General features: G+C 34.9%; 2 protein-coding genes and 1 pseudogene across 3 annotated transcripts; all 3 read left to right on the top strand.

Moving 5' to 3' along the window:
- The first annotated feature begins 6421 nt into the window (after window positions 1-6421).
- LOC145579475 (external alternative NAD(P)H-ubiquinone oxidoreductase B2, mitochondrial-like) lies at window positions 6422-12718 on the top strand. Its single transcript, XM_081636721.1, has 10 exons — window positions 6422-6716; window positions 8529-8814; window positions 8895-9101; window positions 9250-9500; window positions 9961-10183; window positions 10343-10447; window positions 10622-10894; window positions 11084-11205; window positions 11886-12005; window positions 12119-12718. Exons 1-10 carry the CDS (start codon window positions 6637-6639, stop codon window positions 12204-12206), a joined length of 1755 nt encoding a protein of 584 aa, XP_081492847.1. The 5' UTR covers window positions 6422-6636; the 3' UTR covers window positions 12207-12718.
- A 7028-nt stretch (window positions 12719-19746) lies between these two features.
- Window positions 19747-20406, top strand: LOC145578264 (putative mitochondrial protein AtMg00310 pseudogene; annotated as a pseudogene).
- A 37472-nt stretch (window positions 20407-57878) lies between these two features.
- LOC145577440 (protein TRANSPORT INHIBITOR RESPONSE 1-like) lies at window positions 57879-64445 on the top strand. Of its 2 annotated transcripts, XR_014098793.1 has the most exons (5): window positions 57879-59237; window positions 61278-61770; window positions 62533-63303; window positions 63832-63945; window positions 64047-64445. XR_014098793.1 is itself a non-coding variant. In XM_081634874.1 (4 exons), the coding sequence occupies exons 1-3, from the start codon at window positions 58741-58743 to the stop codon at window positions 63289-63291; spliced, it is 1749 nt and encodes a 582-aa protein (XP_081491000.1). In that variant the 5' UTR covers window positions 57879-58740; the 3' UTR covers window positions 63292-63303; window positions 63832-64445. The 2 variants fall into 2 exon arrangements, 1 of the variants encoding a protein (XP_081491000.1); XM_081634874.1 differs by having other exon boundaries at window positions 63832-64445.
- The last annotated feature ends 7644 nt before the right edge of the window (window positions 64446-72089 follow it).

Here is a 72089-nt window from a genome sequence, read left to right on the forward strand (position 1 = left end):
GATTGTACTTGAGTCGACCAAAGGGATAATATATACTTCCTTTTCTACTTTGTCACTCCCGCAGTAATGTTGCTTCAATACTTGATAATGGAGAAATGACGTGTGGTTGGAAAATTAGAATGGTGACAATTGTTTCAAAGTGGACAATACACAAGAAAGACATGAAAAAATGGAACAGTTCATATGTACAAGTATATTATTTGTCTAAATTGTCTCTTGGAAAGCGACTTTGTTGTGGAAACTTGCATTATTTGAGGATTTGAATACCTAACTATCCTTTTCTTGAATGTCTCTTCTAAATATAATCAACCATGCATGCATCAAATTTAATCATCTTTGATTTTGGGCTGTGCATATTACTGGTAATAAGCTAGGGTTTGTAATAATTAATCATGTGATGAAGGAGCATGTCGAAGCTAACTACGTTAAGCTTAATTTTGTTGTGCATAATTAACTTAAAAGTTGACAAGAAAAGTCATTTATTCAGTCAATTTGTATGGATGGAGTATAATAACATGTATAATAAAAATATTACGTGGCAGCTCACTTCTTTTCAGTACTACGAAATATATGTGCACACTGTTATAAAGTACTTCCTCCGTCTATTAAAAATACCCCACATACTTGTAATATTTTTGGGGTGCCCCTTTATATTTGACGCACACGTTTTTAGGTATATATGCCTCATATTAGAGATGGATGAAGTATGGCTTTAACAACACAACATCATTACATCAAGTCATCAACACATAAAATATGAATGTTCTTCACCCGACTCACTATGTGTGCACTTCCCTACCAAATACACGCATCGGAATCCTCAAAGTTAACATAAAAAGGAAGTGACGACCCATTTCTCGTTCATCATCATCAAGAATTCAAGCACGAGAGTCGGCCTAAATGATCAAAATCACGACCATCACCATATAGCTAGGGATATGACGGTTCCTTGATACAATTATTGGATTCTCCAAAACTCCCCCTTAAACCTTCCCAAAAATATTAGGCACTATAATAGTCTAGATGAAGTGAACAGAACAACTACCGAACAAAATGAAAGGTAGGGTTTGTTAACTTGTTTCCCACTTTTGGGGTTCAATTCATGGGAAATTGAAATGCTTCTATTTGGCTAAGATGAACGTACATTTGGTATTTTCGAGAACCCAATTTTGGATTTGGCCCAACTATTCTTTTGGGCTATCAGCCATTCCTTTTTGTAAACATTCTTTAATAACTTTTTTTTTTTTTTTAATTGTATGGGGGATTTTTCTGTGTGCTGGCCACATCGTGTGGCCAGGGTTATTTAAGTTACTTCTGAGTCCTGACCAAGTAATCCCTGATCAAACCCCTCAAATAATCTCTGACCGAGTAACTAGAGTAACCCTTGACCGAGTAACTAGAGTAATCCCTGACCGAGTAAACCCTCAAATAACCCCTGACCGAGTAACTCGAGTAACTTCCGACCGAATAATTCCAGTTACCCATGAAAGAGTAAACCTTCAAGTAACTCCTGACCGAGTAACCCCTCAAGTAACCCTTGATTGAGTAACCCCTGACCAATGGTGAATCTACATACTCACAAGGGGTAGCATGTGCTACCCCCAGAATTTTGGCTTAAAGTTTTTAAAGCTGAAGAGTAATACTAATTGCCAATCTTTGTTGTAGTGGTAAGAGGAGAATGGTGATAAGATGTTGCGGGGCAATGTCATCAGTCAGGGGTTGAACCCTACTTTGCTATTTTATTTTCCTATTTTTCCATTATCTTCCTTTCTAAGCTTTTTCACCTACCCTTACTCTTTGTTCCAAATCCAATTCCCAACTTTATTTCTTACACTATGTACTATAAGCAAAGTATTAATAAGATTAAAAATAATTTAAAATTCTCTATTAGTCTTATTAATAAAGATTTTATTTCATTTTCACAATTTTTTTTAAAAAAATACGAGTACAAAATTACTAGTATTAATTTTTAAAAAATAATTAAGTTGATACTTCATCCCACTATGAATTTTTTTTATCGTAATTATTTTTTATAAGTATAATATATTTTAGTGATTTTTTTTTTTTAATAAGTTCTCAGTCATGTATGCATGTCCAAAATCACATTATCAATTAATAAGGAGCACAACAATGTACTAATAGTACACATTGCATTGCATCAATAAAATCACTCGTTTAATTATTTTGCTAATTGTTTTTAAGGGAATTTTTGAATATGAATCCCTAAAATAAAGTCCGTTTTTAATTTCAATTTTAAATTTTCTCAAACAACTACGCGCGCGCTACCCCTTGATTGGAAATCCTGGATCCGCCACTGCCCCTAACCAAACCCCTCAAGAAACCACTAACCCTGATAGAGTAACCCCTGACCGTACCTCTCAAATAACCCCTGACCGAAAAAACTCAAATAACTCTTGACCAGAGAATTCGAGTGAAACTTGACCGAGTAACTCGAGGTCTCGAGTAACCCTGCCACATGATGTAGCTAGCCACATATAAAAATTTGTCTTATTTTATACATTTGGAAAATGAAAGATAAAAACTTGTTTTTTTTAAAAAAAAAAAAAATAATAATAATAAATAAATAATAAAAATCCTTAAAACTACTTTGTTTGCTCCACCTTTAGTTAGTTCATCTTGACTCCAAGAGAAGACTACTTAAATTTAATACTCCGTATCTAATTCTCATATATTCGGCTAGTGAAGTATACTTTATCTAAGATGTGTATAATACAATACTATTGTGTGCATGTATTATACTTACATTTTTCTTAGGAAAATTTGATTCTAATAATCCAACCTTTGCGTGGTCTTATTTTATTAATCCGACTTTTTGATTATTCCTCAATAATCCAAGCTTTGGGGGGTGTCTTAGTCTATTAGGCCAAACTGACCTGCTACTTGTTCTTCAGGTAACCTTTTTTTTATGTTTAATTTTTTTTAACAAAAAAAGGATATTAAGCAAAATAAATAAATAAAAAAAACAATAAAACCAACCACCCGGCCATGACCCGCCTTCCCCCAGCCACTCCACTCCTCCCCCTCCCCCTGTCAGCAGGCCCCTTTCCGACCACCGGCCACGCCGGAACTAGCACGCCAGTCGGCGAAACCATTCCACCCCACGATCCCACCCAGAATTCCTTTTCCCATCCCGACGAACCCCTCCATGGCTCATGAATTTCAGGACGGAGGTCTTAGGGTGGTCAAATTTTTTAGAGATGGGGTTAGGAAGGTTGGATTTTAAAAGGGACCGGCTATGGGTGGTCGGATTTTAGAAGGGAGCGGTTGGGGGTGGTCGGCTTTAGGAGGGGAGGGGTTACGGTGGTCGGAATTTAAAGGGATAGGGATAGGGTGGTCAGATTTCTGAGGGGAAAGGGTGGTGGTGACTAGTGGTCGGATTTTAGAGAAGACGGGGTGGTGTTGGTCGGTTTTTGGAGGGAAGGGAATGGTGGTGGTCGGATTTTGGAGGGGAAGGGGTGGTGGCGTGGTGCTGCATTCATGGAGGTTGGAACTTGGAAGGGAGGAAGAAGAAAGGAAAAAATTAAGTTTTTTTTTTTTTTTTTTACAAAAATTAAAAATATTTTTTAGACAAATAGAAATGCAACACGTGGCAGGTGACCTACAATTTTAGGTGAAGTAACCGGTTTGGCCTAATAGACTAAGACACCCCCCAAAGCTTGGATTATTGAAGAATAATCGAAAGGTCGGATTAATAAAATAAGACCACGCAAAGGTTGGATTATTAGAATCAAATTTTCCTTTTTCTTAAATTTATCCACTTTTTGAAAATATATGATTGGTATTTTATTAGGTACTCTTGAGGTTAATCATAATTGTTAAAAGTACCCTCATGTTTTAAAATATTTTAGCTTGGATCCTCTGTTGACATGAGTGATATGTGACTTCGATTTATTCCCTTTTCTTTTGTAACCACAATATATATTCGCCACCCTAGCCACGCCTTGCTGCCTACTATCAAGCCATTCTATCACCATCCGGCCCTTGTCACCTACCACCATAGAACGTCGCACAAGTCACAGTTACACCGGCATTGTACACACTGTATAAAAGTACCATACACCCCATTGTGTGACGTATTAAACTGGCATAAGTAACATTAGTACTTTAGCACATGAGAACGAATCATCATACTCCGTAGTTCAGAATATTCTATGACAATAATATAATAGAAAATTGTTCTGTGTACCCCTAAGGTTTTAAAAAATGCACCATGTATCCTTGAAAACTTTCAAATGCACTATGTACCCCTGACGTTTGTAAATAAATGCACCAAATAACCCTAATCCTCTAACAAATGTGCATATTATTGACTTATCTAACTAAAATCATGCCCACACACTGACTCACTTTTAGTACTTTATATTTATGTGGTAAAACCGCCTAAAAGCATAAATTAAATCAAAATTTAAACTCCGTCGATCATTCTAAATCTAAATTTTTGGGTGTTAGAATTTGCTTTATTAATTAAGTTTACTTATACTTAAATGATTTAGCATTAAAGTAATATTAAACTGTAAAAATTTGATGCTTAGAGAGTCTTAATTTAACAAAATTAACATTTATTATGAGTCTAAGGGTATTTGATGCAATTTTATACAAACCTCAAGAGCACACGGTGCATTTAAAAATTATCAAGGGTATACGGTGCATTTTTTAAAACCTCAGAGTACAATATAATTAAGCATAACAATCAAAATTGACTAATTCTAATAAAATAATGTTACTAGTCCTAATTTATTTTTAAGAATCTAAAATAGTAGTGAACGAGTAGATCTAGGTTGATGCTGAAGAACATGGCTTTAATACAAATTTGACACCCTTTATTTCCTGTCAAGTGTCAACGTATTCTTTTATTCTTTACGCCAACTTTTCCTTACCACAAAATTGGAGAACATCAACATTCTAGAAACTCCAAACTAAACTGGTCAACAGTCAAACACAGAAACTGCTTACGTTATGTTTCAGCCGTTAGTTGGTCCATCATTAATTAATCCTAGCCGTCAAATCAGACTGTTTGCTGGAAATAGATTTGATTTCATTATTTTAGCAATCACCGCCACCTTTGTAATTTGTTTCTCTAACTTAATAAACACATGGCATTTTTATGGCATGCAATGTGAATGGAGAAATATATGGGAGAGAATATGGGAGATTTGGGGCCCAACTCTTAATTACTCTAATTTTTTAGAATTATTTTAATTAATACTCCGTATAAAATTATGAGTATTGTGTCATACGGAGTATTATACATTGTATTACGTAGTACATAATATTTAGTATGGAGTAATACATTTTGAACGTATATTTCCTCTACTAGTGCACGGGAACCTCGATTTTGAGCACATATCTACAGTATAATTTACAACAAGTTGGTTCTAAATCTTGTAATCATTTCTGTTATAGTTCTGCTAGACTAGAGAAGTAGTGATTGGATCTCCTCCACATGCTAATTAGTTTAGTCAATGATGCATCCTTTTTTTCACACGAGGAAACACCTGACGTATTTAAACAAATATTGTAAATACTTCGCACGATATAGTTCCCACAATTATTAGGTACAATATCTATATAATCAAAAATTTATTGACCAGTATAAAATATCTAATTAAACTAGTGTTTAGCTCGGATGATGTCCTGGGTCTTTAAATATTCTTATATTATACTCTATAGTTTTCATGTATTATTATATTCTTTATACTTTTATTATAGAAGATTTAGTCGAAGAGAATAATTTGTAAAAAAATAAAAAAAAACACTCATGGCCTATAACTCTATATGATGGTATGACTTCTTATTTATTTTTTAAAGGACTCAACTTCAATTCTTGACGTGGCATCTTCTCGGTGAGGGGTGACACATGGCGTGTATCCTTAATTAGGAACGCCTTTTAATATATAGTACTTCCTCTGTTTTTTTTTTTTTTTTTTATAGTTGCAACACTTTTCTTTTCACGCTTGCCAATGCATGTTTTTAATCGTTAATATCTTTAATTCCCAACATGTGAAAATTATAAACATTTGATATTAAAATTGTATGAATCGAGACGAATCTAACAAGATCACAAATGACTATATTTTTATTTAATTATAAACCGTCAAAGCGAAATACATGAATGAATAGTGTAAAAGTCAAAATGTTATAACTATTAAAAAACGGAGGAAGTATAGAATAATATAGCCGTTTGATTTTTTTCTTGATAGATGTGCGGAATAAATTGTAGAATTGAAGTATTTTAAGAAGAACGTTCACAAATATGGCGTACACCATATTTTTTTTTTTGGGAAGCTAGTACAACGTATTATTAGGTACTCCGTATTGTATAATATACGGTGTATCTTTATTCTTTAACCGGCCAACGCCACGCGTAACCAATTGTCTTGAGCGCCAAGCCAAGGCTGATTTTCAATGACCCTCAAAAAAATGGAAAAAGTAAAATAAAAAAGCGACTTCATCACGTTCATTTTACACCAAATTCCTTTTCCAATTTTATTGGTTCGCCTCTCTTCTCACGCTAAACGTCATTTTTTGCTCTCTCCTTCTCCAAACTTCTGGTAGGAGCCCCAAAATCTCTCTCTACTTTCTCTTACCTCCAATTTTCTCTCTCTAACTGTAACAATGGCGTTCTACGAAAAAGCTTCTAGAGCCTTCTACAATTATCCGTCGCTTTCCAAGCTTCTCGTCGTCGTAACCGTCAGGTATTGCGTCCTCTGTTCTTAAATTTTTGTTGCTTTTTTCTTGTGATTTGATTTCGTTACTGTTGTATTTTGACCGAAAATTCTGGTAAATTTGATGTATGTTGATTGAATATTGCTATTGTTGATGATTTCATCATAAATTTTTGGTGAATTTGCTTAGAAATATCGTTGAATTCATTTTGTGATGTGAGCTCTGTGATTTTGCGAGGTGTATGAATCAATTTTTTTTGTTGTATCTGATTAGCTTTTGAGAATTTTGTGGTGATCATACAGTTGATGTTGATTGTTTGTCGTATTCCTGTTTATTTTGATGATTTTGCTGTTAGTATGATTTACTTGATTTGGATTCGTGTCAATATATGACGTTTTAATTCTTTGTTTTGCGTGGGAAAAAATGTTAACCTCATATTGATTAACTTAATACTACTGATTTGGCAAGACTGCCGACTTAGAAGCAAAACTTTTGAAATTTACTAATTTATGCTCAAATGTTGGAGGAATTAGGAGATTTCGAGTTGAACCGTTAGATCGATGACCATAGGAAGTCTTTGGACCTTGTCGCGACTAAATGTAGTAGTAGTAGATCCTTTCTTAGCATTATATAGTTTGTCACTCTAAAGCTGATTTGTTAAATTATGCTTGGAAATGATTATAAATGGATATTAAAGTTCAAAATTTGGAAGGTTAGGATATTTCTGAGCTTAATCGTTGGAATTATGATGATCATTGTTGCTAGTATTTGATATGTTTTCCATATGTATGATTGGTGGTGCTTGATCCTTTGATCTTGTATCAAGCATTATGTGTAATGTCGTAGTAAGGTGTTAAAAACTAATTATAATCCACTAAATAATTTTAGGTGAACTTTTTAAGATATTCTTGATATTCTTCCTAGATGCACTCACTAAAGCATGGTGATATTACTTTGTAACGGAATGTCACTCTTAAAAACGTACAAAGTAGGAGTTGAAAGTAACTTACACTGCCAATTATTGGAAGAAATCAAACAGACAGAGAATTAGACTAGAAAAGAAGCTCTAACAGGCCATTGGGTATTAGGTTCAGGACTTCAGGCTAAAACAGCTGCGTTTGACACTGCTCAATGATTATATAGAACACTCTTGGATGATATACTTTCATCTCCTGGAAGTCAAAGGAAGTAATAATTCAGCCTCGTGTTGGCTTATTTGCTTGACTCTTAATTCTTGATATCTACTTGTATCATCTAAGTTATAGATTTGGTGATATTGATTGATAGTGAAATGTGTTTTGACTTTTGAGTTACTTGTATATTGCTAGTGTGCTTGGTGAACTTAGATAGAGAATTTGAGTTGTTTCATTGGACTATCTTGCTGAACTGTTTTCTAATCTTAGAAGCATGTGAATTAAGTTGAATCATGAGTCGTTCTTTCATAAATGCTCTGTGGTCCTTACTCTCACCTGTCATTTATTTTTTGATTTAGATAAGGTATGGCTAATAGCCTAATATACATTCGTACTTTGTAAAAAGAAGATTTTTTGCAAATAAAAATAATTAGCATGGATGTTTCATTAGGTTTCTGTGAAATTATTCATGGTATGTGTGCTAAAAAAAAATTTGCATACTGCACCAAGCTTATGCATAACCTGCAAGATTTGGTGTGCTTTAGATGAATAAGTCAAATATTTTTCTGTGTCTTTTACTTTCTTTTACTTATTATGATTATTGAACTTGATTTTTCAGTAATTAGATCTTTGTGTTTAATATTGTTTTTGTAATTTATTTTATCCTTGCTCACACATTTTCTTATTTGATGCTGTTCTCACTGTTAGTGGAGGTGCTGGTGGGGGTCTTTTGGCTTATTCAGATTCAAAGCCACACAATGTTGAAAATGCTATCATTTCACCTGAAGGTGAGAAAAAGAAAAAGAAGGTGGTGGTCCTCGGAACTGGTTGGGCTGGAACTAGTTTCTTGAAGAATCTGAAGAATCCTGATTACGATGTTCATGTCATAAGCCCTCGCAATTACTTTGCATTCACCCCTTTGCTACCGAGTGTCACTGTTGGTACAGTTGAAGCCCGTAGTATCTGTGAACCAATCCGTAAAATGGTTAAGAAGGTAAAGAAAACAGAATTTGAGATCGCCTGTCTGCTTAATTTCCAGATATTTTGCCATGTCCTGATACTTTGATTTGCCAGAAAGATGTTAGCGTTAGCTACTGGGAAGCTGAATGTCTCAGTATAGATCCTGTAAGCAAGACAGTAAAATGTCGATCTACTCAAAATGCTGATTTGAATGGGAAGGCTGATTTTTCTGTGGACTATGACTACCTTGTAATTGCTATGGGAGCTCGTTCTAACACATTCAACACTCCAGGGGTAGAGGAGAATGCTCATTTCTTGAAGGTACATTATTAGATGATGCAATCTCTTATTGATAACTGTGCAGTATGAATAACTAGTATGCCCTGTTGTCTGAAGCAATTTGCCTTAGCAAGTCTAGTTTATCAGAAAACTGTGAAGGATCAGGAAAATAACTGTGTTTCGATTGCAGGAGGTGGAGGACGCTCAAAAGATCCGTCAGAGTATCATTGATTGCTTTGAGAAGGCCGCCCTCCCCACACTTAGTGATGAGGAGAGGAAGAGAATACTCCATTTTGTTGTTGTTGGCGGTGGTCCAACTGGGGTCGAGTTTGCTGCAGAACTTCATGATTTTGTCAATGACGATTTAGTGAGATTGTATCCCAAGGTTAAAGACCTTGTGAAGATAACACTGTTGGAGGCAACAGATCATATATTGAACATGTGAGCTCATTCTCTTCCCATTTGGACGCAATACTGGTTTTTCTGTTATGTTACAGCTGCTGAGCACATGCCATTGCTTGTTATTAGAGAAGTTTTATCTGTAGTGTCTTTGATAATGACAGTTCTTCTTACATTTAAACAAGGTTGAGCTGAGCTTTCACGTATCTAACTTATAATAACTAATTAGTTTAAGAGGATATCAAATTTGGTAGAATTGAACATTGGACAAGCATGTTAAAGCCATAGAAGACTACTGAATGCATTTGACTGTTGTGGTCGCAACTTAAGTTTGTTTCCCAAATGGATATTTTGTATAAAAAGTATTAGGTAAATTGTGGCTGATTACTGAAAGTGAACTTCCCTCTCTCTTGCCCCACATTATTTTCAGCTAATTGAAATTGTACTGATCTGATTCCTTGTATATGTGTGCTGTTATAATGTTTTTATTTCTTTTTTGCAGGTTTGATAAGAGAATTACAGCATTTGCTGAGGATAAGTTTCACAGGGATGGTATCAATCTTCAAACTGGGTCCATGGTCGTGAATGTCACTAACAAAGAAATATCAACCAAAGCACTGAAGAATGGTGGGACAATATCCTCCATGCCCTATGGAATGCTGGTCTGGTCTACTGGCATTGGAGCTCGTCCAGTGATAATGGACTTCATGAAGCAAATTAATCAAGTATGTTCCTTAGGACTCCAACTATGTTTTTTTTAGCAAACTAATCAAGTGTACAGAAGTTTTCACTGGTGTGACCTAGAGCATCTTTCAAATTTGCACTTTCTGGGTCCGTCTTTGATCTAAAGCACATGATATTAAATTTCTGTTTTGCATATGCAGGGCAAAAGGCGTGCCTTGGGAACTGATGAGTGGCTTAGAGTGGAAGGAACTGGCGAAATTTATGCATTGGGTGATTGTGCAACCATAGTCCAGCGCAAAGTCATGGTACAATTACTACAGCCATTATCTGCACTTTGATCTTATGCTTGAAGAAATTGTATTTGCCACCAGTTGTTATAGAATAGAATTGAGAAGATTATTGACACTGTAAAGTTTCTCGTTGATCTCCTTATGCACCATACTGTGCTATCTCAAAGTTGGTCGTTATATTTTTTACAGGAAGATATTGCAGATATATTCAAGAAGGCTGACAAGGATAATTCTGGAACTCTTACTGTGAAAGAGATGCAGGAACTGGTTGACGACATTCTAGAAAGATACCCCCAAATTGAACTTTACCTCAAGAACAGGAAACTGAAGAGTATTGTTGATTTGATGAAGGAAGCCAAAGGAGATGCAACCAAGGAATCTATTGAATTAAACATTGAAGAATTTAGATCAGCTCTCTCACAAGCTGATTCTCAAATGAAGAACCTTCCGGCAACAGCCCAGGTGCAACTTCGTCCATAAGATTTCACTAAATATACTGTAGATATTGTCTTGTTGCTGATTCTCGTCCATAAGATTTCACTACTGTAGATATTGTCTTGTTGCTGATTCTCGTCCATAAGATTTCACTACTGTAGATATTGTCTTGTTGCTGATTCTCGTTTTATATTTACTTTTGCGACTGCAACACAGGTTGCTGCTCAGCAAGGTACCTATCTAGCTGACTGTTTTAATCGTATGGAAGAGTGTGAAAAGAACCCTGAAGGCCCTATCAGAATCAGAGGAGAAGGTCAACATCGTTTCAAACCTTTCAGGTATGAAATTGCTGCACTATTTTCTTCTTTTCTCCACCTATACTATTTTCAGTTTTCACCCATGCTTAAACACCCTCACATTGGCCATCCCACGGACTGTTAATAGCTAATGCTTATGAGTAATCTATTGCTAGTATCCTTAAATCCTTCTACTTATTGGCGTGGCTGGAGAATATTGAAGTGCACAGATGCTAAAGCTTCTTTTGGCACACGAATCATACCCCACAGGCCCACAGAGTACAGACTTTTAACTAATAGCGGGGTATTGATGTCTTGATTCAACACTCGCTGCTACCTTGGGCATTTTTGATGTTATCTCTGTCACTACATTGATCCGAAATCTTACCTACAAGGCTACAACTAAAACAGTTATTTAGAGAAAGAAGACATAAAACCTTAATTGCAGTTGGATATATGAGCTGTATTAGGCTTTGACTCCGACTTTATGGGTTACTGTCTCCTCTGAGCCTATGATTTGGTTTTGATACCAATAACCCTGATAGTGTATCTCATAGTATTAGCGTACATGGTTTAGGGATGAGTTCTAAAAATAAGATTTTGACAGTATATATGATTCCCCCATGTCATTTTAGACCTAAATTGGCATGATTTACTGCAAAAGGCAAAGCCTGTCATGAGTTATGTACTGATTTTGGTGCTGAAAATTTGTTTGCTTAAAGGTATCGGCATTTTGGTCAATTTGCTCCACTGGGAGGAGAGCAAGCTGCAGCTCAACTTCCTGGAGATTGGGTGTCCATTGGACACAGCACTCAGTGGTTGTGGTACTCCGTGTACGCCAGGTACAAACATTATTAAATTGCTTCCCTCTAGAACCCTATACATGCTGCTTATGTGCAAATTTATTCCTATACTACTAAGTAATAAACTGAGATCATTTGTTCCGGAACTTCAGCAAACAAGTCAGCTGGCGTACAAGAGCTTTGGTGGTTGGAGACTGGTCGAGACGTTTCATGTTTGGTCGGGACTCAAGTCGTATTTAGATCTGCCTAATGGTGGATTGCTCCAGGTTCTGATAGTGAACAATATTCGTATTAATACTCAAAGACAATATTGTAATCACACGTGCATTCACGTGTCGCCATTGGAGGTGGCAAAATTTTGTCTAGATACCTTGATTCGTATTTTTTGGCCCTCTTAGAACACTAGTACTTAATACATATTGATGATCGATACAAACTACAAACAACAAAGTGGTGAGATCACATGCTCAAGCTGGTGTTTACCATGATAAAAAATAGTCCTCGGCTTACACAATTTTTGGGTTAACAGAAAATTTTAGTTATTTTTCAACAAAATTTAAAGATATACTCTTATCTTGTTTGATTTTGAGATTCAAATTGCATTTTACTATGCTAGTGTGATGTAAATTGCACAGGCGCAAGAAGAATGTTCATTCACTTCATTGGGCATTTGGGCTTAATAAAGTTACTAGTACCGTACAATTTTTATGAAATAATAATAATTATTTCTGTATGTTTTTGGTCCTCGGGTTATTAAGCTTCTTCGGGCATTGGCCCAATTGCGTGACAGTACTCTTGTTTATTTTAAGCTTATGTACAATATCAATTATGAACTATTTATAATATTTCTTATTGATAATTGATTATATAATTAATTAAAGTTGTGTATTGGCAATTGACAAATATAAAGTCTAAAAGCTGAAAGTTAATAATGGAGGAATTAACCCGCATATTTTGTAATAAAATAGCAACATAAGTATTTATATGAGAATACTTTTTAATGGGGAATGTAGCTACATGGCCTACATCAACTCAAAGGATTCTTATATACATTCTGGTTAAATGGCTGATTGTAGATAACAATCTTTGGATCAACTCCGGTAAAATTACGGTTTCAAAATTATTTGTTAGACGGCAATTTAGTTTAAAAAATGGACACTTTGCTCTATTATCAACAACCTTTATTTATGAATTATGATCTTGTCCTCAACAAATATCTCAAAAGATTATCTGGTCTCTTGAATACCTTTTAATCCCTTCCACACAATAGTTATAGACTTGTAAATAGAAAGATCAATTTGATGAATTTCATGAAATTAAAAAAGTTCCAGTTTCTCTTCTTGAGAAACAAGAAATGTTTCTCTAGTGGCAAATGTGTAATAAAAACGCCTAGGGAATTGTAAACAAATGGTTTTAAAAGCTGAATAAATGCTGATTGTGAGTTCCATTGAAAGACCACTGAAGACGACGTTAGATGGTGACGTTAGCGGCGTTCCATTGCAGCTTTGTCTTCACCTCCACCTCCACCTCCACCGATAACAAACACCAACACCATCACCTTCCTCTTTCGTCCCCACCGACATCATCATCTTCCTCTTTCGTCTACACCGGAGACAACCACCATTATCGACGGCGAACATAGGCGGCTTCGCCGCCAAAATCAAACGAAAAACCCAATAAGAAAGGGTAAAATTTATGGCATGGTCAACCCCAAAGGGTGAGGGTGACCGTCCTCCATTGAAGCTGTCATCGAGCTTGAATTCCTCCTTTTATACTCAATTTCCTCCATTGAAGCTTATTCCTACTGTTAGCCATTCTTTTAATGTTTTAATTGATCGACACCTCGGATTGGCCTCCCGCTTTCGTTGATTTATCACCGGAGGTGGAACTAGGAAATTCGGGAACTAGATTCTGGGTAGTATTGAGCACTGACGACAGAGGTAAATTGCAAAAGGGGGTAAGTTGAACAAGGGGGTAACTTCGGCTAACAATGGGGATAACGTTAGGTTCACTCCGTCAACAGGTAATTCCAAATTTACCCTCATGAGAAACGCTTCTTGTTTCTCAAGAAGAGAAACTTGGAATTACCCATTATTATTAGAGATTCATTCTTTTGACTCATCATGAAAGTCTTATTAGCTCAAGCAATAATCTTTGAAAAAGCCTCAAATCTACTATATTAATAATACTGGTCTTACTAGTTCATGCACTAAAGATAATATACAAGTGGTTCAATTCTCATTATTATTTTGCAAGGTACCTCTCAAATAATATGGAAGCATTACACTCTTGTCAACACGAATTGAAGACATCGAAAGCCTATTGGATCCTTGTCACATCCTCAATATATATCAATAATGTTAGGTCTATTATGAAATAATAGAGTTAACGGCTTTCTCATAACCATTCCTTGTCAAATTTCAAACCATTACTAATCAATGAAGGACATATAAGTGAGATCGTAATTTTAGATTTGCAATATCCTACAAAATACGGGAGTTATAATTTATTTTAAAAAAAAATTATTTTTACTTCATTTTTTTTCTTCGTAGAATCTAGAAAAAAAAAAAAAAATACTCCCAAACATACTTGTAAGTGTAAAATGGCGACGTGGTTATTTTTTTAAAGAACAATAGCAACGTGGTTTAAGAGTAGAGGAGATAGCCATCTTTAGTTGTCAATCATGTAAATCTTAGTCTTCCTATAATAGTCGTACATGCCAGTAAATGATGCGGTATTTTAATAAGACAAAAGGCTTATCCCTGCACTAATAATTTTCTATTGTGTGTGCTCATGCTATGTGCCTGTGCATGAACTACTAATCTTTGCCGTTTACTCATAAGTCATAACTGGTGTCGACAGCTCAACTTTAATTGTATTAAAGTGTCAAACCTTCTTATTTCTAAAATAATTGCCATCATTTAATTTAATGGAAAATTGGTACTATAGATTACGGTGATAACTGATAAGTGATACGGAATATATGTTACTCGCATCATATTACATGTTTGAGAAATTTTTATATTTTAAAAAATGTATATAAGTGATATATGTTACTCATATCATTTAATTTATATTTGGACGCTTCAAAAATATCTATTCATATTGAATATGTTCTATTTTTTACTTAATTTTTTTTTGAATTAATTGGTTGTGGATTGATGATATGACTCCAAGTAAGAAAATCTCTATCTCGAATTATGCAATTATGATTTATGATTTCCCAAAAAAAAAAAAAAAGATAATCTAATTATGAATTATTTTGTGCTTTAACGTATTCCAAATATTATTATTTTTTCTTATTTTATATGATTGATTCCATATAGGACTAACATTATGAAACAAAGGGAGTACTACTTAAAGAGTTTGTATAACAATGTACAAGCACAATTATTAAATCCTAATATGGAGAATAGTTAGACATAAATAAGATTTAATAAAGCTTAATTAGGAGTATTGTCTTTTTTTTTTTTTTTTTTTTTTTTTTTTCCTGAAAAAGCTCATAGAGCAGGATTAGTAAAAATTAAGCAAGGTCAAGCCCCGCCAAAGGTAATAAGCTTTGCGGGAAAGACGAGACAAAAGTTTGTTCAACATCATTAGCAGGCCTAATCCTAGCTGCCATGTGTAACACAACCTGTCACTTTCCCATTCCATTTAAAAGAGTACTTCACTGATGACAAACACCCCATAATCCGTTGAGTCCACCCATGAGCAAAACCCAATCTCTCCAGGACCTTCTCTAGAAATGACTATTCAACACAGTCATAGGCCTTGCTTATATCAAGTTTCAATGCCATAGTTCCTCTCTTTCCCTCCCCCCTTCTCTTCATAGCGTGGAAGATCTCAAAAGCCACAATTGCATTATCAGTAGTGAGACGCCCAGGAACAAAAGCACTCTGATGAAAAGGAAATAAGCTCGGGGAGAATAACTTTGAGTCGATTAGCCATCATCTTCGAAATAATTTTATAGACCACGTACAGGCTAATAGGACGGAACTCGGTCATCTTAGTCGGCTCTTGGCACTTCGGGATCAAAACAATACAAGTCATGTTAATGGTACTCAGATCACCACCTTCCCTCCACCAATGCTGGATAAATCGAACCACATCCGGCCCTACAATGTGCCAACATTTCTGAAAAAATAGTGCATGCATCCCATCAATACCGGGGGCCTTATTAGGATGCATCCGAGAAAGAGCACGGAAGATTTCTTCCGCCGTGGGACTCACTGTTAAGGCATCATTCATTTCTGACGTCACCAAAGAGTTTAAACCTGCAAGGGCCTCCTCAAAATTGGAAGGCAATGAGGAAGAAAAAATATTAGAAAAATAATTTTCGATAATATGCGTCATCTGCCCTTCATCTTCACACATTACCCCATTCTCATCTTCTAATTTCTGAATGTGATTCCGTCTCTGCCTATAATTTGCTTTGTGGTGAAAGTAAGATGAGTTCTTATCACCATCTTTTAATTCATTCACTCTTGCCCTTGCATGCCAATAAGACTCATCAAGTCTATGCAACTCTTCCAACTCCATAACAATGCTCGCACATTTCTCCATCATCGCTGCATCTGGGTCATGGCTTTGCCAGCTCTGAAGCTCCTGCTCTTTCGCCACAATCTTCTTTTTGATATCTCCAAAAGTTTCACCAGCCCACTTGTGTAAGCGACTAGCGCAAGCCTCAATCTTGACATCAATATTCTGTCCAGCATTGCCAAACCACACCTCTTCCACAATATTTTGAAAATCTTCGTGAGTGAGCCATAATGCTTCAAAGTGTCGCCTCCTTCGACCCTTCTTTCGCTTCACATCATAGTCAGTTTTAAGAACAATAGCAGCGTGGTCAGAGTGCATAATAGGATAATGACACACTTTTCTCTTTGCAAAACGTTCACACCAGCCATCACATGCTATAAATCTGTCCAAACGTTCTCGTACCACCCTATAAGGATCATTCCCTCTTTACCATGTGAATATGTTACCAGTGTATCCCAAATCACCAAACTGACAAAGCTCCTATCTCTAAATAGCTCCATTTTTCTCTCACTCCTTTGCACCCCTCTACTCTTCTCATTCTCATACAAAATTTCATTAAAGTCACCAAAAACAACCATAGGAACATGAATCTCACTTCTCAGCGACTTAACAAGATCGAAAGTAAGATGCTTATTCCCATTCTCCGGCCACCCATATACTCCCACAGCAGCCCACTTAGGATTATTATCAGCATCCCTAACTTTAATAGCAATGTGATGATTCGAATAAGACCAAAGGTGAGCTTTCACATCTTTCCACCATAGTCCGATACCCCCCGAATTACCATTACTACTCAAGCACACACCTTCCTTAAAGCCACATTTATTTCTAATAATCTCTAATCTCCTAGCATCAATCATCGTCTCCATAACAAACACTACATTTGGGCGCTCTCTCCAACACCACGATTGGAGTTTATGAACTTTCCGAGGGTTGCCCAGACCCCGGTAATTCCAGCTTAGGATTTTCATTGTTGTTCGCAGGGTTGGTCCATGCCAACCTCCGCTACTTTACAAGACTCATGTAGTATGCTGCCATCCCCACTACCTTTTTTCTTCTTACATCCCTCCAACCCATACCCATACCTCTGTCCACTGTCCACCAGATCACCCACTTCCTTCCTTTTTGCTCCCAGCACACACCCAACATCATCCATTTCCATCTGCGTCCTAGCTGCCCCATAAAGCAACTTTACCTTTTTCAGCATTATCTTGGGCACCTCGGTTGCAGCAGGAGCAACATTTGATTGAGAATCATCCTATCCCACCTCACCCCCCCTTATCATGTAAAGAGACATCAGAATTATCAAACCCCTCCTTATCACATAACTTGGGAGACAAGTTGTTACCTGACACATCACCCCCCTCCTTCCCAACAGTCAGAACCTCTCCCGATTGTACAGCCACATCAGACAGCACCTCCTTCACCTCTTTCGAAACGAAACGAGACTTCTTTGCTACAAAGAGTTGCTTCGCACACTTCCTTTCCCCTACATTCTTTTCAGCTTCAACAGACTTACTCACTTTCCAGGGAGATTCCACCCTCATAGCATCACTAAATTTTCGGGAATTCGGCAGCTCGGAGTTGTTATCATCACAATCCTTCTCCGCATGTCCCAGTTTCCCACACACATAACAAAATAAGGGCAGCTTTTCATATTTAATTTCCACATATTCCTTAATACCCCCACGCATCTTTAGCCCAATCCTACTCTTTAAGGGCTTTCGAACATCAATGTTAACTCGAATCCGTAATGATTTATTAATCCCACCATCACCATATTGATCCAAAGCCAAGAAAGATCCCAATTTATCGCAAATAGTTTTAGCATTAGCGATATTATTCCTCCCCATGAATGGCAAATCATAAACCCTAACCCAAAACGGAACGTTGTATAAAGGAATTTCAGAGGGTTTACAGTTACCTTCAATATCGTTCAAAATTAAAGCATGTCTGTCGAAGTGTCACGGTTGTTCTTCCATCACTTTCCATTTATCCTTCCAATGGTGGAATTGAAAGAAAAACAGATTTTTCTCGATGCAATTGACCTCCAGGCCATGTTTAGGGTTCCAAAGACGTTTCATCTGAGCAACTAGAGCATTAGAGTTCACATGTCGTTCAGTCCAAATTCTTCCCACCACACCTAAGGAAACCTTCGCTTCCTCCTCCTCCTCCCCCTCCACTACCCATTCTACTTCATCTTCATAGTCACTGAGAGTAGGTTCATTAAGATTGATAGTCAAACACTCATTATTAATTGCCATGTTAAAATCCTCGAAAAATCGAGACCAAACCTTCAAAGAAGGAAAAAACTAGGAACCCTAGAAAACGCCCTCCCAAGAGTCGCACTCTAAAGGGAAAATTTTCAATTGCCTTTGGTTAATTAGGAGTATTGTCTCTTCCAACATTTATTTTCCTTTTTTCCCAAACACCTCATACACCAAATAAATTAAAGGTTGACAAATAATATACATTTTCCTGTTGCCCAATTAAGAGATTGAAAGTTCAATTTTTATCTAGTGCATTTGTTTCGGGTAGATTGATAACTAATAATGCTATTGTGGCTTTTGAGATTTTTCATGCCATGAAGAGAAGGAAGGAGGGTAGGGCGGGAACGATGGCCTTAAAGCTTGATATGAGTAAGGCATACGATCGGGTGGAGTGGAGCTTTCTGGAAAGGGTAATGAGCAGATTGGGATTTTGTAGGGAATGGATTGACAAAATTTTAATGTGTTTGTCTTCCGTGTCATATGCTTTTAAATCGAATGGGCAGGTTGATGGGAAGGTGGTTCCTTCTCTTGGGTTACGCCAAGGGGACCCAATATCTCCATATTTGTTTCTCTTGTGTGCCGAAGCTTTCTCTGCTTTGTTGGCTAAGGCGGCTAATGATAAAACTATTACTGAGGCTCAGATATGCCGGGGTGCTTCTAGAGCATCTCACTTATTTTTTTGCGGATGATAGTATCTTATTTGCTAGAGCGACTCTACAGGAATGCTCGAAAATTGCCGAAATCATTGGCATATATGAAAGAGCATCGGGGCAAAAATTTAATTTTGATAAATCTGAAGTGTCTTTTAGTAAATGTGTGGATGTGATAAGAAGGATGGATATTCTAGCGGTTCTTGGTGTTAAATAAGTAGAGAAGCATGAAAAATATTTAGGGCTCCTTACTATCATCGGAAGATAAAAAAAGGTGGTGTTTGCTTGTCTTAAGGAAAGAATTTGGAAGAAAATGCAAGGATGGAAGGAAAATTGCTCTCTCAAGCCGGTGAAGAGTTGTTGACCAAAGCGGTGGCCCAAAAAATTCCTACATATATGATGGGTTTGTTTCGCATTCCGGACACCCTTATTGATGAAATTCATGCCATGATTGCTCGTTTTTGGTGGGGATCTTCGGGTATGGAATGCAAAACGCATTGGTTGAGTTGGGAAAAACTGTGTCTACCGAAGTCTCTAGGTGGTATGGGGTTTAGAGACTTGAAAATATTCAACCAAGCTCTGCTTGCGAAACAAGGATGGAGGCTTATGAACAATCCGGAATCCCTTATATTTAAGGTTCTTAAAGCTAAATACTTTAAGAACGGTGACTTCTTATTTTCTTTTAGAGGTCATGATCCGAGCTTAGTCTGGCGAAGTATCTGGGGTGCAAAATCGATATTGCTTGATGGGTTAAAGTGGAGGGTGGGTGATGGCAAAAACATTAATGTATGGGAAGAATACTGGCTGCCAAGTGAAAATGGAATTAAAATTCCTACGTTTAATGTGGAGAGCTCTACGGATCTTTGTGTTGCGGATTTAATTGACAATGAAAAACACTGCTGGGATATTGAAGCTTTACATCAACATTTGACTGCCAATGATGCTGCTCTAGTCCAGGAAATTCCGTTGAGTCTCAATTAGGTGTCGAACTCTATGTATTGGTGGCCTGCAACGGATGGAATTTATTCCACCAAGTCAGGTTATTGGTTGGCAAGAATAGGTCATGTGCGTGGCTGGACTGCACGTTTTGGTGGTGATAGGGCTGAAATTTGGAACTCGATTTGGAATATTGAAGCCCCCCCCCCCCCAATACTTAGTCAATTTTTATGGAGGGCATGTACGGAGTCACTGGCAACACTTGGAAGATTGCAGCAGAGACATATCATGGACAATGGTTTATGTGGGTTGTGTCACAGTGCGCAAGAGAGTATTATTCATGCGATTTTTCTCTATTCGAATGTGAGCCAAGTGTGGGAGTTTTCTCTTTCAGCTGACCTGCTTCGAGATGCACCAGTTGAGAATTTTATTAATCGATTTGCGTGGGTGAAGGGGAAAGTTAGTAAAAGCGAGCTGTTGGTGTTTGCGGCTTTAGCTTGGGCAACGTGATCATACTGTAACTTGGTGGTTTTTGAGAACCCCTGGCAGAACAGAGACATTGGGGTGTTGGGGTTTCTTAGGTTAGTGAAGGACTACAAAAGCTATAGAAATGTTGTGAACCTTCGTCCCCCTGCTGCTGTGACCAGGAACGTTTGGAAGCCACCTGCTGAGGGGCTGGTCAGAGTTAATTCTGGCGATGCTGTCATCTTTGAAGTTACTGCTAGCATTGGTGCAGTGTTAAGAGACAAACAGGGGGTTATTGTGGCAACTATGGTGAAGCGACTTGCGGGGAAACCGTCTGTTAAAGTGCTTGAGGCTATTGCAGCAAGAATGGGAGTGCAAGTTGCGAGGGAACTCGGGTATGGAAGGGTGGAGTTGAAATCTGATGCTCTCTCTGTGACTAATCTGATCAATTTGTCAAAGGAAGGCATGACTCTGTTGGATCTTGTTATAGATGATATTCGTTCTATTAGTAGGGAGTTTGATTGTTTTACTTGTTTTCATGTCAAAAGAGTGGGAAACTGTATTGCTCACCTTATGGCGAGGCAATACCCACCTGATGAGTTTGAGCATTTGTATGTTGAGAACTTTCCGCAAGGGGTGGTCTCCCTTACTGAACTTGATATTGGTTGATTATTAATACTAATCCTTGCTCTTAGAGCTTTTCAAAAAAAAAAAAAAAAGTTCAATTCTTATCTAAGTTTTATGTCTTTCCTAGCTAGAACTCAAAACAATTGAATGAAGAATATAATATACTAAATTACTAATATGCCAAAATGAGATCTCCATTTAAAGCACTTGTAATTACGAGCGCGAATGGTGGCTTAAAGGGCATATATAATTCTTAAGGATTTAAATCTTACCTACTTTTAAACTCAATGCCCCTATAAAGGCTATAATTCATCACGCAAAAAGCAGAAAATATAATTATAAACAAAAATACTGGGCTTGTTTGGTAAATGGCTTTTGCTTGGCTTTTTAGTTGGCTTTTGGCTTTTCATTTTGGTCAAACAACTAATAAAAGTGTTTGGTAAATGGCATTTTTGTTGGCTAAAAAGCCGGCTTTTCCGCCAAAAATAAAAAGCTAGTCATACTAGCTTTTTGGTATTGGCTTTTGGCTTTTTACTAATCTATCCTTAATTAATAATTAATAATCATTAATTACTAATAATTAATAATTAGTAATTAATAATTAACTATTAGTAATTAATAATTAATAATTAATTATTAGTTATATATTATTAATAATTAGTAATTAATAATTAATAACTTTTTATAAATTATTAGTTATTTATTATTAATAATTAGTAATTAATAATTTATAATTAATTATTAATAAATAGTAATTAATTATTAATAACTACTAATTAGTAAATAGTTTTCTTCAAAAAAAAATTAGTAAATAGTAATTTATTATTAATAATTAGTTATTTGTAATCAATTATTAATAATTAGTAATTACTCCCTTCGTCCCTAAATTACATCCCTACTTCTAGCATTTATTCCTCACAAAATAGAGAGAAGTAAGAATGTAATTTAGGGACAGAGGGAGAAGTAATCAATTATTAATTATTAGTACTTTGAAATTAGTAAACAAATATTAATAATTAGTAATTATTAATTTATTATTAATAATTAGTAATTTTTAATCAGTTATTAATTAATTAAATTTATTGATAATGATACTTAACTATTTATAACTAATAGTAATTAATAAATAATTATTAATTATGAATAACTCAAAGTTAATAATTAAAAACTATTAATTATTAATTAGTAAAAAAATAATATACTATTAATATAAATAAATAGTAATTTAAATAAGAATTATAATGTATTAATAATTAACAACAACAACAACAACAACAATAATTATTATTATTATTATTATTATTATTATTATTATTATTATTATTATTATTATTATTATTATTATTATGTACAATGTATATTACAAAGATAATTAAATAACCAATGTCCTTAAAAGTCAATTTTATATAAAACAACCAACAACCAACTTTACCAAACATATTTATTAACAGGCAACAGTCAAACAGCCAACATAAAAAGCCAACACAAACAGCTAGTCAGACCAGCCAAGAGAAACAGCCAGCAGCCAACAGCCAATGCCAAACAAGGCCACTCTCTTTTTCTATGTTTTAAGTAACGAACATATCAAATATGGAGCTAGATTCAAATTTTGTATTACTAATCAATAACTTAATACTAAAACAGACACCGGGAGTCACACATGTCACATCCTGGTGCTGTTTTTTCCCTTCAAAAGTCCCCTTCCTTTTTAACCCCCCCCCCTTTTTTAATATTTGATTCTATAATAATATCATTCCAAATCTTTATATTATCTTTATGACAAACATATATTCTTTTTTATTTGTTTAATACCCCGCATTTTTAAAACGTATTTTCTAATTAGTATTATCTTAAAAAGGGTATTTTAGTAATTTATTTTACTATTTGAATTTTGAAGCCAAAATGATATTTGAATTTTGGCGCCAAAAGTATTTTAAAACTCAATTATTATTTTTGGAGTTTGGATAAGATTTATTATCCATTTATTTTATTTTAAAAACCGGATAATTATTATCTAATTATCATATTTTCTTGCCATTCATTCTTCTTAATTATTTCCCAAGTAATTCCAATGTCCTTATTATTTTTCATGACATACATACATTCCATATTCAATTATACACAATCACCTTAATATCCAAACTTTCCTTAATTCTTTTACTCACTTCTCCAAGTAATCTCTTAAACCCTACTTGCCATAATTCTTCCCACATTCTCTTGCTATAATTCTTGCATGAGCTAGCCTATATATACCACTTCATACCTCTCATATTCTTCACACCAAAAACCCAATTCTCTTCTTCTCTCTTATTCTTCTTTTCCCTAAACTTTTTCATACTTTTCTTCTCCTCTTTTCATACAAATATTATCCCGTATACCTTTGAAGCCAGTTTTCGGGCACTTCTGGTCAGTTTTTGGGGTATTGATCACAGAAGATTGTTCCTCTAAAAAAATCCTTGAGGTTAGGCTCAAGAATCACCCAATTCGAAGTTATATTGAAGGAGTTATGACCTCTGCAAGTTATGCCTATTCTTTCCAACGAAAATTCAATTCTCTTTAATCCTATTTCTTTATCTTCTTCATGGTTAGTTTTCTAAAATACAAATACCTATTTTAAAGCTATAATTTTATATTAAAGTATTATTTTAAAAGAGTTTTATAGTCCATGCATATTAGATTTGAGTTTATGTTGTGATAACCTTATGGTTATGTTATTTGCAAGGTGTATTTGTGATTGAATTTTGAAAGTGCGAAGTGTTGATTGATATTCGAAATCAAGGTTCTTGAGGTTCTTTTTGTGTGGTTTTTCTAGCAAGGATCAAGGTACGTTTAGGTGGCTAGATACCATTGAAAGTGATTAGTTTGAATAACATGTTTTACATGATTTGATTGGTGATTGAATTAAATTGATTTGAATTATGATTTTGAAAAAAATTATGTTTGAAGGTATTGATTTTAATAAAAGTATTTTGAATGATTGATTTTTAAATCATGTTTTGAATGGTTTGAATTACTTATCGTGTTTAAATAAAGGAATTGATTTTAAAAGGTTTGTTGAATTAAATAAAAGGTTTTTCAAAGAAGAGTTATTGATTTTGAAAAGTTATTAATATGAGATTTTATTCTCAAGTATCTATTTAAAAGGTTTTGATTTTCAAAGTATGTGGAATTCTTAAAAAGGAGTTTGAATTATGTTGGAATTTACTGGATATTAAAAGGATTTTATTGAACCATTAAATTATTATTATTAATGCTTTATAAGCATGTCGGTAATCCCACTATGCGGATTTGGTTTATTGATAAGGCCTTGGACTTTGTATGTCCGGGTCTTTCCTCAAGAATAACCTTGTAATATAAGGAGACTAGCTTGGGGGGTATGCACACTTGGGTGAGGAATTGGATTAAAATAAATTGGTTCTTAATAAAGAAATTGTTTTATTAACTATTATTTTGAATATTGAATCATTGGAATCGGTTTTGGAATAACGAATTTGGAATTTATTTGATTAATTATTGGAATTGATTTTTAAAGCATGTTTGCAAATAAATTGAGTTTACATTATCTTGCACTTATCGTACTTAGCATAATTTGCTAATCCGTATTTCTTATTTGTTTTGGTTTGCCCTGTTTACCGTAATGGTAAGCAGTGTTGACTAATTTCAGGTGGAGTCAATAATTGAGCATATGGAGTCCCGGGAATGGTTTCACCTAGTCTAAGATTGTTGGTCTCATCTTTATTTTGAGTACTCATAACAATGTTATTATTTTTATAAGTATTAATAAAAGAAAGTTGAGTTTCCGCTGCAAGTTTTATTATTGAGTTAAGTATTTTGAGTAGCCTTGCGTAATCACGCGGCGGTAATACGCCCAAGTCTATCTCTACGGTATAATTATACATATTATACTGGTATTTTCGTAGAGGGAGATTTGAGGGTGTTACAATTTGGGGTTCATAATTATTCTATATACATTTACCTAAATAATTATTTCAACTCCTTTTTAATTATATTTTAAACGAAGTATTATTAGATTTTGCCAAAAAAGTAATAATAAATTGATTCATATAATAGATGTTATAGAAATTACTTTAAAACATCACTTAATTTTTATTATATATATATATATATATATATATATATATATATATATATATATATATATATATATACACCTCAGCTAGCTAATATTTTATTTCAATTTCAATTTAATATAACTATATATTTAAGTTAATTACAATTTTGTTTTTACTACTACTATACGCACATATTATCACAAATTAAGGATTTATAGAGTATGGTATAGGTGTATAGCTATAAAATAAAAGTCGTGTTTGACAAATGAGTTTTTAGATATAAAAGGGGATATAGTATTTGTAATTTTGTGTATGTTTGCACTTTTGCTAATAGTTTTAGTGAAGATTTTAGTTAGTTAGTTAGTTTTTTTTTATTATTATTATTATTTTAATAGTTTGTTGTTTGATTGATTTTTGATGTTTATTAAAAATGCATTTATTAATAAGTATAAACTAATATGACCACTAGGTCTGATCAAACCAATTCCTGCTTGAAAATTTCTCAGGTTTGGGCAGCCTAAAAAATCCATTTTTAGATATTTTTTTTTGCTTTGACTATTAATATATATTATGACATTATAATTTCTATATATTTGATTTGTATGTTTTATCAAATTTTATTTGTTGACCGTGCATGGCACGGGTCTTAAGTCAGTACAATAAAAAATTGACATACTTTATGATTATTTCTTATCAAAATTTTAAGATGTTCATTATTGCATGTGATAATGTAAATGAAGTTATATCTCATGTTTACAATCTTTCAGCCCACCCAAAAACTTACCAAGTAAACTTTAAAATTTAAACTTTGTGCACGTAGGACAACTATAAATAATTCATTGTTGCTTCTATAAATTACGGAGGATTATATAATTATTACACTAATAATTACGTGTGTTGATGAACACCTTTTCAAAGCATTTATAAAAATAAGATTCTCATCAGTCATCAAGCTTGATAGGTAAATTAAAACCTAAAACGGTATAGTGAGGCTCAATATATAAATCCCCAAAGAGTAAGTTATGTAACTTTTATTATACAATCATTTATAGTTTGTACCTTACAATGGACAATAGGTTATCATATATATATTTGCTCGCTTGTGCAAAATGAGTAAGTTCATTTTCATTTTTTTTGCTACTTACGGAGAATTTCACTTTTTATTGCATAGAGCAATTTTGATTTGTTCACTTCTCTTTGTTTTCTTTTCAAAATTAATTACTTAATACGAAGCATATTATCTCACAACTAATTAATTTAAATATGAGATGGTCTCATTATATATAATCCGTAGTTTTCTCATGTTGATAATGTCTTTGACTTAATCTAATTAATGCTAACTTTTGCCTTCCTTGCAAGAGTTGTAGCCTTTAGGTTCAATGAAAATATGATTACACTTGTAGAATTGTTAGATGCCAAGGCCACATGATTGTTAGTAATTTGCTTTAATTGTTTCTGTCCTTTGTTCACCCCAATGTAATCCACATCAATCAATAAAGCCCATAACAAATCATGTCCACTAGTAATTGTACTTAGATAAGGTCATGATAAGATATGAAATTCTTCTTTGATCAACAAAACAATTATGCCCGTTTAAACAATAAGCTAAGAGAGAACCACTAAGCGAAAACAATAATAAGGACAAAAATATATGCAAGTATGTACAGAGAATGATATGATTCATTTAACTTTTCGGGTTAGCAAATCTCGTAAGAGATATCTGATCCATACGTAAAAAATTTTAAATGCAACAAACTAATGGCATACACCCATATACGATGATTTTTTTTTTCTTACTATCTTTGACCTTTTAACAGTTGCGACCACAAAATATGTCTAGCCAGAATAACGTAGCCTAACCTAATATAACGAAAACTGTCAACGAGAACCTCATGCTAGCTAATTGCTAGGTTGTTCATAAGAGAACATGGAAAAACATATTCAAAGCATATTCTAAGATCAACCCTAACCCTACTAAGTGTTGATAAAACATTAACCAATGATTCAATGAATTAATCTTATGTAAAGAAGTAAATTAAACAACCTAAGTACAAGTACTAAGTATAATTAATACATAAAACTTCATGCATCAAAACCCAAATAAAATCATATAATCTGTTACCAGCTGTTCCTTATCTCTTCATGCAATGCTAGCTTGCTACTTACTAGTTCCTCTCTGACTTTGCGTTGTTTTTTGGATTAACATGTAGTAGTAATTAAATGATTGGATCCAAATTCTAATTAATTAATTTAAAAACAATGGTTTTTAGGAATTAGTGTCTATAATTAAAACCTCTACTCGTGCGGGTAAGAGAAGCACGTGATAAATCACATGAGTGCACACGTTTGTGTCAGAAGACCAGCTAGATTTAGCCACCATCTTAGTGGGCTTAATTTGCTCTTAACCATGTTATAATACGCGAGGGACGGCGGACTATTACACATAATTATTTACGATAATACATAATACTATATATATGTTATGTTTGTATGTGCATAAATATAATTAATTAAGGTGTATGATTAATATTTGCTAACAATCTTGGTCATCTATGTATTGAATTTATCAAAATAATCATATAGTTTTAACTTTTAGGTGTACGGGAATTTAAGATTTTTAATGCAAATACATTATCCCATGTTCATAGAACTAACACTTTAATCAATATATGAATAAAACAATAAGATGGGTGTATCTATTTATTGTCTTGTGCAAATTGATAGTATATGATGAGTTGATTACATTTCATTTTGGGTTGTAATCGATATTAGTGAAGTTTGCAATGATATGATCATCATCAAGTGGACTTGTTTAGGGCTAATAATAATCAAGCTTATTATGGTGATGCTTAGCAAATGTACGTTTTGAATCATTTAATTTGTTGTAAGGTGTTTGTGCTCAAAGTTCATCTTCATTATGTAATGTGTTGTCCGTTATAGCTCATTCTTGTAAAATTAATCTACACTCGAACCATTGCATGAATCCTACGAATACAATTTTACATCAAATACTGGTATGGATTTATAGTTGAAATTATTTACAACTTTAGTATCTTATTATTTACAACAAAGAGGTATTAGAAATATATGTTTTTTTTAAAAAAAAAATCTTTAATTACAAATAATAAGAAACGGATGTAGTATTTTTTTAACTTAATATTTAATTTAAATTGAATTGTACTCGTATTAAACTAATTCGAACTTTTACTCCTACTAGTTGTTGGTGCGCGCGCGATGCGCGCGCACCCCCAATCCTATGCCATGACTATCGTTCGAGATGCTATGATGTTGTTGATTACGTGGTTATTGCTCTTAATATTCAACTCGAGATACTAAAGTGCATCGAAGGCCAGGTAGCGATCATTTGGCATATCACCTAATACATAAATATGATGCGTTGCTGTAGTAAGGCTATACCGTTGCTTATATGTGACATGTAATTGACATGTACAATGTACAAATGCAATTGCAGGTCTTGAATGTCATGATACAATAGGGGCTATGTATATTGAACTATCACATAAAAAAAACATTGTAATCTATTTTAAAATAACAGTGGATATTTTTGTTCACGATTGTTTTAAAAGGAATAATAATGTTGCTGTAGGTCACATTCGGAAAAATAAAACCATGTAAATCAAAGAGACATAACAATTGATATATGTGTGTTTAATGTGGCTGTATTATTACTTATTTAATGCTAATGAATTCTGAAAACGATAAGTTTCATTTTGAAAGTTTTTATATTTACCTTTTTTTTTGTTTTGCCTGTGTTTTTCTTTCCTGTGATCGTTGTTCATCCTTTTTTTTTAAACGAGGAGTCTTTTGAGTTGCCTAGGGTTATGTATATGTAGCGGTGTCACTATTTAAGATATATAATATCAGAGTTTTATCGTGGTGTGGCAAGGGTTTTGTTTGCTGTATATTTGGCCGATCATTGACGACAGGGGCATGGATGAAACTGCAATGATATTCGCTGTTCGTTTAGAAAGAACTGACCTAGAAAAACTGGTAAGACAATGTATTAGGTTCATGAGCAGATGCCTTCATTTTGAATTTATATGTGGTGTATTGTGGAGAATAATTACTGTGTTGTTGTTTACGTGTGTAATTGTTTATATATTACAGCGTGTTCCGGTTGGCTTTGAAGAGGTATTGGAAGATGGATTTTTAAACGTTGAATTGTTACTGGATGGCGGTGAGGAATCGTGGTGTGTGACTCTAGTGCATGAGGAAGCTGATGTTGGCTGGAAGAAGTACCTTGATGTGGGGTGGTCAGACTTTGTGGATGAGAATGCTCTAAATATTGGAGATGTACTAATGTTTAAATGGGAAGGTGATAACACCTTTACAGTTCAGATTATCTATTGCACTGGAGTGCCATGGGGTTTAGGAACAGGACAAAGTTATGACAGTGGTGGGATTGGGAAGAAGCGTGGGCGTAAGGCAGTCCTTGAAGGAGGTTCTGCTAAAATGATTCAGGCAAATACTTGGCTTGATCAACTTTCAAGGGTCTGCGGTGAAGCCTGCTTCAAGTTCTCTTTCACTAAGGAGTATTTCCGGCAAAGCATAATTGTATGTTTGCTATATGGTTATCTTGTATATGTTATGTAGCTTACTTCATTTCTTGTATATATGATAATGTGTTGTTTTCTATTTTAATGGTGGATTGCTGTTTGTGGTGGTTTAACTTGCTGTTCTGATTGCCAGAATGTTCCGCTGTCATTTGCAAAGGCACACTTCATGGGCTTTCCTTCAACAACCAAGGTTAAATTACAGCATTTTGATACACAGTTTGATGTCGAGCTTAAAGTTGTGAGGAAGGAAAACAAGATTATCCAGTGTTCTCTGAAGAATGGAGTTAGGAAGTTCATCGAGCATTATAATGTTCACAAGAATACTGCTGCGCTTTTCAAATATAGGGAAGGTCATCCTATAGTATTTGATGTCAATTTAGCTCAGGTTTAATCGTCTAGCTATGAGCTGTCTTAGATCATGTGTAGCTGCCTATACTATTAATAAGGTTTTGAATGAACTTTAGATTACTATTAAGTCTTGCTGTGTAATGGATTTGTTATAATATCTATTGTTTGTGACTGTCATTCACCCTCTTATTTCTTTTGGTCTGTCTCTTTTTTTTTTTCCCCTCTTGTTTATTTTGGTCTTTCTCAATTCTTTACTTGTTTTTTTTGTTTTTTTGTTTTTTGTTGCTATTTTTGTTTTTTTTTTTTTTTTTTGGGGTTGTTGTTTGGGAGGGTTTGCCTCTTGATTGTAGTCATGTAGGGTGCACCTTTCGATGTTATGATTCTGAACTTGGACTGTAGGGATAGGTGCATGACATTTTTGTCCTGATCCTAAATCTATTAGTAGAAATTATGCATTGAATCTTAGATTCTATGTCACATGCAATGCAGTTTGGGAGTTTAACAAAATCAGTGCTTTCTAACAACAGCATTGAGTGGGTTTGTTTTCAATTAAAAAGAATCGTACTTTGTAGTCACAATTCAAGAGAGACAGTTTCAAGATACATGTTGTGCACTGTATACAGATGGAATATGATATAGTTTAAATAAGAATCTGGAAGGTTGTATATGGGTACATTGCATAACAATCAATGCTTAGAACTCTATAAAAGACCAGATCTTCTGTAATCTCGATGTTCATAATTTCTGAATGGTAAAATACTTTTATACTTCTCAAGGTATATTGTGTAAAGGACAGTGCAACTTATCTATGGAAAGTGGGAATGACAAGGCATCTTCATCATTTGTAGCTCCTAGAAATGTCCCTTTTTCTGGTCACGCTGACTGGATACAAATAGCCTTGCTACGCCGTCGATTAAATAATCTACAGACTCGGAAGAATGAGATGGCGGTGGAAATGGCTGAGTTACAGAAGTCTATGTTGCAAGTAGATGAGGATATCTTGCAGACAGGAAGAAGGATGGAGGAACTGCAGGATGCTGTTGATGTTGCTAGGAGAGGTGGACAGCATCTCCATGAAGAGGCTGCAGAAACGAAGTCAGAACATAGTGTGGCATCAGTTAACGATAAGAAGCAACGGTTTTAGTATATGAACTACTAATGAAGCAGGTCATTATGAAATGCCTCATTATATAAAGCCCTGATATTGGTGCAAATGCTAATAATTTAGGCTGTCTCAATTTGATGTGTATTTCTTCCTAAGCTTTAAAGTAATTTGGATTTTGAATCTTAGCAGGCTGAAGCTGTATTTAGACTTCTGCACGTAATTGCTTCTGTGGCAATGTTAAGTATTGTAGTATGTGTTTTACAACTGGTCAAAAATTGAACTTTTGTGGTGGTTGTTAAATTTTATATAGAATATTTTAGCATTTAACATCTACGTAGATGCTTTATTTGCCTGAAGCACATCTACGTATTTACAAATATTTTCTGGGTTAATGGACATCTATACATGGCTAAAATAGCACATTAAATCAAGATGCAGGTCAAAACTTGAATTTGCCGATCATGTTATATAAGCAAAACTATTAACAGTAGGATACTTAGTATAATATGCTGTGTATAAGTAAATAAAAAGGTAGTAAGTGAATTTTTAATAAACAGAACAAGAGGAGTGCATATAAGTAAAAAAAAAGGTAGTAAGTGAATTTTTAATAAACAGAACAAGAGGAGTACTAAAATTTACCAATACTATTATATATAAGTATCCTGATTTAAGGATACAGGTACATAAAACAGTTCTGCATTATAAGGCAGAACATATTAATACTGCTTTGTACAATGCATTCTTGTCAGTGCATTCTTAGTTTCCCATTCCCAAAATGCTAACAACTTATATTCATAGATATCTAGCAGCATCACTATATACATATCTGGTGTTTATTGGGAACAACTGAATAACACTTGTTCCTATTAAACTCCCAAAAGATTTATGCCTGTCTATAAACAGGCAGGACATGGTTACATTTACAGCATAATATAGTCTTATTTATTCTTCATTGATAGTAGCAGCAACAGTCTATGATGATATACTATCTGGGCCGAGCAGAACTATGGCTTGTCAAGCTGATTGGCAGGGGAAGCCAAATCATCTGTAGTCTCCTTCAGATTGACTTCTTGGAATAGCAATGTCCTCACCTTCTTCCTAGGTTGAATGTCAGCATCAGCATTGCTTGTCTGTGTAGCAGGGACAGCAGATTCCTTGCTCTTTGGTGGGCTGCGTTTGCGTGAAAGCTTAGTCCAATTTGGAAGTGCTTCTTTTGGAGGGGTGTTTATCTGTGAAAGCCGAAGTGGCTCCGAATCTGAATCAGACAGAAGGTACATATCGACATCAAATTCCTGAGAAGCTAGTTTCATTTCTTGCAGTTGAGTAAATTCAGCCAATTTAGCATGCTTCGTATCTGCTGGGTTTTGGGATGCAGGAGTAACTGATTTCAAATCAATCATCAGAGGTTTTTTTCCGTGTGCAGTCTCTTCTAGCATCAGTTCTTTGTGCAATCTTGCTTCTTGCTCAGTTATAGCAGAATCATCATGGTCTGTGTCCATTGCAGCAACTGTTGATTCAGGAGCTGGCTGTGGTGCTTCATCTATTATTTCAACACCTTTAAGAGTCCACATGAGCACATTGTTCATCGACAGTTCGTTTGTAGGTCCAACCTTTATAAAGAATGGTCGAGTGCAGAGGATATGTTGTATAGCTGCAAAAGCTTCTAGGTTCTCCTGAAACACGTATGCAGCGTATATTTAATCATAACAAAAAAGCTAACCAAAAAGAAGAACATAAAATCTTCATAGCTAACATTAACTGATTAGCAGTTCATATAAAAGTTTTATTTCAGTGAAACTGCATTTTAATAGTTTGAGGCGTACAAATAACATCATACTATGCATATTTATCTTATCTATAATATAAACTACTTGCATATATGCAAGAACATGCATAAGGTCCATCAATGAATGAATATAAATGAGGAGCAAAATCTATGGCACGGTTAAAGTTATAGCAAATAATTTTAACAGAGAAATATAAATGTAACCGGAGGTTGCTTACAGTGTTCTTGATACTGCAGATCTCAGATGCTGATTTCCTGAAGAGCCTTTCTGTGTCGTCATTGAAAGTGGTAAATGACATGGCTCCAGTACTGTCCACTGCTTCAAACTTGAAGGTCACTCTGTTGAACATGAATACAATTCAATTACAATCATTTTAAAGCATATACTCTTGACACTGATAGGGGATATATATATATATATATTACTTATGAGCTGAAACAGTGTCTCCTTTTTTACAGAGTGAGCACCGATAACGAGTTCCTACAGGAAGACTGGTGCGTTTGGAACATTCAAGACAGCCAGCATAGGCATGAACCCTGTTCATTTCAGCATTTGGAATGGTGACTTCTATCCATGCAACTTCTTCCTGCATAGTATTTGATGGCTGCATTTACAGAAGAATTTACACATTAGGTATAGATTAATGGTTTTATAATATTAACTGTTGAATATCACTTCACAAATTCTCAATGATGGTACAACCTTTTTGTTCCTCAGTTCTGCAATTGTGTACATTCTTTTCTCTTCATTAGGGAATCTGACAGTAAGCACCCTAGCCTGTCTGTCAAGCAAAACCTGTGGATACACTCTTGCCCTGCAATAAATGTAGTTTGATAATCAGTCATAATGCATATAATAAAATTCAAGTAAACATTAGGAAACATAATTCCTATACCATTCGCGGAGTACATTTGCCCTATCTCCATGAGGCTCATGAATTATTCGAGTTGACATAGTAGTGCTTAGAATGAACCCTGCTATAGCTCACTTGTTAGATCATATCAGTGTGATAAAAATCTGTTACTGTATAACAAAGGTAAGATTAATGATATGTTTCACCTCTTGGAGTGTTCTGAGCCTTAAGAGCAGTGAGGCCTACAACATTAAATCTATCAGCCCAGTTGTTTAATGCATTACAGTCCTTGATAGCAAGATCATTCCATGCTGAAATGGTGATTGACTGGTCATGACTGTCATGAACATTTGCAGATATATAGAACAGTTGTAGTTAGTACTTGAGAGATCTAAATGTTAGCATTTTGAACAATTTAACCTATGAATATTCGAGCAGTTATGAACTACCTTGTGTCAGTGACAACAATTTCACGAACTGGACTTTCACGTCCTCTTGTGGTAGTAATCATGCGTGGTTGCTCCTCAACAAAAAGCACCACGACTACAACATCTGCATAAAACACAATTGATAGTAACATTATTCTGCAAGCAAAAAAATTTCCAAGGTACATAAGAATATTTAATGACCATTTTAGAATGAATACCAAATCTGTCCTCTGGTTCAGCTGTCCTTGGGATAGTTGATAAGGGCTGGTAATTAGGAACAATAGGACCAAACTCAGAGTTCAAACGTTGCACGACTGTCTGAGATCCAATAGTCATCTGGTATGGAAGCTCTTCGTTGTAGAACTTGTACTGATCATCGATAACACCTATAGTAGCTTTGGATATTTCATACTTTCCGGTTGGCTGCAGGATATCTTCATAGGCCTGAATTTGTTCTCCAAAAAGAGAACACCTCATTTTATTCTTCTGTGTAATACATTAAGTATAAGCAGCTTATTCCAGAATAGCAGAAAAATATATGAATAGAATCTTAAATTAATAATAACAAGCACATTATATATATCCATAGTAGAAAATGTATCAATATCTAATCACTACTTTTCATATATTAGATAGCTATATTTAAATTCTATAACTATAAATTAGACAGTCATAGCTTTGGAGATAATTGACAGATTAGATAGTTATATTTAAACTTTTTAGTTACTCTACTTAACAGGTCATCAAATACCAATACTATTACACAAAGTGAAGGACTTTACAGGTAATCATGCACATGAATATTGAAAGGAATGAGATTCATGGTAATTATATACTGACCTTTTCATCTTCCATGATCAAAGTTTGGAAGATCAGTCCTGGTTTCTTTGGGGATTCTCGAGGGCGGCCTTTTTCAGCAACCGTTACTTTGACCTTGTAGTCTCTGCTTTGTGTATTGAGTTCATCCAAATAAACCGATTCAAGCTTCATGGTGTAGATCAATTACTGTCTAAAAGTAACATGAAAGATTAGCAAAGAAGTTCAGTTATTGCTCACAGGTAAGCTCTAAGAAAGGGAGCATATAAATTGCATATCTATAAGCATTATAACATTACTGTGGTTGTATTTCCAGATTCTAAACTCAAATGGTCTCATAAACAGGATCTATAGATGATATAAGGATCAGGAAATGTTAAAAAAACCAGAGAAATAGGTTGTATAGATGTACGGGTAGATTCACATGTGTAAGCCATTTTTCAGTTCATGCTTATGTTAGATTATGAACATGTTTGCATTCAAATGTTACCTTAAATGTGTATTTGAACCTTTAAGCTGCAAACAATCTCATTCTTGTCTCAACATCTGTGCACTAATTTTACATGTAATCAGACTTAATGGCCTTCCGTTCTTAAGATGCTGATGCATTGTATATTTGTCGTTACATGAATTTATGTTTTGCATACAAAACTATCTAAAATAGCTATTAATCTATGCACATTATGCCTAATCATAAATGCATGGAAACAATCTAAACAGGATTGAAATGGGAATATCTGTGTCAAAAGAATTTATCAGAAAAAATTATTATAATCTAACAAATATTCCAGGAAAATGCTTTTTCATAGTGAAGAATCAAATCTACTTTTAGTATGCAGTGACATAAGATTAAAGCAATAGACAATTTAATACATGATATCACCATACAGAAAAAGCTTTGAAATAAATGGTAGTGTATAATCTATATATAGTAACATGACATGACAGTGAATATTCTAATTATTTTCATATGCAATTTAGTTAGGTATAATAAATGCAAAAATAGCTATATACATTATCAGATCATGCAGCATAAGAATTTAATTGAAAATGCTATGGAAAATAGGAGCACCTTCAATGTAAATTAGAGCTATCAGATTGGAAATGGCAATGTTGTAGCAAAATTAGGCTTGCTATTTATAGACAGTCAAAGTAAGTAATGAGTAGCAATTAAGCAAACAATTGCTTAGTTCTGTACTTATACATGATTCGCACAGTAAACATCCCATACTGAGGTGTGGCTTCAACAGTAATATAGTACACTCTAGTTTTGCTCTATTTCATTCTACTGATTTCAACTCTGGTTTTCTTTTCCCCTTGTTCTTTGTTCTGTTATACTTAAGAAGAAGGACAACGAAAAAATAATACTCCCTCCGTCCCCAAATGATAGTCCCTTATGGGCAAAAATCACGGGAATTAAGAAACTTAAATAAAAGTAGTACAATTACATTGGAAAGATAAATTTACATTGGGTATGTAAAATAGTAAAGATAGAAAGTAATAAAAGTACATTGGAAAACAAAATTTATATAGGAAAGATAAATTTGCACAAATATTGTTGTAATTAGAGAGAATTTTGATAAAAAATTGATATTAATGGTACTTGAAAAAAGCAAATGGGACTATCATTTTGGGACTAAAAATAAGCCATAAGGGACTATCATTTGGGGACGGAGGGAGTAGAAAAACAAAAGGGTTAGGTATTTCTCTTGTTTTTTCTCCTTTTTATTTGATAAATATTGTGTGTAATTTCAGATTTTGATATCATATATTTCTGGTCAAATTCAAAACAGTGCTAAGTAAGGGGTGAGAAGATTTGGTAAGATACATATCTAATGGCAAATTTGGAAAACAATATTTAAAAGTTTTATATTGTTTTTATACATAATTTCTGTGGATTTATATGAACTGCAATTATATTTTTAAAATCTTTAAATTGGTTCTCTTTTTGTATTAACTTGTGGTTGCTACTTAGCAAGTACAGACATTGATGTACTATAAAGTAAATAAATAAGCAATAGTATCTTGACCATAAGTTCTCCTTACTTCTATGGTAAGTAATTTTGTAAATTTTGATAAGAAAACATATTGAATTCCAAAACAATATTTTGTGTGAGTTTCATATATGCATTGTGAATTGATGTCAGGCATCAATTGCAATCTAATAAAAATTAACTTATTAGGCTAGAGATATTTAGTTTTTAATTATGGTCCATTTTGTGATCGTATGCATTTTATAAGCCATGGGCTTCTATAATAGCGCACTACTCATTAACCTAATTGACTAAGCGTATATGTGCATTTAAAAATTTAGTTTTGTTTGTAACAATTGAAAACCTATTTTTTTAAAGCATTATATCTAATATGATAAAGTGTTTAACCATTATAACAATTGGTTAGTCTACTTATGTAGGGAACTTATGCTGTAGTTTTAATCTGTTTGTATCCAAAATGATGGAAGGAAGTAGTACTGTATTATATAAGGTGTTGTAAGGCTCACAAACAGCTGCATAAATAATGCAGAGGCCTCATAGCGAGTATCCTTGTTACATGTAAATTAGGTTTGTTGAGCTGGACATAACTCCTTGAGTTGTTTAATATGAGTGATGAATAAGCTCATATTGCAGCTGGAACTATTTTATAATGCAAACGCTAAGCTATATTCGTAGTCATTGAGTGTCTATGTCATGCATAAATCTAAATTATAATCAATGGTGTGCTGTTTGATGCAACCAAAATTGTCTTTAAAAAGTCCAAGTACCCTGGGGCGATACACCAGAAGATGGATTAGCATAGACATTTCCGTATAATCAATGTACTCACATGATCATAATGACTAATTTAACTAAGCACCTGACTGCACTGCAGCACTGTATAATTACATATGCAGGCATGTCATCAAGCAGGTAGTTCTTGCTTACTGAGTGGCAATAATCCGTTTGAAACGTGTCCAGTATTCATCAATGCAAATTTCACCTAGAATTACTGTCAGTAAGATTCCCCCTGTAGACACTGAAGTCATAGATTTCTTATAGATTCTGACTGTCAAAGCATGGTGTCACATTGTATCCAACTGGATTGTTAAGGTACTCAATCATAGTAGTTATTATCATGTAATACTTTAAACTATATTATGAAATTCATATAATTGCATACATTATTATAAAATAAATAAATATTCCAAGTTTATTGTTCCATGGAACAGGAAAGGGCAGAAATATATTACCAGAAAGTAATATATATGACCCTCTATGGAGTTTAAATTATAAGGTATCATCAATATACAGTTCTACATAAGTAAGTGCATGCATTATAAAACATTAAACTTCACAAAAATGGAAAAGATGAGTTTCATGATCTGTATTGAATGAAACGTATAAAAACCACCGCTTCAATTTCCAAGTAAGTCCTAACTTCAACTAATTACTTGTTTGTAAACGTACAATTGTGAAATGCTATGGATATGAACAAGGTTTTATAATGTCTTGTTCAAAGTATGTGGATTTCAGTCATTGTGAACATTTGACTGCTAATCAAGCAGTAAATAGTTCATGAATAAAATGCCTTGAATGTGGTCAATAAGTATTAATGCAGTGCTAAATTGTAGTTACTGACATAAATAACTACTCTGAAAGCACCTATTAGTGGCTCCTTTAAAAGAAGTCTGCCTTGTGGCTTCCCAACAGCCTGCTTATGAGAAGATATCAAATTCAAAGCTGTAAAAAGATTGCTTGACAAGCTACTGGCAGTTGTCGTTATTTCTTGAAGCCTGACCATACAGTAAGGTGATTTGTTTTCAGTTCATGTTATCATTACTTGGTAGACTTATATAAAGATAAAGTGAACTGCAATTTATTAATAATAGACTTTGTTTGAAATGTTTAGATTGTACTTGTGTTGAATTTTTCAATGGAAAATGTAACCTGTTGTACATATATACATGCATCACATTGATGCTACATTTACTTTATCTCTAATAACGCATTAATTAATTGCATGACTACAGGGGCAATGAGTTTCTACAGGAATATGCCAAGTTGTTTGATTTTTTTCAAAGATGAGTTTGTGCAAGAGCTGGTAGGCAGAACTCATGCACATAATGTTCTTTTATCTTAGAATAACCTATATCAGTAATTAGTATCTGTGGCTGCCTCAGTATTCCTATTGTGCTGCATAACCTTGTTGCTATTCGGAACAATGTGTTGCAGGAATTACCAGAGGATTGGAATAGTATGCTTGCCGGTGTGCATAGTCCAGTGGAAGTCATACGTGGGAGTAACAGGCGAGCATGGAGCGTTCAGTTGTTGAAGGTGACAGAGCAAAACAGACAGTACATGTGTTTTGATTTCGGCTGGGAAATATTTGTGAATGACAATCACATCCATGAAGGTGAAACTCTCATGCTTTATTATGGTGGGAATAGAAAGTTTTATGTACGGATTTATACGGCTTCAATGGTGGAGAGGCTTGGTTCTCGTGAACCTAGACAAAGCAATGTACAAAATAATGAAATCCCCAACTTAGATGCTCATTTTCAAGAGTATTTGGGGATTGGCAATAGGCCATGGTTCCCGTTTAGGATCACACCAGCATTCCTCCAAAGAGATTATATGGTTTGTGGATCCTGTTCTTTGCTTAACTTATGCCAATTATTCATGTAAAACTTAGGTAACACTGTTATTGATTAAGAATTCAAATATGTGCAGGATATTCCCCCTACATTTGGTAACCAGGTGTTTTCTCAGGTTGAGACACATAGAGCAATTCAGGTTCGACACGGTGACAGAACATGGGATGCTGCTGTTGAGATATGCTATAAGGACAATGGCAACATCTATAGTAGAATAAAAGGAGTGATGCAGGTGTTTTCAAATAGAAATATAGTATTTGGAACAATTGGAGGTGTCTTCCTGCAGAATAATGATCCTATTGTGCTAGAAATAGTCTGGCACTAAATTGTAGTTAAGCTATGCTTCAGATTTCAGTTAAATTGAATCTCTTGAATGTAATAGTCTGAATGAGAGTAATATTAATGATGACAACTACTTTGCATGTATGATTGCTTTTGGCCTTCACAGTAACCATATAAGTATTGTCCTAATCTCATGCGACTTACAAAGCTAATGACCTTTAAAGATCCATCATTTCCAGTTTTACTAAATAAGTAGCAATGCAGTGACACATAGCACAGTTGTAAAGTCAGTATTTTGGGTGAATCCACAGTAAAGTGTTAGCATAATTTTCCTCTCATATAATTATTGCTAGGTATACCTGTGTACATGTACTGAAATTGAGCAAGTGGTTTAAGTCTATCTGTGGTATAATACTACAAAAAGCACTATTGTAATCTCATGGGTTTTCTGGATAGACCATTCAAGGACATTTGGAATCTTAACTGTAACACAAGAGGAGTGATACAACTCACTGACACCCAAATTACTCTACAACTCATAATCTGTTATATCCAATAATCAAGGCCATGCTTAATTTCATTGCCAAGTGCATTATATATTATGCCTTATATATATACTCTCCAGGCCTATTGATATGAAATGACATTCATATCTGACACTGTAAATAGTTCAACACATGCATAATTGCAGATTTAGATATAAGAGGAATCCAAACAAAAGGAAACAGGCTCTCAATATCGGCATTTGTAAGACCTGTATATAAAAGGGATAGGCACTAAATGATTATCCTCCATAACAAATTTGGTTCTATTAATATCCTTGCAACACAAAAAGAAAATCAGAACAGAAACAATCTAAACTAATAAACAAACAATCAACCAGAATTAAAGACATAAGGTATCAAATTCCTACTGCAGAAGGTGAAGAGATGAGTGCAAGTGTCCCAAACTACATTACTGAATACCGGAACTGCTACAGAAATGCACTGGTATATCTCCATACTTTGTAAATAATCAAATCATACAAGTCTAAATTCCTGTATGCTATTATTTATAAAATTTCTGCGCATATATCATCTCATCGAAAGTGTAGATATAAATGACCATTTTCTAAGCATGCATCTGTATATGATTATATTTATATTAATGCATGTGTTCTGTTCTACTTATAGGCCCTACCAGCCAGTTGGAAGTCTCTCCTGTCAAACTTTTCTGGTTCTGTGTGCCTGCAGCACTGTGACAGAGGTGCAGTATGGGAGGTGGAAATTTTAGGTGCTAATTTCAGTGAAATTCATGCTGTGTTTCTGTATATTGGATGGGAAAAGTTTGTATCTGACAATGAAGTGATGCAGGGTGATATTCTTAATATACACTACGTTGGCTACGGAACATTTCACATCCAAGTGTTAATTATTGCAGATGATGATAATGACACATAAATGTGTACTCGATGAAGTTCATATGAGACAGGATAAGTCTGGCCATAATCCATCTGAAGTGTTATTCTGTCTCAACTAAGGGAGCGCATTACAAGTACTTTCAATGTCTAAGTGTTTCTTCTACTTTTCCTTTATCCTTGTTTCTGTTTTTGTTGAGTTTGCTGCTAGTGTCTTCTCTGAGCTGTAGGCTTATGTAATTGTTTAGACAAGAGATATCTGGTATGTAAACTCAAACTGTTAGGTTATGTACTATACAATTTCCAATTTGTTGCTCTTTTTTCGGATCAGTGGGAGGACACCATTTTTACTAACCCTATGGTTAATCAAACAATGATATGGATGATCATGTAGTATACCGTAATGCATAACTGTGAACTACATTCCTATACAAATGCTACTGCTCCAACATAATTGTCCAGTATGATCCATTATATATAATATTAGGCATTATAAGCTGTAACATACACATTTTAAGCTAAGCTAGACATGAACTCAAATAATGAATGCATGTAGAATGACTATTTTCCAGCAATAAAATGGACTGTTCATACAGATAATCCCAAAAATGCAAGACAGCTGAAGCATATCCTATATGCCCAGTTTTAAACTGTATCAACAAAGCCTACTCCCTAACTCTGATCTTTTAAGAGTTATTTATTACCTAGATTTCTATATACTGTCCTGAGTAATGCCTGCTTGTCGTAGCACCTCATAAGCAACTACATTCTTAACAGTTTTCGGTGGATACTGTTCTGGAGGATTAGCATAAAAAACAGCAACATCTTTTGCTTTCTTAGCTCGGGACAAAGCAACATATAGTTGCCCATGAGAAAAACACGGACGTGGCAGGTGGATGGACACTTGATTTAGAGTCTGACCTTGAGATTTATTGATTGTCATTGCAAAGCTCAACTTGATAGGGAACTGTTTTCGTTCAAACTGGAAAGGATAATTCACTGATGCAGATGGCCGTAAGTTAATTCTATGTATAAAAACATTATCTCCTTTGTATTGTCCAGTAGCAATCACACACTGAATGACATTTGGAAAGAAACGTTTACAGGTAAGACGTGTGCCATTGCACAAACCAGATGAAGGAAGCAGATTCCTCAGCAAGATAACTGGACAGTTTTCCTTGAGCACAAGTTCATGAGGGCTCATTCCACCTGGACATAAGCTGTTTATGAACTCTGTAGGATATATATTGCACGAATCATTCAACATGATGTCAAAACTTTTGTACGTGACAGACCTTCCCTGAAATTGTTCTATCATAAATGCATTTATGGAATCCACCTCATCATTTAACGGTGTCAAAATTGCCCGATTGATAAAACTGTCAGTAGAGAAATTACCCTGCATCATTTCAGGGAACGTTGCTCTCAGCAGTTCAGAAGCCAAACCTTCTTCATTGTCACAAAACTGTGCAACTTGATCTGGCAATTGTATATAAGCAGATTCTGAATCCTGTAACTCACCATTGCCTAAAGCCAGTAAGAATTTAGAGTAAGGTAAATCTTCTCGAGCTCTAATATTTTCTACCAATCTGAATTTGATGAATTTAGGCCATAAATATGAAGTTACAATACTGGTTTCCACTGCCTCTTTCATTGATCTGTGAGGAACAACTGGCAACACCTGCCTAAAATCACCTCCAAACACAACAATTTTACCTCCAAACATCGTTTTATTATCACATACATCCTGCAACAGTAAATCCAGAGATTCAATATTGTGTTTTTTAGCCATCGACGCTTCATCCCATATTATCAATGTAGTTTCCTTCAATAATGCTGCCAAACTGCCTTGTTTAGGAACATCACAAGCCAATGAAGCGTCACTATCAAGTGGAATTTTAAACCTTGAATGAGCTGTGCGCCCTGAAGGAATATTCGCTGCAGCAATACCTGAAGTTGCTGTTGGCAGAACAATCTTGTTCATGAGTCGAACCTCTGCATACAAAGCATTGTATAAAAATGTTTTACCAGTCCCTCCTGGGCCATCAATAAAAAAAGCACCCGATTTCCCTTCCATGACATATTCCATAATACATGAAAATGCAGCATGTTGCTCAACATTTAGCCTGCACCGGCATGAAAGGCATTCTTCTGGGATAGGAGCATCAAGAGCATCAATAATATCCTTTGTTCTTCTGAACTCAACATCGGTCTGAGCATTCAAGTGCTCTAACCCAAATGCTGACAGTGATTTCCCCATAGCTTCAAGGTACCCTTCAATAGAGCGCACGGTTAACTGATGAATTTTAAATACATTGTTAGTATATTTATGACTGAAATCCTCGGACAAAAAAGGGTAGAACTTAAGCCATAAAGCAGGTGGATCGGCTGTCTGACAGAACATCAGTACTGTTGCAAATAAACGCCGCAAAGCATCTGGCATTTGCACCTCTGAAGCTTCAGACAATGTTAATTCTGCAACGTCGTCATTTTCAATTAAACCTAATTTCAAGGCTGCATCATGAAAAGTTGGATATACATGACCATTCACAGTTCGAAGATGTTCAAATGAAGTTGGACTTCTGACATTAAGTAGCAGCAAGCGTAAGAAAAAACGCTCCCCTTCTGCAGGATATACAAATGCCAACCGACCAACAGAAAATCTATCCAGAACTCTTTCCTTCCATTGCTTAGTACTTGCCTCCCATCTGAAATGTTCACAGAATTCTCCATATAGGTGCCCTGTACCTCCCTCAACGGCTGCATTTACTGCAAAAAATTCAGTTAGCTGAGTGCATGACCGTTTAGAATTAGCAACAACAGCACGTAATCTCTCACGAGGATGCAAGTGCACAGTCTGTGCATTTGGCAAATGTACCTGCAATGGTAGAACTGGAGGGTGCATTTCAAATAAGTCAAAGCTAAATATTCTCCAGGCAGCTTCACAAGGAGATACCCATCTACCCGATTGGAACTGCTTAATTTCATCAACAGAGGAGTCCTCACCAGGAACTATATTAAATGACACTCTGTCATGGCCCTTATATACGTACTTATATAGGTACTTCACTGCTTTAATAGTTGAGCATACCTCAACATTTAAGTGACAATCAAACAGTGCTAAAAGATAAGGATTATATGGAATAACCCATTGGTTATCAAGATATGTGTCGCGTATCTTTACCATATCTCTAGTATCACGCCTTCGGTAGATAGGATAACCATCTTTATTGTTAGTAGTCTCATCTGAAAACTGTTTTGGATATTTATTTTTACAGACCAATGTACCAGCTTTGGTGCGCATACATGGGCACTCTGGGTTTAATGCACCACAAGGACCATGCATCATATGTGCAAGCACAGTTTTACGCAAGCTGCTATCACCAACAGATGGTATCTCAGCACACACAAACTTATCATAGTCAGCAGGACATTTCATTTTCCACTCTGATTTCAATATGACTAAGAAATGAGCATGTGGCAGCCCTCTTTTCTGGAACTCAACTACATACACCATTGCAGAAACCTCACCAAATATCTGTTTTTCCATTATTTCTTTCTTCAGAAGTAATAATTTTGCTCTGAAAATCCTTGCTACTAAGTCAGGACGATCCTGTGCTGTTTCACCAGGAGCCAACTCTGCTTTTATTTCAGCCCAGTTAGCATTACAGGTGATAGTTATAAAGAAATCAGGTTTGCCATACCGCTGAACCAAAGCCATAGCGTTAAGGTACCGTTTCTTCATATCCCGAGGTCCTCCAATAAATGTTGGGGGTAATATAACCCTACGTCCTACATTACCAGCAACAGTTTCTCCACAGTCTAATGAGTCTAAAATGCCCTGATATAAGTCAGCCCGTATACTTTGCTGATTATTCCGGAAATAATCCAGGCGCGTGTTTTCAATTTTTACATACATGTCAACTATATATTGCTGGAAACACCGACCAGCCCTCAACAACAGGTTTTCAGGACGAATTTGCAACTTGTAGGCGTAGTACTCTCTTGCAGAGATGAACTTATCTGCTCTAGTGTTCTTCTTAGATGCTCCTGCATAATAAAATCACTCATAATTATTCATAACCTATCAATTAAACAATAGACAATAACATATAGCATATAGTACATTTAGGCTACTAAATGGACACTTACTCTTATCCTCTTCATTCAGCAAATCCTCAGCATTATGTACAGCACAGGACATTATAGGATCTGGCAATGGAACAGTCCGTCTCACAGTACCATGAGACAACTTCTTTAATCCCTGAGTCCAACCACATTCTCCACGAGGAAATAATAAGGGATACTGCAGTGGATCATAACAGCCATAGTTATGATATATCCTATGGGATTCTTCACCGTCTCCATATACTAAGATATGAGGACCAGAACTCTGACTGGATGATGCATCTTCAGGCCATATAACCGCAACGTCATCCACAGCAGGAGCATTATAGACACGCTGATCTAGCACTGTACTCTGATTCAAAACAATACGCGTGTCTACAGTAAGCTGCCTTTCTCTCAGAGATCGGAAAAATACTGCATATGGATTCTGCCGAGAAACATGCATAAGGATATCAATTATGTCTTGTCTCACTTCTGTAAAACATTTAAGTCTATTTTTAGACTCATTCTGTCCATCATAAAAATACAACTGCAAATATCGTGCAGCACCATTATCAGGCACTAAATTTAGAACAAAATGATACATCTGCCCATGCATCTTAAATACATAAATGCCTTTATATGTTCCTGCATCGAACTTCCCTCCCAAGGAACTAAATGCAAATAGATTATTGTACAGCCTAGCATAAGTTCGAAAGTGAATCGCATCTTCATCCTTTGATGTAAACAATCGTCTCAGTTCTGAAGGGTATTCATTTGCTGCAATTTTAATATCTCCATCACCACAGCAGAACTTCAAAGTTTCAAAAGCAAACTTCTTAGCGCCACATTTTACACACTGTGAAGGAGACGGTAATTTCAGAGGTGCAATTGGAACAGGCTGGCCAGACATAGCAGCAGGAACAACTGCATAAATATAAAGTCCATACATATGAATGAGCAACCAACCCAGAATAATACAGGATGTGTTATAAAGAAAAAACAGCAGTTCTCTCAGCAACCTACACTGAGGCTTGGGTTTAGAATGTGTTTTTTTTCTCTTGTGCATTGGGCCACTGCATAAAAGGAAAACAACATTACAACTAATATCAAGTAGACAAAACACAGCACCAGTTAACAAATCATGTACCTCTTTGGCAGTATCTCCGCCATTTCATCAAGACTACGTTTTTTTCTAGTCATACGTGATTTCGGTAGCCTCTCAAGTCCCTGCTGTTTACTGAATGCAGTGAAAATATTACAATAAACACCAAACAAAACAACCACCTGCCTTTAAAGCAGAGACAACATATATACTCTCCAAAACACTGGCCAGTACCTTAATGATTCCTGCGTGAGTTCACTGGCAGACACAATAGGTATACAAGGTGACTGTAGTCTGCACACATACCTAGGCGCATTTAGAAAAACTTCAGACACAAAAGACAAACATCTCTAAATATATAACAATACCTATCAGACTGCAACTCCAAGGACCCATTGAGAAGCCGATTTCGTTTTGAAATCCGGGAAGAAGAAGGTTGTCCTACTTGTTGACCACTTGCATTTGACCATGAAACAAATTCGATTTACTATTTAGAACACATCGTACATCAAAAAAGGCTCTATACATACAAGTCTCAACAATGCATAAAGAAGCTACCTATATGTTGCAAATTGAGATGCCCTGGAAGCCTTGTTCATTCTGCTGCAACTTTTACGGGATAAACGTGGAATACCATACCGACAATCTACGAAGTTCATAATATGTTTGTGTAATGAATAAACTACAAGCGCTAGAAGCACATACTAACAAATACACTAACAGAACCCAACTGCATCACACAAAATATTTCAAACCATAATCTAGACGAGAAGACAGTAATACCCATAACCAAAGCCACCACCAATTGCCGTCAACTTCCAGACGAAATAACAAGGACACTGATATTTCGTACCACAGTATATACGCTAGAAATCTGCATCCCAAGAACAATAATATGCATTTAATTCCATTTATAGATCATAAAGCTCACAAGAAATATTCAGTATTAGCAAAACAACAACAGTAATAAATACACATGATCCAACATGCTCATTGCAACAAATAGTATAATTCAAAATGTAACAATTCACTACATATATAGGAATATTACATACATATTTAAAACCTCAGTCCCATTACACCAAAAGAAGCAGCAATCTTATATATGCTGCCTTAGACACCCTACATTCCAGCAAACCAACCGTCCTAATTCCAGCAAACCAGATACTGCCTGTTCTGAGGTTCCCACCTCTAACTCTTTTTCATGAGCCATTTGCAATAACTTCTTACGCTTAGCTGGAGTAGCTGGCAGAGCGCTTCTAACAGGATCACAGGTTCCTTCATCAACTGGGGCTGCATTCTCCTCACGAACTACCAACGGTGTAACAGCACCTTGTGGAGAAACATCTTCCAGGCGTCGAAGATGTGCCTTTAGAACTAAGTACCTCTCCCTTAGCAAGTAGCACTCTCTACTCATCTTTGCTGTAGCTCCATGATTAGCATCTACTATCTCAATGTTATACTTACAAGCTAAATAAAACACAGCCTTTTTCGAAGCCATCTGCTCAGCAGCGCTTGCTAAAGCACAGAACTCACTAAAAATGCATTCCATTGCACTATTACTACGGGGGCAACTAACCATAACCCATGAGACAAAGCCATGTCCCTCCACCCAAGTAGTCTCAATTGTTGTTACAGATGCACCAGTTTTTCGCACAACGATCACTAACACTTCTGCATAATCAATAGATACATGTACATTGGCCAAGCTTAGGCTATGTCCAGAGCTCTCCCCTGCAACTGCCCTAACAGATTTCCCTTTCTCTTGCAACAATTCAGCACATTTGTTCTTAAACAGCTTCATACATAACTCATGGAGCCTAATCTGGTCATATGTAAAGTCAGCTACCTTAACACCAAAAAGGAACATCAATTTTTTAACAGCTTTATGAGCTGCCCTTTCACGGGATTCCTGGGCTGTAGTTGCATCACCACCAAAGAACGTTAAACGTGATCGACTGTTTGGTCGAACAACCTGCACCCAGACATTATTCCTAGCACTATCTATGAAGCCATAAACTGGTGTTGGGAACTGCAGCCAAGCAGTTATCTTTAGCAACAGGGGCTCAAAAGGGATATAAACCTTGCTGAGTTTTGCAGCCATAACCTGTAATGGCAACATCCACATTTAGACATGCAATCACTGCAGCATAGCAACAGCAGACATTCCCCAAGTACATACAATCAAATAGCAAAACCATGGCAGGCACTACTTCCAAGACACACAGCCTTAAAAACTATTCAACATCCTTCATAAAAGTCTATATCAAACAGAATGAACTATATGCCATTCTTTTGCTTGTTCAAACCTGATAAAATGCCATAGAACAGCTATACACCTTTTTTTTGGCCTCATCTACTTTTCTCATTCAATGTCTCTACCTACTCAATAAAAAAAGTCCAACTCTTATCTGAAAAGCAAGCATAAACACCCCAACAACACACAGCACACCAAAAACAGAATGAAAGGCAACCATAATACCTTCCAACCAACAAACACAAAGCTATTAAAACCAGAACGCCAGCAGTCCTACATACACCACAAACACAGAAGTACACACTGCAATGCACAAACTAAATAGCAGGTAAGAACAGAAGACTGTAAAAAAAATATGCACCAGAGAACACATCACCTGGAAAACGATCAGCACCCAAAACCGACAAAAAGATCCACAATGCTTCCAACGCACCTGAAACACACACCAAGAAACACAGGCAAAACCCCAAACCCCACCCCCAACCCCAAACCCACAAAAAAAAACAGAAAAAAAAAGAAAAAACAAAGTTAAAAGACAACACACAATTAAGTACTACAGTTGGATTCAACCACAGACAGATCATGCAAGCATATGTCAATTCTTGAAAAATTACAAGAGACAAATACAAGAAACAAACTAAGCAACTAACTAATAAAAAAAAATGCATCCACTACCCAAACTAACCCAAAAACATTCAACTAACAATACACATCACCATATAAATACAATCTGTCAAGCCAAATTACTTTTCATAACTCCAATCAATACGAAGCAAAGAGAGAAAACCCGTAGAAACCTTTCCCTTTTTTTTTACAAAACAAAAAACAAAAAGCATACACAGATGAAATAGACTTAAAATGCCATACAACATATATAAGAAGCAAGAAACATACAAATCTCAAAGTAAGGATCCTCTAAAAAGAACCAAAACACTACCCAAAAACACTAATGCACGACCAACAATGCACACCAACGTATTCCCACGATAAAATCAAGCAATTCTTTCAAGCCATTATATAATTATAATTTCACGATTAATTGTGGCAAACAAAAAAAAGAGAAAAAAAGAGAAAAAAGGAAAACACAAAATAAAGTACCAGTGCATAAAATAAACGAGATTTAAAAAAGAACATTAAAAAGAAACAAAACAACAGAGCAAATTGCACTTACAGAGACAAAGCTGATGATCACAGCTACTTCAAAATCCTCCACACAAACCACAAATAAATGGAAATTTCTATATCTAACTATATATATAAACGAGAAATGAACTAAGCTAATAATCTCAATATCACCGACCTAGGCAGTCCAAACAGTGAAACAGTAATAGCAAGTACACCCAACTGCCCGTACATGCAACACACCCAAAACTCAATTACACTAACATAATCATATTGAGTGACATGACACACATAAATTAATCATGTATTACCGAAATTAAAAAACCAAAATCACAAATCAGTCAACTCTTAATAGCCATTTAGTGGAAAAAATAATGTACTTTCTTATTGTTTTTTTTAAAATTTAAACAAAAAAAAGGGAAAAAACACAAAAAAAAAAAAAAAAAAAAAAAAAAAAAAAAAAACCTAAAAATTCAACTTCCCTGACAGTCAGACATGACAAGACACATAAACCCACCCATGCAAGTAAAAGGAAAACCACCAAGGCAAGTAAATTCCAGTCAACACAACCAAGGGCAAAACTGGGAAGTTTTTCACATCGGGGGCAAGAGTGTAATAGCTCACGTTTTCACTGTTCATTGAGAAGGCACTGTTGCTAGTGAACAGTGATGCCTGAGTTGAACTTTTATATGGTTTATAGATATGAAGTATATACAATAGAGTAAGAAAATATTATAAATAAAGATACAAGTCAATTATTATTATTGCTATTATATAATGTAGGACCAAGTTTAATTAACTTTTTCTAATTATACTTTATAAATAATAATTGAAGGGTAAATTTGAGATGACACAATGAAGAAATAAGAAAATTGAAGGAATTATTGAAGACTTTTGAGGTGACAAGTGCCTACTCGATCGAAAACAAAGGAGGTCCGCTTGACCCAAAAATAAGTTGTTAGAGAATAAAAATGAAATGATGATATCAAGTAGCTAGATAGCTAGCAGTAAAACAGTACAGTAGTATTAGCAATGTTGATAATTCTAGCTAATACAGTATAATCCTATCCTTTAACATAATCATGCAACCTATTATTTTCATTTCATATCACATCTTTATTAATCTTTATATCAACAATGTCGGTGAGTATTAATCTTGGACTTTCTATCACATTATTATTTCATCACCATTTATACGAGTACATTATTAGTTACTACAGTATTACTTATGATCATTTAATTAGTTATTAGCTCTACGGAATACATTAATTAGTTCCAAACTTAAAAACTACGGAGTAAGTTTTTTATCCCATCATAAAATGCATGCCTGATTTGTTTCTATGGTCAAACTTTTTATCTTGACCATAAATTAACATGAATATATATTTTTACCTTTAAAAAAATTAAATGAGAAAAACTCTGATGAATAATATTTGGACTTTTTTTTTTTTTTTTTTTTTACAAGAATAATGTTTGGACATTATAATCTTTAAAATGTTTATTGTTGTTTTTTTTTAACACTTAATTTAGTATGTGGACACTTTATAACTGTAGAAGAGGAGAAAGAGACAGAGGTGAGAACTATAGGAAGTTTAAGAGATGACTATTTCCTATTTGTAATTTACAGCAAGTTTATTTTGTAATTAATGCTTCACTAGTTCTTAGATAGCACTCTTTTCTTAGCTTTAGAGTAGGCTGTATATATTCTGGACAGAGCTTTGTATCAAAGGCAGGGGAATCGTCATATATCATCCCCAATTTTATCATGGTATCAAAGCCTAGGGTTTAAGATCCAATTTTTCTACCCTCAATTTTCTTTCTCTAATCTCTTCACATATTGAATTTCTAGGTTCCTTCTGTTCAACCTTTTTCACACAAGAGTTTTTATTTCATTTTTTTTTTCTCACAATGACTGGAGGCGAGACGAATGTGAAGGCACCAATGCTAATTCATGACCCCTCTTCAATTTTTTATCTTCATCCTTCTGAAGGCACAGGTATGTCTATTACCAAGTATATTTTGAATGGAGATAATTATGATGTGTGGGCTTTGGCAGTCATGAATGGATTAGAGGGTAAGAACAAACAAGGTTTTATTAATGGTGAAATTGCTAAACCAATTGATGAAACATCACATGAATTTATCGCTTGGCATTCAAATAATTCGACTATATGTGGCTGGTTGTTTAATTCTATTGACGTCTCTATCCAACCTAGTGTTGTTGGTCATAAAATAGCAATTGATATGTGGAATGATATCAAGGAACGTTATGCTGTCATGAATGGCCCTCGTATTCATCAACTGAAAACTGAGTATCATACACTTCGTCAAAAAGGCTTGACTGTTGTCAATTACTACAATAAATTCAAGTCTCTTTGGGATGCTTTATATGGTGTTGAAGATATCACTTGTGGTTGTAGTTGTGCTGCTGCTACTAAAATACGACTTAGGGTCGAGCGTGACAAAACTCATGATTTTCTTATGGGTTTAGATGATGAGGAATTTCGTAGTATTCGAACTCAGATTTTGGGGATGGATCCTTTTCCTGTTCTTAACCGTGCCTTCTCCTTAGTCACACAAGAGGAGAGACACAAAAATATTATTCGAGGGCGGGATGATAAGAATGATATTTTGAGCTTTGCTGTGCAATCAACAACACCTGGTGTGGCTACTACTCAACCAAGGTTTGCACCCTTATCACAACCACCTCTTGCTCCTCTTACTTGTACTTATTGTGACAAAATTGGTCATGACTATGACCATTGCTTTGAGCGTCTTGGTTACCCAACAAGCACTCGTGGTCGTGGTCGTGGTCGATGGGGCAGTCGTGGTCGAGGGGGAGGTCGAGGGCAGCCAAGAAACAACAAGGCTAACACTCTACCAACAGCAAATGTTACATCAGCGTCCAATGTAGCAACACCCTCTTCTTTAGCTCCTGCTTTTACTCCAGACCAAGTGCAACGCATACTCCATCTCCTTGATTCACCCTCTGCATCAACTATGAATGGTAAGAAAATGTTTGATAATGGTATTTGGTTACTAGATAGTGGGGCCTCCCACCACATGACAGGGACATTGGAATTTTTATTTGATTGTGTTGATTTAACTCATCAACCTGTGAGCTTGCCAAATGGAATGCAGACAAATGCAATAAAGCAAGGGAGTGTTCGTTTGAGTACAGAAATAGTACTCCACAATGTCTTATATGTCCCAAATATCAAATGCAACCTTATTTCTGTGGGAAAATTAGCTGTTGAATCTCCCTGTGTTGTGACTTTTACTGACAAATTGTGTGTGATTCAGGATTGCAATACGAGGACGTCGATTGGAATGGGTGAGCTTAGAAATGGGGTGTATTATTTCAAGTCTGTGGCACAAGAGGCTCGTGTTTGTGTGACTACTGCTGATACTACTTTGCTCCTTCATCAAAGGCTTGGACATCCTTCTAGTCAGACTATGTCTCTTATTTCTAGTTCATGTAGAAATAGAAAAATTAAGAAAATGTTGGATGCTTGTGATGTTTGTTATCGAGCAAAACAAACTCGTACTATTTTTCCTATTAGTGATAATAAAAATTCGGAACTTTTTGGTTTGATTCATTGTGATCTTTGGGGTCCATATACAAAATCTTGTTCTACAGGTTCTCACTACTTTCTCACTATTGTTGATGATAACTCACGTGCAGTTTGGGTGTATTTAATGAAGGACAAAACTGAGGTTCCTAGTTGTTTTCGTAGTTTCTTTGCTATGGTAAAAACACAATTTGGGAAAGTTGTTAAAATGGTGCGTTCTGATAATGGAACAGAGTTTCTGCCTTTGTTACCCTTTTTTGATGAGCAAGGCATGCTATTTCAGACTTCATGTGTAGGAACTCCTCAACAGAATGGTCGGGTTGAGAGAAAGCACCGCCACATTTTAGAGGTTGCACGAGCTCTTCAGTTCCAAGCATCCTTGCCAATTGAATTTTGGGGTGAAAGTGTGCAGGCTGCTGTTCATCTTATTAATAGAACCCCTACGAAAATTTTAGAAGGCAAGACACCATATGAGTTTCTCTTTGGTTCATCTCCTCACTTTGACTTATTAAAAGTCTTTGGGTGTCTATGCTACGTTCATAACAAGCAACGTCGTAAGGACAAATTTGCCTCTCGGAGTCGGAAGTGTGTATTTTTGGGATATCCATTTGGGAAAAAGGGTTGGAAAGTTTATGATTTGGAAACTAAAGAAATTTTTATTTCTAGAGATGTTCGCTTCATGGAAAATGTTTTTCCTTTTGCCCAAGTTCCTACAACTCCACTACCTGCTTGCATTGATGATGTGTCATTAAATTGGGATATTGGGTTAGATTATGTGGACAGGGGGAGTACTATTACAAATACTACTCCACCAATTCAATCCCCTCAAATGCTAAATACACTTACACCCCAAACACAACACCCTTCTGGAACTAGCACCAGCACACCTCACCAACCAACTTCTCCCATAGTCACCCATAATCAAGATCAGAACACTCCAATTGTTGAGAGCTCCATTGCTGATCTGACTCCTCGTGTGCGACGTCCTCCTTCTTGGATGACTGATTATATATGTCACTCGATTCAATCTTCACCCCCCATTTCTAAAGCAACAACGCCTACTCCTTCGACATCCTCAGGTATGCAATTTCCCATTGCCAATTATGTTCAATATAATAATTTTTCTACTGATCATCGAAAATTTTTGGCTGCCATTACTTCTAATGTTGAGCCTACTTCTTATAAAGAGGCGGTTCGTGAGTCTAGATGGTGTAAAGCCATGCAAGATGAAGTTGAGGCTCTAGAAAGAAATGGCACATGGGAAATTACCGATTTACCTCCGGGAAAGAAACCCATTGGTTGTAAATGGGTTTATAAGACTAAGTTCAAACCCGATGGTACGATTGAGAGGGACAAAGCTCGTGTTGTAGTGCTTGGTAACCATCAAAAAGAAGGGGAGGATTTTACTGATACTTATGCACCAGTAGCTAAAATGGTAAGTGTCCGTACTTTTCTTGCCGTAGCGGTTGCTAAGAAATGGGAAGTTCATCAACTTGATGTCAACAATGCCTTCTTACACGGTGATCTTAAAGAGGAGGTTTATATGAAATTACCTCCCGGGTTCACTACGACATCTCCCACCAAAGTATGTCGTCTTAGAAAATCTTTGTATGGTCTCCGTCAATCACCTCGAAATTGGTTTGCCAAATTGACTTCCGCTTTGCGTCTCTATGGTTTTCAACAATCACATGTTGATAATACTCTGTTTACTCTTCGAAAAGGGACTGATATTCTCACAGTTTTGGTCTATGTCGACGATATTTTGGTAGCTGGTAACAACTCAGCTCTTTGCTCGTCTTTTAAGCGGTATTTGAATGATTGTTTTAAGCTAAAAGACTTGGGTCCTCTTAAGTATTTTTTGGGTATTGAATGTGCTCGATTTTCAGAAGGAATGTTTTTGTCTCAACGCAAATATACGCTTGACATTCTTGCTGAAACTGGTTTAGGGTCTTGCAAACCAGTAGATACTCCATTACCTCAGAATCATAAGTTAGCTCTTGCTTCAGGTCCTTTGTATCATGATCCTGCCAAATATCGACGTATCATTGGCCGCCTCATTTATCTCACCATCACTCGCCCAGACATCTCTTATTCTGTCCACATTCTATCTCAATTTATGCAATCTCCACTGCAAGAACATTACGAGGCAGCAATTCGAGTCTTGCGATACCTTAAAACTCATCCTGGTCAGGGTGTGTTCCTTAGTTCAGACAATGATTTGCAACTATATGCTTATTGTGACTCTGATTGGGCGAGTTGCCCTATTTCACGTCGTTCAATTTCGGGCTATTTTCTCACCCTCGGCACTTCTCCTATTTCGTGGAAGACAAAGAAGCAAGCAACCGTGTCCCGTTCTTCGGCGGAAGCAGAGTACCGTTCCATGGCTTTTACTTGTGCCGAGGTTAAGTGGTTACGCTCCTTCCTATCATGCTTAGGTGTTTTTCATCGTCAACCAGTTCGCTTGTTTTGTGACAACCAAGCTGCACTCCACATTGCTGCAAACCCTGTTTTTCACGAACGAACTAAGCACATTGAGATCGATTGTCATTTTGTTCGAGAGCTCTTGGTTGCCGGGGTTATTAGTACAGCTCATGTACGGACTTCTCTTCAACTAGCTGACATCTTCACTAAGGCACTAGGGACTGATCAATTTTACTTTCTTATGTCCAAGTTGGGTGTTCGTGATCCTCACACTCCCACTTGAGGGGGAGTATAGGAAGTTTAAGAGATGACTATTTCCTATTTGTAATTTACAGCAAGTTTATTTTGTAATTAATGCTTCACTAGTTCTTAGATAGCACTCTTTTCTTAGCTTTAGAGTAGGCTGTATATATTCTGGACAGAGCTTTGTATCAAAGGCAGGGGAATCGTCATATATCATCCCCAATTTTATCAAGAACGCAGGTGATTGAAGAACAAAGCTCGAGGTCTTGAAGAACATCAGGTATATAACCCTTATCTCTATCTTTAATGGAGATTATTGCAATTTTAATTGTTTTTATTTAGACAATTAATTTGAGTTGGAAATAAATTAATTACTTCTTTTTTCTGTCAATCTATTGTTTTTTTATATGATGGCTTAGCTTGACGGTTACAAAATTAATTTTTTTTTTGGTTAATAATAGGTGAAATCGGAAGAAACAGGTAACTATTGTAAAGTTTAGCTCTGGTGACTTGTTGAAGTACTAAAACTACTACCTTATTTGCATTTTACAACATGTCAAAGTTTAGTACCTAAATTACAATTTTTTGTAAACTTCAGTACCTTTTATTTGTATTAACTCATATAAAATGATGATATCATCTAAACACAATTTATACATCATGTTAGTACTAACGAAGAAAAAACATAAAACGTGTCAGGTGTCTTACAGATTGCAAATATAAATTACAATTTTTATTTTTTTAAAAAAGAAGATAAAATCTTTCTCAAACTTCCATCCTCCACTCATGTTATTTCCTTATATGTTCATCGCCGCACATGTGTTTTTTCCCTCTTGATTTAGGGTCTCCTATTCTACCAGCGACCATCACTACTCATGCCTAGAGAACTCTCAATTCTACGAGGCACAATTAACACAGGCTAGTGTCATATTTAAAATATCGTAATAAATAACATGAAGAAAGATTATTAATTTAGATATAAAATGAGTATTAAAACTTTTTCAAACTTCGGAGTTTACATAATTTAAACTATTGCTTACCTAGTTGTCTCAATAACATGTAGCAAATCAAGCAACTACTTTCATTAACTTTCTCCTAAAGTGTTACCCCAAAATGAGTGAATGAGCCCTTGAACAATTTGTTAAAGTTAGAATAAACTAAAATCACCACTAATAGTAATACTTGCACATTAAAACACAACTATAATTCCCACATTAAAATATAATTAAAAAATTTTAAATCCACATTTTTACTTTTTTGCTATTATACGCCAATTAGTGATTGAAAATGAGGAATGCACAATCACTCCCATTCCTTTTGGTTTCTTTTGGGCTCTTGGAATGCTTCAAAGATTCAATTAAAAGTTAACCCAATTTCATTTTCTTATTTTAATTTCTCCAAATTCACAGGTAGATTGATTCTGAAATGGCAGATCTCAGCTTCCATTAACCTTCTTTTTCTCTCTCTTACGTCATTAATCACCACCTTCATATTGGGTTCCTTTTGCTACTATATAAATCAATTCTCATCCTCTCCTTTTTTTCTCTCCCCTTTTAAAATTGCTTGTCTCCTCAATATTCTACATGTCTCTCCTTCTACCTCCATTCCGATTTTGTTTGTTGTCGAGGGGTGTATCTTACTCGATAATCCAGAGCCTATTAAATTCCAACTAATTCGAATTTAAGTCGAGTTTTAACATACCCTCATTGAGGTGAATGCACTCTATATAAATCATTTTTGCTGTGATTTTTTCTTTTTCAACGCCCAAGTACAAAGCACTTAGTGCGCTAGGTACAACTACTGCTTCTTCCTCTCCTCATTGTAGGTCCATCACCTTTTATAATTTCCTGCTATTTTCTATTGATTATTGATATGGTTTTGGGCATTTTCCCCTTTTTTCATTATTAGCCCTTTTTCTCTCTCCTTCTCCCAATTGGTTTTCTTTCATTGAAATTTATCCAATTGGGTTGTTTTTTATTTCCCTTTTCCCTCATTTTTTAAAGCATTTTTTTTTTTTTGGGTTTTCAATTAGTCTAGAAATGGATTGAAAAAAAAAAAAAGCAAAACCCCATCAGATTTGCAAAAAAATTAAAAAAAATTCAATTTTGTGATAAATTTCCAATTATTTTCAAAAAAAAATTTGTGGGTTTTCAATAATTTCATAGATGGGTGTAAAAAAGAGCAAAGACCCATCAAATTTACCCCCAAAAATCTCATCTTTCCCTGATGAAGTGCTGGAAAAAGTTCTGGGTATGTTAGAATCTCACAAAGACAGAAGTTCAGTTTCATTAGTTTGCAAAGATTGGTATAATGCTGAGAGGTGGAGCAGAACCCATGTTTTTATTGGGAATTGTTATTCTGTAACACCTGAAATTGTTGCTAGAAGATTCCCAAAAATTAAGAGTGTAATCTTGAAAGGAAAGCCCAGATTTTCAGATTTTAATTTGGTGCCTGAAAATTGGGGAGCTGATATTCATCCATGGCTCCTTTGCTTTGCAAAAGCTTACCCTTTTCTGGAGGAATTAATGTTGAAGAGGATGTGTCTTACTGATGAAAGTTTGGAGTTTTTGGCTTTGTCTTTCCCTAATTTTAAGAGGATTTCTCTTCTTAGCTGTGATGGGTTCAGTACTGATGGCCTTGCTGCTCTTGCCACTCACTGCAAGTATGTAAATTTTTTTTTTTTTTTACCATTTTTTTGATGACTTTTACTTCCCTTTTGTTATGCATTGTCATGCTATTTGTGGATTATTTGGTTTTGATATATTGTGGGTTTTGTTTGATTTTTTTGCTTAATTGATTGTATGGTAAATGGTTCAAATGATTGATAAATTAGAGATCTGGGTTTCAAATTAGTGTAGTATATATTTGTGAAAGATATCATCTTTTTGGTACATTTAGTCCCGATTCTTGTTTATGTATAAAATGTTGGAAGAATATTTTATATCGGTAGTGTTGTTACGTGGTCGGGTTTGTATTGGACGCAAATTCTTGTATCAGACGCGGTCTCACGACGTTGTATTAGGTACACAAATGGAAAGGGATGGAGTGTTTATCTTTTGCTTTCAATGGTAATGTGATGTATACGGACTGACATTATTGGTGAGTTAAAGATGTTTTGGATCCTTTTCAATTCTATTCCCTACATTGGTTGATATGACATTTGCCTTAATTAATGATAATCAGTTGTCGCTTTTAATGTCATTGTCCTCATTAATATTGTTAGCAAGAGCCATTAAAACCACATGTTATCAGGCCATCAAATTAAGGCTTAGCTTTCTTCCTTACTCATTCTCCTCCACCCCCCCACCCCCCCCCCCCCCCCCCCCCCCAAAAAAAAAGAAAGTACTGCTATCTTCTGAAAAATTCCTCATTCTCTTCTGTAGCTTAGTGACTGTTTGTGGCTTATGTTTGCTTGTTTCATGTCTACCTAATGATCAACTAAAGATGGTGAACTTTACGTAATGTGTATTAAATGAATCAATTGCTCGACAATGTATACACTGTTTAGATTTGGGATTTGAGTGCCCTTTTTGTGGCTAATCTTATCTTTGATAGTGCTCCAATAGCAAGAATTTAACATACCTAACATAGGCAATATCAAATTAGGGTTAAAAGTAAGTTGCAGGGTTAATTAATACACCCTATATAATTTGGACATACGTCGGGATTTCCCAAATAATCTTTCATTGTATTGTCGATGTCTCATAATTTTGCCGTTTATATAGTTGCCTTTTCAAGCTTGTATTTGGGGCTATATCTCAATACATGTTTTAAACGAGTTGATGTCTACCTATTTATTAAGTAATAATGTATAACTTATTTACGTTGTAGTGCAATGGTTGGTCTTCACATGCCTCTGAGATGGAAGTGCAAACCAAATTCTAAGGTTGTGTAAATGCTGAGAAAATTTACAATTAAAGTAGGACCAATTTCCATCTTAGTCCGTAGCAAACATTGTGGTACTCAAGCTTGTGTGTTTATTAGTTGAGTATACATTGATGATTATGATGTCTTCTCCTTTGGACCATAACTCTGGGAACTTTATGGTTTTTATTTCTTTTGAAGCTCCAATTCCATTATGTGCTCTTTGGCACTTCACCTAGATTATGTATAAACTCTACAAGAAAGAAGAAACGAAAAACTCCTGACATGTGAAACCTAATGTTCCTATTTATTCTTGTTAGCATTTGATTGTTGATTCTTGATTGAAAAGTGTCTTACACCTAGTCATTTCAGCTTCTCATTAGAGGATTTTATAGTTATAGTCCTGATAACATTACCGAATATGTGGCCTGTTGTCCCTTATTTAAGTGCCATTGTGCTCTATATATTCCATCTTTATTTGTGTATACGGCATCGACTAGAGCCACAAGACTTCTCTACAGTCCTGTACTCCCATGGATGAATTGCTGCAAAATTTAGTTGCCTAGGGTGTTTGGCTTTCAGAGTTTCATGCTTTTTAAAAAAAAGAAAAAAAAAAAAAATATATATATATATATATATATATATATATATATATATATATATATATATATATATATATATATATATATATATATATATATATATATATATATATATGTGTATTATTTTCTGCTCAAGTGTTTACTCTTCAGCTGTCTTTCTAAAATTCAGCATGGCATCTAGTGGACTTGACTTCATTTTAATCAAATTATAACTTTTTTTTATTTTTTTTTGCCAGGAACTTAGTTGAGCTCGACATTCAGGAAAATGGAATTGATGACCGCAGTGGATGTTGGTTGAGTTGCTTTCCTGATAACTTTACTTCATTGGAAATTCTAAATTTCTCCAATCTTCATTCAGAAATCTGCTTTCCGTCCCTTGAGAGACTAGTTGCTAGGTGTAAATCTTTAAAGGTCTTAAAGGTGAACCGATCTGTGAACCTGGAGCAGCTACTGAGGTTGCTTACTCATGCTCCTCGGTTGACACAGTTAGGCACAGGTGCCTTCTCACAGGAGCTCCAGCCAGCTCAGTATTCTAGTCTCGAGAGCGTGTTTAACAACTATCACAGTCTTCAAACTATCTCTGGTTTATATGAAGCTAATCCACTCTATCTGCCTATTCTCTATCCTGCTTGCTCAGGAGTAACATTTTTGAATTTGAGCGATGTACCTTTACAATGTGATGATCTTGCTCAGCTTCTTGGTAACTGTCCAAATCTCCGACGGCTTTGGGTAGGCATCTAAATCCTTCTTCTAACATGAGACGAGATGCCTATTACTTGCACAGATAAACAATCAAATCAGCTGCTCTTTCAAAATAAATTTGCTCAAATAATCTCGACATTGTTTTGTTTATTGGATGCACTGCTTGGTTTATTCATACATTTAAATGAACTTGATTCTTCTAAAGCAGTGACAAGTCTTGTCTTTGATGCACTTATGTCATGTGGATTGTCTTTCATTATTGATGATCACATTTGCGGTTTGATTGGTTTGATAGATGATTGAATACCAGTGCAATGAAACTAATGACTGCGTAAAAGTGACTGAATGTTGATTATACTTGCTATTGAGTTCAAAATGGCATTAGAAAGAAGCTTTAACATTTGTGGCATAATTTTTTTTGATTTAATGGCTTATTGTTAATAGTGTACATCTGAGTCTGAACCAAGTATTAATTAGTGGTAATAAGTGATGACTAGGTTTGCAATCCTGTAAAAGTTTGCACCTTTGTTAAGTTTAAACTTGTAGATTCAGACATATAATACTATATCTTACTTGCTCTCTGTAATAATTTATGATTTTGTCTCTTCTGAGATAAATTTATTTTTTCAAAAGATTATGTGATAGCTTTTACACATCCAAACAGTATTTACTGTCTGTCTTTTACATAAACTTTCTCAATGCCTTTTCTGATTAAAGTAAATAGACATTGAACTAGTTTTGATCTTGCTGCATGTACTTATGTTCTAAAATTGCATCCTTTTGTTTTAGGTGCTGGACACTGTTGGTGATAAAGGTCTGGAAGCTGTTGGGTCTAGCTGCCCTTTGCTTGAGGAACTCAGGGTATTCCCTGCAAACCCATTTGATGCTGAAGTAGTCCACGGGGTAACCGAATCTGGTTTTGTTGCGGTGTCTTATGGATGCCCTAAGCTCCACTATGTTCTCTACTTTTGTCGGCAGATGACAAATGCCGCTGTAGCAACGATTGTGAAAAACTGCCCCGACTTTACACATTTCCGCCTCTGCATAATGAATCCAGGTGAACCCGACCACTTGACTGATGAATCTATGGATGAGGCTTTTGGTTCGGTGGTAAAATCATGTAAGAAGCTCAGAAGACTTGCACTCTCCGGATTATTGACTGATTTAACATTCGAATATATTGGCAAATATGCCAAGAACCTGGAGACTCTTTCTGTGGCTTTTGCTGGAAGTAGTGACTTGGCAATGCAATGTGTTCTAGCTGGCTGTCCTAAGCTGAGACGGCTTGAAATAAGGGATTGTCCCTTTGGAAATAATGCTCTTCTTTCAGGGTTGGAGAAGTATGAATCCATGAGATCTCTTTGGATGTCAGCTAGCAATGTCACAATGAATGGCTGTAGGCTGTTGGCGAAGGAAATGCCTAGGTTGAATGTTGAGGTCATAATGGATGACGATGTCAACAACGACTTTCAAGCTAGTAAAGTTTATGTGTATCGTACTGTTGCAGGACCCAGAAAAGATGCCCCTCCTTTTGTTCTCACTTTTTGAATCTATGCTTTGGTGAGTATTCGTCTCTTTATTGTTTATTATGAGTATGTTATTTTACGGCAAGAATTTACTGTCGTATTTTGACAACCAGCTAGATATACAGCTATAAATTTAGGTTTATGTGACATGAAAGTTTTGATATATCCCTAAGAAAATGATGCTTTTTGTTAAATGTTCAACTTCAATCTACCAAAAGTTCGATCAGCGCCGAAATCCCCTAAAATTTCTTATGAAGTTGATGTATGATTTTTCCCCCCATGTGCCTATTCTTAATTTTGTTGGTCCTATAGATAGATATTTTGCTGATATGATGGTATAATTTGCTCACTGGAGTCCAGTGAAAGCCGTCTTTTTGTTCAGATGAAATACTAATACTTGCTAAACTCTGTTGGCTCATTTTACACTGTATTCTCTGGTCCATGAATCACTAGGGTTTTAGGAGTTGGAACTTCTTTTGCTTGTGGCTAATGAGCCTTTACATTCTTGTGTCAAGATTGCAATTGCATATAATTAATTAGTTTTCTTGAACATATGTTGCAGGGTGAAGTTTTAGAATGGTGGCGGAGAGAAAGTTAGATAACTAAAAACATGATGACAGCTGCAACCTATGTTGCTTTGCCTCGTGGACAAGGATCACAGATGCTCACATCTAAGGTTTGGTCCAGATATTATGAAGGGTCTAAATCTATTTCTGGTCTGATCTGAAGTATTTGTCAAGTGCGGCATGAGGTGTAAGTGTCCATGTACTCATGTAGGTACCTGTATTTGTAACAAAAAACTACCCCAGTAACATCGGCTGTCAATTGCTGGAAATAATTGGAATAACTGAAGAAACACATCTTTGTGAAGCGACAAAGCTTGTATATGGAAGGAGCTCACTACAACCCTGTAAGAGATCAATGGATGGCGTCAAGTCATCAACACCAGGGAAACAGGAGATTATGATGGATCATATTCGACATATGCTTTGTATAATTCTTATCCTGTAGAGTTACTTCTACCTGTTTCAATCATTGTATTCCACTCGTGCATGGCACGATGTACATTCATAGCTTCTAAGAGCTTACTAGCAACAGGATCTGTCGGATGTTGTAATTGTTGTATTCCTGTACTTGGAATTTGGTAAAAAATTTATTTGAATGTCCCTGAGTTCACTTAAATAACATGCAGTAAGTTTTAGTAGATGTGCTAATGTGCTTGCTTAGTAATGTAATTCCATTTCTAAAACATGATGAGCATTAAACGCCTTATCAAGGCAAAAAAGAAAAAGAAAATAGCGATCCCTAGGCTGCTGGTTGGCTACAACATATGCAGATGTGCTAGATTTAAAACCTTTGTGCAACACTGCAACATATACCTCCATCTAGTCTGCTGTGAAAGCATAACAAGCACACGTATACAACAAAGCTGTTGTTGCATGGCCTTGGATCGGCTAGCTATGCATTAACACAACTCTAATAATCTACGAAATACGAAGTACTTAAGCAGCCATACTAAGAGCAACTCCAATGGTTGTAACTAGGGACTTGCTTGCAATTTCAATAATTCCCTAACTACTAGCTTGACCATTGAAGCTAGAAAACTTAATTTGCTTGGGAATTAAACTTGCCAAAATAAAATGCTCATTGCACCAATTAAGCTCTTTCCATGTATTTTTTATTCAACAACTACTACTTAGCTAATAGCTAGCCATTGAAGCAAAAGAGAACTAAAATGATAATTAGCTTAAAATCTTATGTGGCATGGCAAGCTAATTTGACAATTAGCTTGCCATTGGAGTAGCTCTAAGTTTCGTAAGTACTAAAATTAGTCTAATGTAGCCTTAAGCTTCCGAGGCTGAACTATATCTGTTGTTAAACTGTAATAGGTTATGATTTTAGTTAAGATGCTACACGGTTGGAAATTTGGAATTAATAAAGGAACTAAAGTAATAGTTCAACTTTTTGGGACCTTGGGCTTTATAATTTTATATTGAACAAACACACAACAAAAAATGAAATGGGCAACTATAGTTCTAAACAGGTCCAAGTACAAATGTGGTTTACACCACCGCTTAACTGATACATCGAATCTTGTCTACATCACTACTTAATGACTATAAAGGTTCTGTAGTCTATACAGACCAAAGATACAATCGCTTTATTACAGCGAAGTTGCAGCACCAGGCAATGACATCCTATAGTAATTCTTCTACGCAAATGTAATGCTTAATGTGTTACGACTGCTAAAACAGCCCATCGTACTAGCTTCACAATTAATTACAGACCTACAGTAAATCTCCGCTCTTTAAAAATATGACATCCCCAATTTACATAAGAGAATGCATGAGTTGGTTCATCAGAGAAATGAGTCACAATTTACGACAATATTTAGTGCATTATAGTACAAGTATATGTTGTAACTGTAACCCACAACTTATAAACTACTCCGTACTAAGTATAAAGCTTTCTAGTACATACTCCCTCTATTTTTAAATACTTGCTTCACTTTTTTTTTTCGGCTGTTTTTAAATACCTGTTCCATTTCATTATTTAGAAAGTTTTTACAATATTTAATTAATTTCTCTCACTAAGTGGACCCAACAACATTAATTCCATATTCTCCCTCCTTCAATTTTCTCCACTACTTTTGGTTTTTTATAATTTTTTATTTTTCCACCAACCCCACTACCCCCATATATTATTACTTTCTCCAATTTCTTTTAAAACTCCGCGCATGAAGAAATGGAGCGAGTATTTAAAAGCGGATGGAGTAGTATATACACGATTACACGGTTGCCAGATTTCTATAAAAATTGATTCTCCTTTTGCCCCTCAAATATTGTCCTATTGCAACTTAGTAGGTCAAAACCATCAACTCTTACTAATTTATAGAGTAAGAAATAATTGGGGCTTGCCCTTGGACTTCACCAAAAAAAAGAGTAAGAAATAATATATTTCAGTCGAATCTTGTAAGATCATTTCAATGTCGTTTAGAATGTCAATTTTTTATGCATACAAAATAGGAGACTTGTTTAAAAAACGTGTGTTAACGCTGTATAAAGTCAAATGAGACAATCTGTAAGCAACAAGAGAAGAATAACGATAATGATGAGATTGAATCATTTAATCATCTACAAGGACTACGACTCTGCAAAGTCCAAACGTAATAAATATTTAAATATGTTCTTACACACGCAAGATGAATATTACAATCGGAAGAATTAGCCTACATTTTTTAATTAAAATTTAATCTTGCATTCAAATACTCCTTGACAGTTGGTAGTTGGGATATAACAAAAAAAAAAAAAGGTTGGCGACAACTGATTCACTTGCCTAGTTGACTAACTTAAACCTTGTTCTTTTGAGCTAATTGAGTTAAACTGAATTGAAGAAAAAAAAAAAAAAAAAAGCTAAGTTGAATTGAATTGAAAATAAACTCAAAAAGAACAGGACCTTAATTAGTGCTAGTAAGGAAAGTCCTGATCACAAGGGTTGATCCAACAATTGGTTCTATTACTTCACATCAAGCCATGATTAACATATAAATAATAAACAACTATACTTACTATCAATTGGTTTGATGAAATTCAAGTCTAGGTGTGTGATTAAGACTTTCTTCCAACACGTGTTCAAATACCCCAGTATAACATTTGATATCATTTGTATCACACAAGGTGTACGACCCCAATACTTAATTAGGGTGGAGCCGATTGTCACGAAATATTAATACACATCTTAAACACTATTTACATATTCAATTGCATTCTCCCTATAGTTTTCCCAACTAATTAAGTACTCATGTGTAGCACCACAATCCTTAATTAGGGTGGGTCTAATTGTCATGAGCTACGCACTTAAGGCTAGTATTTAACACAAGTTCTTTCAACGCATATTAAAACTAACCTCACTCGTATTATACGCATTTTTAGAAATCTTCGTAGACATATGAAAGCCAACTTCATGCCATACATACTTGTTTCCAAAATGTGTGCTTATTTTGTTGTCTTACACAAATTTTCTTTCCCTTTCATTTGAGAAAACACATGTGACCTTTGCAAAGAAAATTATGGATGATTGAGCACACACAAGGCTCAATCTAAATACTATCTAATACTCGTGATACTTAATTTTTAAAAATCATCTCTACAAAAATTAGGTATATAATAATATAAGAAAAAGTTATTTGCAGCCCTAATACCTGCATATAAAAAGCTAACAGTGAAAAGAATAGACAATAAATAAACATTTATTACACCAATTTACTCGTGAATTCTCGTTAATTCCCAACTTAATCCTAAAAACAAAAAGTATATTAAATGCTTATATGCAGCCCTAAAGGATGCATGTAGCATTACCCAATAATATATACTCGTACCACATAATAATATAATACAGGGTATATTGATACTATTGTTGAACATGAGGAGCCACAATTACGTCGTTTCCAAGAATTCCAACATACCATGAGGATATATTATGAACCCTGACTGTGACTCGTATTGCACCAACACATCCACAACTATAGGGACTATAAATGCAACTATATTATCTGGCTACTGCCTCTCCCTTATCTCTGTAATTCTAGTTTTAGACCTACAAAAGGTGAGAAATGTAAGTATGTAACACTTAAAAACATTGTTCGTCTATATTCTCCAACATAAACACTTAGTTACAAATTTACAATTAGAATGTCTTTCAAAGTTTCCTTAGTTAAGTTAACATGGTGAATCTAAGATTTTTAGATAGTATGGACACGAACTTAAAATTAAAGAATTAAAAAGGTATACTTTTTCTTTTTTTTTTTTTTTTGAAAGAATTAAAAAGGTATACTTGTATATAATATAAATGGCATAATATTTTTTTTGTCAACTAAATTTAAACTATTAATCTACTCCGCTATTTCATTAGTCTATATACATACCACCCTTATCCTGTCAACAATGCATACATGTCTACACATATAGAATGTGTCGAATACATCTTATTTAAAAATAAAAAAAAATAAAAAAAAAAACGATTACTAATGTCTGCATATAATGTGTTGAATACATCTTATTTTAAAATAAATGACTACATATATGCTTGATCTAATTAAATCTAAATTAGCAAAATAAAAGACATGCATTTTCAAGTACTCGGTACAATTTTACTGAATACCTTTTCAAGTATCAATTTTGTCAAGTCTACGATTTCTAGTGTACTAAGAGTCTAAGACTATAGGTTCGTTACACACTTATATAGATACATGTCAATAATGAGATGAATGACAATAATCCTGAATGATCCACAATTTGACAATACAAACACTTGGCACATCATAATAAGTACCCAAAATAAAGTGACAAATGAAATAAAAGGCACCTTCCTATCAACTGTGAATTCACAAGTGAAGTGTGGGGGGTATCCACTATCCACTATATATCCACCCATTATATTAACTTTCTTTAAACATAAGAGTTTGAGTTACTTTCAAGGTTTCAACAAACACAAATTTTAAGTCATATTTAACCTATTCAATTCAATTTATCGTCATTTAATTGGAAAACTACCCTTCAATTCACTCTTCTCATAATTGGTTGCTTCTTCTTGTGTAAACAAACATACTTTTCCCACTACAGGAAACACGTGATCATCAAAGGTAAAAGAAGGAAGACAAAACTCATCAACATCACAATTTACAAACCTATGTTGTGAGCCCCACTTGACTTGGCGTTCTCCATTTATGGTCCCACTTTAGCTTGTGACATGAGAAGCAATTAAGATGAATTGAAGTGTTTTTGATGTTGAAATTTAGTGCATAGTTTATCTTCTTTTGTAAAAGGTTAAATGACATAGATGTGACTCAAATTCTTTGTCATCCTTGACTATAGATAATGATTTTTTTTTTTTTTTTTTTTTTTTTTTTTTGGGCAGAGAAAGATAGATAATGAGATTAAAGCCCGGTATTTAACAATATCTTTATATTTTGATGTACTTAATTATTAATTTTAGTTTCCGTGAGAGGTGAATGGATGTAAGAAAATACTCCGTAGGATAATATATATGAAGTATTTAAGAATAGAAGGGAGCACGTAATTGTAGATTATAAGGTTGATACTTAGCCCCGTTTCATATTATTTACAATGATTTGACATGAAGTTTATTAAGAATGAAAAATGTCTAAGGTCCTGTTCTATTGAGCTATTATGCTCTGCCCTGTCTGCTGAAATCTGCTTTGCTCTGCTCTGTACTACTCTGCTGAATTTCGATCTACTCTGTTTTGCTTAAATTTGCTTTGTAGTGCGTTGGAAGCCCTGCTCTGCACTACTCTGCTAAAATCTGTTTTGCTCTGCCCAGAAGCTCAAAAGAACAAGGACTAAGCGTTGCAAATAATATGAAACGGAAATATTACATAGGTGATTGTTTAAATAATCATACTACTTGTCCCCTTCCTTTTTTTTTTAAGTACATAATACTGCAATCGATAAAGTATATAAGAGTAAGGGCCTGTTCACATTTATTGAATTGAGCTGAACTGAACTGATTGGAGTTGAACTGAACTGAAGTGAACTGATTGGAGCTGAACTGAACTGAATAGAGCTGAAATGAATATTTTATGAGAGAAGGAAATTAAGAGATAAAACTAAACTGGACAGAACTGAAGTGATTGGAGCTGAACAGAGTACTGAACTGAACTGATTGGAGCAAAACTGAACTGAACTGAACTGAAATTAAGGTGAAGTGAACAGATCCTAAGTGAAAAGCTCTAAATGTTCGTGGTAGAGTAAATTGATAAAATATGTGCCAAAATAGAGAAAAGTATATTTGAATACAATGTATCAAATAAAAAAAAATATAAATTGAAAGTAGATACATCAATAATGGATGAAATATGGATGAGCTATTTTGTGACTTACTATAAACAACAAGCTCTAATACTATTGTCAAGGATTTTATGTCTAAAAAATAAGCACAAAAAACAAATACAAGTACAACATAATAATTATGAAATAATTTATGTATTATTTAATTTATGTATAATTGAGATACTACAATGACCATGCTATGGCAAATCCAATATGAAGGCAAAAGATTATAATACATAGCAAATAAATAATTCAGTTTTTGACTTATCCTCTAATCCTCTATAACACTATATCTATTTATAACCTCAATCCAAGCATGCCCAAAACAACATAAAAGCACGATGATGAAGAGAAAATGACTAAGATATGTTTGGAAATATAGCTAGATATAGTGATAGGCTGATAGCCCAACTAGGTAGCTAGGGGGAAAATGAATACTTTTGGATAAATTTTACTCTAAGATATACAAAAATGTTCTAAATCTAAAAGTGGGAGTGGGGTTTTTATGCACCCGAGTGCACATAAAGTAAGGTACATTTGAGGGTTAATTTTTACTCTTTATTATTTATGTACGAGTATTTTTTTGTTCATTTAAGCATTTCTTAAAATAAATAAACAAAAAATATTAATTAATGAGCAGAAATTACACTTAGGCGCACCTACCTACCTTACTGCACTATGCGTGTAAGAATTGAATCACTCCCCTTTTCCTTTGTATACCGTAATATATACTTCTTTTTAAGCCGATATTGTAAATTAGCAAGGGAAGTATATTACTCCGTATAAATAAGATCACTCGAAAACAACACCAAGCATGTTTCATTAAAATCAAGCATGATAATTAGTTCCAAGAAATTTGTCATAATTGACCAATGGTAGTGAGACTAGAATCATAGATCCTAACAACTTGAGGTCACGTTTTTTTGATAGCATTTGTATTTAACTTTATAAGTTGCGTATTGCCACGATAAATTTGAGTAATTGCGTTCTATTTTTTTTTTTTTTTTGTAACAAAACAAAACATAGCACTTATAGCGTTTTTAATATTTTGGCGCATTTTAAGGTATGTAAATGATTCTGATTTGCTTTGCACTTCAGGTTTCTCTATTGCAATCAGATCCTCAATTATAGTTTCAATTTAAGCCATGTGCAAAGAAAAAGAAGATCATTCTTATCTTTTTTGGGTTTTACTTAAGGGCTCAATTAATGATAAGGAGTCAAATAGATGATTCCAAACTAATTAAGATTCACATAATAATGTAGTTAAACTTTATACTGTAATTTCTTAGGCTTATTGAAAATACATATTACATAAAACGCAAACATACACATATCTCATTTTAAGTATGTAAACATTTTAATTTTTTTTTTATAACCTTTTCTTGTTATCTAGCTATCTACTTTTGTAATAGTTGGATCGGATTTCCATTGTGTACACTCATACTTATTTTAATTTTATGATTGGTAAACATATTTCTTTACTAGACTGTACATCTTAGGTCAACTTTGCCTAAATTTGCAAGTTAGGATATAATAATATCCAAAAGGATAAGAAAAACTTCCCTAAAGTTCGTAATGGACAGATCTTAAATCATCTTAAGAGCTACACCAAGCTAAGACGTACATACACTTCTTAAGACCAAATACCATCAAGTAACCTCGGCCCCTTGATTAAAGCTTGTGCACTAAAATATAGACCTTTCCTTTGAAGTTTAATGAAGAAGATGGACTATTAATTTTATTTTCTTGGACAAATACGAAGTAATATTCATGGTGAATTATTAATTGGAAAAATTGATCTATTTCCAACGAATCATGGACCATGTTGCAAGTAAAATACAGGTAATGCTTGCTAGGTACACCTTTGGTAAGCTATCACATTCAAAATTTTGTTCTAATTATTGATAATGATTTGAACCTTTCAGCAATTTGTAGGGCACATAGGTCCATGCATATCCTAATTCACAGACAT

The sequence above is a fragment of the Chenopodium album genome, chromosome 14, assembly GCF_948465745.1.
Source record: "Chenopodium album chromosome 14, dcCheAlbu1.1, whole genome shotgun sequence".
Classification (NCBI taxonomy): Eukaryota; Viridiplantae; Streptophyta; class Magnoliopsida; order Caryophyllales; family Amaranthaceae; genus Chenopodium; species Chenopodium album.

What these genes read in the sequence shown, in the direction of transcription:
- LOC145579475 (XM_081636721.1), top strand. Translation starts at nt 6,637, where the DNA reads ATGGCGTTCTACGAAAAAGCTTCTAGAGCCTTCTACAATTATCCGTCG. An exon ending in CTCGTCGTCGTAACCGTCAG is followed by an intron (nt 6,717 to 8,528) that starts GTATTGCGTCCT and finishes TCTCACTGTTAG; the next exon opens with TGGAGGTGCTGGTGGGGGTC. An exon ending in AGAATGCTCATTTCTTGAAG is followed by an intron (nt 9,102 to 9,249) that starts GTACATTATTAG and finishes TTTCGATTGCAG; the next exon opens with GAGGTGGAGGACGCTCAAAA.
- LOC145577440 (XM_081634874.1), top strand. Translation starts at nt 58,741, where the DNA reads ATGGGTGTAAAAAAGAGCAAAGACCCATCAAATTTACCCCCAAAAATC. An exon ending in GCTCTTGCCACTCACTGCAA is followed by an intron (nt 59,238 to 61,277) that starts GTATGTAAATTT and finishes TTTTTTTGCCAG; the next exon opens with GAACTTAGTTGAGCTCGACA. An exon ending in CAAATCTCCGACGGCTTTGG is followed by an intron (nt 61,771 to 62,532) that starts GTAGGCATCTAA and finishes CTTTTGTTTTAG; the next exon opens with GTGCTGGACACTGTTGGTGA.